At 51.4% G+C, this 57973-nt stretch overlaps 1 protein-coding gene across 1 annotated transcript; it reads right to left on the bottom strand.

The window, feature by feature from the left end:
- Nucleotides 1-15830: 15830 nt before the first annotated feature.
- On the bottom strand, nt 15831-57286 carry TXNDC16 (thioredoxin domain containing 16). Its single transcript, XM_054286875.1, has 20 exons — nt 57204-57286; nt 50809-51003; nt 49817-49899; nt 49059-49132; nt 47838-47912; nt 46883-47004; nt 46272-46362; nt 43954-44110; nt 42146-42312; nt 41718-41778; nt 38345-38489; nt 37501-37647; nt 36974-37033; nt 30211-30379; nt 29752-29888; nt 24842-24926; nt 19942-20080; nt 19250-19410; nt 17260-17450; nt 15831-16328 (listed from the first exon to the last, which is right to left on the bottom strand). Exons 2-20 carry the CDS (start codon nt 50966-50968, stop codon nt 16042-16044), a joined length of 2511 nt encoding a protein of 836 aa, XP_054142850.1. The 5' UTR covers nt 50969-51003; nt 57204-57286; the 3' UTR covers nt 15831-16041.
- Nucleotides 57287-57973: the final 687 nt, after the last annotated feature.

Raw genomic sequence — 57973 nt, 5'->3', positions numbered from 1 at the left:
ATCCCTGAATCCTTGTGTCCCTGAATTCCTGCATCCCTGTACCCCTGAATTCCTGAATCCCTGAATCCTTGTATCCCTGAATTCCTGAATCCCTGTATCCCTGAATCCCTGATTCCTTGGATCCCTCAAGTCCTGAATTTCTGAATCCCTGAATTCTTGTCTCCCTGAATCCCTGTATCCCTGAATTCCTGGATTCCTCTATCCCTGAATTTCTGTATCCCTGTACCCCTGTATCCATGAATTCCCGAATTCCAGGATCCCTGGATCCCTGAATCCCTGGATCCCTCTATCTCTGAATCCCTGTATCCCTGAATCCCTGTATTTCTATATCCCTGTATCCCTGTATTTCTATATCCCCAAATCCCTGTATCCCTGAATTCCTGTATCCCTGCATCCCTGTACCCCTGTATCCCTGAATTCCTGAATCCCTGAATCCCTGTATCCCTGAATCCCTGGATCCCTCAAGTCCTGAATTTCTGAATCCCTGAATTCTTGTCTCCCTGAATCCCCGTATCCCTGAATTCCTGGATTCCTCTATCCCTGAATTTCTGCATCCCTCTACCCCTGTATCCCTGAATTCCTGTATCCCTGTACCTCTGTATCCCTGTATCCCTGAATTTCTGTAGCCCTGTACCCCTGTATCCCTATATCCCTGAATCCTTGTGTCCCTGAATTCCTGCCTCCCTGTATCCCTGAATTCCTGAATTTCAGAATCCCTGCATCCCTGAATTCCTGAATCTCTAAATCCCTGTATCCCTGTACCCCTGAATCCCTGTGTTCCTGAATTCCTGTATCTCTGTACTCCTGGATCCCTATATCCCCAAATCCCTGTATCCCTGTATCCCTGCATCCCTGTATCCCTGAATCCCTGTATCCCTGCTATTCCCTGCTCCACCCTTTATCCAAAATGCACACACAGACAAAGGCCTGGATGGATCAGAGCCCCCCAGAGCCCCCCACAGCTGGGGCACATCCAACCAGAAACCCAACCAGAGGCACAGGGACAAACCCAGCCAGAGCTCCCAGATGATCCACAAGCTGCTGCAAACAGAAAGAAGGGAAAGTTTTCCAAGCCTGGCTAAAATTCCATCTCTCCCTCGGGGTGGGAGCGGCTCTCCAGGCACCGCTGCTCTGCGCTCCCGCCCCCGGAGAAAGTCCTGTCCCTTCGGAGCATCCCGATGAGGTGTCAGGGAATTTATATCCTCCTTCCCCATGCACCCGCCAGGGAGGGCGGGATCAAACATTCCCCATGCCCTCGGGCTCTTCCCGAGCTCTGGAAGGGGCACCTCGTGTCCCTGTTCGGCAGCCTGAGGTGGGGAATGTGTTGGGGACACTCCTGGGTGCGGCCAGGGTTTCCCATGCCAGGCTGCTTTTATATTAACTGCTTTCCTCGGAATGTGCAAACATCCAAGTCCATCAAATCCGCAGGGAAATGCTGCCCATCTGCTGCTCCCAGAGCGACCTAAATCTCCCAAAGCAAGAGACTAAACAGTGTCAAACTCACATGGAGCATCTGGATTTTATAGGGGCCATAAAAGCTTCGAGGCATGGTGGAGCGGGGTGGATCTCTCACCATCCTGCCCCGTGGGATGAGCCTGTGACCTCTCCCAAAAAACCCCACACTTATTAGGATAAAGCAGGATCCCATCAGCATCCTCGTGTGAGGAGGAGAGCAAAGGTCCTGGGGTTACCAAGCGAGTCTGGCCATAAATCCTTGTAGGGTTTTACGTGCCAGCGCTGGGGCTGTGGTTTCGTTGTGGTTCCCACTGGGCTGCCCCAGCTGCAGAAGGTGCCATTTTGTGGCTGAATTAAAAACCCTCTGAAAAACCACCTGGAAATCTTGCTTTTCTCAGCAGCTGGGTTGTGAGTGAGCTCCTGCCATAGGCACAATTCAGCCCTCAGGTCTGGCACGTCCCATCCCTGGAAGTGTCCCAGGCCAGGCTGGACAGGGCTTGGAGCACCCTGGCACAGTGGAAGCGTCCCTGCCATGGGGTGGAATGAGATGAGCTTTAAGATTCCTTCCACCCCAAACCATTCTGGGATTCTATGGTTGCTCTGCCTCAGTTTCCCCTCTGTGGTGGTGGAAATGGACTTGGGAGAACCCTCCAGATCTCCTTGTGCACATCACCCTCCCCAAACCCATTCCAGCACCACCTTCCTCTCTCTGCACCTGGAAGGTGCTGGACAAGCAGCACAGCAGTGCTTGGCAGAACTGGGATGGATAAATCCACCATAAATCCACCAACAAAAGGAATTGGATATCCACCAATAAACAGGGATGGATAAATCCACCATAAATCCACCAATTAAAGGTCCTGGCCTTTTATTGGGACCCCCCCATCCCAAACACCACAGCAGGGACAAGGATTTATCCATCTGCCCTTGTGGGGGCAGGAGGAAATGGTCAGGGCCAGCCCAGATGTGAAACATCAAAGCAGACAGAGTTTTGAGCAGAGTTAAAAAGAAAAGACTGTGTTTACAAGAAGCTGTTCCAGAGTGGTTTGGAGCCTGTTTATCCCTGGACATTCGTGCTACCAGAGCTCTGGCCCTGCACCGCAATGGGGTTTGTCATGGGAGGGGATGTGTACATGACACAACATTTATTTGTCATGAGCAGCTGCTGCTTCCTCTGCTCCAGACCTTTTCCATGCAACTGGGGCTGGGAATTGAGCTAATTGAGCTGGGAGGTCTCTCTGAGGGCCCTGCAGGGGTTGGATTGAGCTGCAGATCCATCAGGATGAGCCCTCCCAGCAGATGAGTGCCTGGGGAAGGCAGGAGCAGCCCCTGCCCTGCTGAGGGCTCTGCCAGAGCTCCCTGGGGCTGCTGGAGGAAGCTGCTCATCGTCTTGGAATGATTTGGAAAGCTCTGGAGTGCTCCTGCTTCCTCCAGGGTCATCCTCATCCTCGTCCCGGGCATCTGGGGTCCCCTGGGGCTGTTCCTGGAATCCCTCTGTCAGGGACAATGGCCCTGAGGAGGATGAGGAGCATCTGCAAACCTCCCTATTTGCAGCTCTTCAAATGGGGATGGGGACAGGGGAAAGGGAGCAGGAGGAAAGGGAAGGGGGGTAAGGGACAGGGAACAAGGGAAAGGGGAAGGGGATGGGGGAAATGGAAGAGAAAAGGGGATAGAGAAATTGGGAAAGGCAAAGAGAAATTGGGAAAGAAAAGGGGACAGGGGAAAGGGAAAGGCAAAGAAAAGTGGGGAAGGAAAAGGGGATAGGGAACGGGGGCAGGAGGAAAGGGAAGGGGGATAAGGGACAGAGAACAAAGGAAAGGGGAAGGGGATGGGGAAAAGAGAAGAGAAAAGGGAAAGGAAAAGGGGACAGGGACCAGGGAAAGGCAAAGAGAAATGGGGAAGGAAAAAGGAGACAGGGACAAGGGGGCAGGAAGAAAGGGGAGAGGGATAAGGGACAGGGAACAGGGGAAAGGGGAAGGGGATGGGGGAAAGGGAAGAGAAAAGGGAAAGGAAAAGGGGACAGGGACAAGAGAAAGGGGAATAGAAATGGGGAAGGAAAAGGGGACAGGGACAAGAGAAAGGGGAAGATAAATGGGGAAGGAAAGGGGGACAGGAATGAGGGAAAGGCAAAGAGAAATGGGGACGGAAAAGGGGACAGGGACAAGGGGGCAGGAGGAAAGGGAAGGGGGATAAGGGATGGGGAACAAGGGAAAAGGCAAGGCGGAAAGGTGAAGAGAAAAGGGAGAGGAAAAGGGGACAGGGACAAGGGAAAGGGGAAGAGAAATGGGGAAGGAAGAGTGGACAGGTGAAAGAGGGAAGGAGGAAAGGGAAGGGGGATAAGGGACAGGGGACAGGGGACAGGGACAGGGGAAAGGGGAAGAGAAATGGGTATGGGGAAATGGGGCAAAAGAAGGTGGAAAGGGGACAAGGGACAGGAAACAAAAGAAAGGGGAAGGAGGTCAGGGGGATGGAAGAGAAAAGGGAAAGAGGGCAAGAGAAAAGAGAAAGGAAGAGGGGGTAGGGGACAGGGCACAGGGTACAGGGGACAAGGAAAAGGAAAAGGAGAAGGGAATGGGAGAGGGGAAGACAAAAGGGGAAAGGGCAAAGAGAAAAGGGGAAAGAGGACAAGGGAAAAGCTTCCAGGCTCTGTCCTGGTGTGTCTGGCCACCGGAACTGCTGTGCCTGGCTGGTTTCTCAGTGTGTGGCATTTTGCCATCATCCCTCCATTCATCACCTTTTGCATTCCCCAGTTTTAGCTGCCAATCAGCCCTGGAAACCTCAGCATTCCCTGCAGGATGCTCTGGAACAGGAGCCTTGGTGCCGCTGAGGGCCTTGGGAGCATCCCAGGACAGCAAAACACAGAACCCTGACACTCCTGAGAGGGTTCAGGGATCAAAACCAACCACCAGCGCATCCAGGGCAGGACATCCTCTGCTTCAAGCAGCTCCTTCCCCCTCAGAGGGGTCCTTCCCCAGTGGTTTTCTCAGCACTTCCCTCCTTGTTGGAGTTTCTGCTCAATCCAGGCCAGTTCTGCCTCCCTGGCACAGCATTTTCCTGCCATGGTGCCACTTCCAGCTGCAGCAGGGACAAACTGGGCTCAGCTTCAGGCAGCCAGAGCTGCCAAACACTTCTGAGAGCTTCACCAGAGCTGTTCCCCAAATGATTCACGGCTGGGGTGAATGTTGTCGGAATCAATCAGGGTTTCCAAGGTTTATAATCAATGATCTTCTTTGGCACATCCCTCCTGTTTGGGAGCAAATATTGACACTGGATGGGTTTTTGAGGGGGATCAGCTCTGCCTGGGCATTGCAGAGGTGCTCCCAGGGGTATCTGCAGCCCCCACAACTCCATCCTGCCCACCCAAAGCCCTTGGAGAAGATTCCCCACCCCTGCCAGGACAAGGACTGAGGTTCAGCCACCAAACAACATCACATTGCTGCTTTTCTCTGTTTTTCCTCTCTCCCTCTGGGGAGACAAATGTGTTTTCTGACATTTTTCTGAAGTCATTGTGTGTTTTTAGAAGGAAGTGCTAAGCCAGGGAGGATTTCTTTTTGAGGGCATGTTTTCTCTCAGAGTTTCCTTCACACAGCAGTGCCCAGAGCATTTTTAAAAATCCTATTTAATTCCGCTTTCACCCCTGCTTGGATTCTCTGGTTCCTTCCTGAGAGTGGAAGGCTGCTGGCAGTCCACAGGGCCATAACAAACAGGGGACACTTTTGGGGTGCCCATCCTTGCAGGGAAGACCTTAGGGAGTCATTGTGAGATCCTGCGGCATCAGGGCGCTGAACCCTAACAGGAGGGTCCTGTGGGTGATCCCTGTCCTTGTAGGGATTCATTGTGGGGTTCTCATTCTCTCAGAGAGTCCAAACCCCTTTGGGAGTGTCCTTGTGCTGCTCTGAGGTCGCTGTCCCTCTGTAGGGGATGGCAGAGCCAAGGGGAGCTGGGTGTCTCCCACAGGGAGCCACATTCCAGGGACAACAGCCAGGGTGGAAAGGGACAAGGAGTTGGCTGAAAATGCAGTTTGTGGGACAGACCAACAGCTGCTGTGGTCTGGAGAATCCCACAGAGCCTCACTGGGGGCAGCAGAGCAGGACAGGGTGAGAGGGCAATGGCCAGGAGAGCAAGGAGGGATGAGCAAGAGCTGAGCTCTGCAGAGAACAAAGCCACCAATAAAGTGACCAAGGCCAGCACTGCCAGCTGGGAATGAGGGCTGGGAGGGACAAAAAGTCACCTTTGTCCATCTGGGCAAGAAAACGGACCTGGCTGTAAGTCCAAGGAAAGCTATCTCCTGTCACAGGATCATGGAATGGTTTGGGTTGGAAGGGACCTTAAATCCCATCCCATTCCACCCCTGGAAGGCAGGGACACCTTCCACCAGCCCAGAGTGCTCCAAGCCCTGTCCAGCCTGGCCTTGGGCACTGCCAGGGATCCAGGGGCAGCCACAGCTGCTCGGGCAATTCCAGCCCAGCCAGGAATTGCCAATTCCCAATCTCCCATCCATCCCTGCCCTCTGGCACTGGGAGCCATTCCCTGGCTCCTGTCCCTCCATCCCTTGTCCCCAGTCCCTCTCCAGCTCTCCTGGAGCCCCTTCAGGCCCTGCCAGGGGCTCTGAGCTCTCCCTGGAGCCTTCTCCTCTCCAGGGGAACACCCCCAGCTCTCCCAGCCTGGCTCCATATCCTGGATACCAAGGATGTTCCCAGCAGAATGTTCCCAGCGCCACTGGATTTTCCTGCACAGGAGGGTGGGAGCACAGAGAAGTTTGGATCAGGGAAGATCCAAGGAGTGAGAGAGAGCAGAGCAGAGTTACACAGTCCTTGCATCTGATGACTCAACTCCCAACCATCCCCAGGATCTCAGAGGGATGTTGCTCAAGAAAATAAAAAATCATGGAAAGCTGAGGACGTCCAGAGGAAATGGACAACAGGAGGCTCGTGATTAAATGGCTTTAGCTCACATCCTAAAGGCAGGGATCTGCTTGGGGAGCTGCTGGGGACAGGAATGTGTAGGGCTGGCCCTGCTGAGAGTCTCTTTATAGCTCATCTCCAGCAGCAGACACGAGCTGGGATTTAGGGAACAAGTCCAGGGATGAGGGAAACCAGAACAACCCCAGCTGGTGATTCCCAAAAGCCAACCCAGCCCCTTCCTGAGGGACCCCCAAGGCACCTGGGGGCTATCCAGGGGTTTGTCCATGGGTGGGGAACACACCGTGGGGTCTGGGGGATGCCCTTCCAGGGAATTGCAGCCAGCTGGCCCCTCTGGCATGGCAGGACATGAGGAATAGTTGAAGCTCTGCCATCAGGAGCCAGGCTGGGCTGTGTTGGGAAGCCTTTCCCTGGGAGTCAGACTGCACAGTAAAGTCAGATAAAATAAAATAAAACATGTGAGACCTGTCCCAGCTGGAGCAGACTCCTCCAAGCCAAGCTGCTGGCTGTGAGCAAGGAAGAGAGAAATCCCTGCTGGGGAAAATTCCAGCTTTGTCTCTTACTCAGCCCAGGCAGCATTTTGGTGACCTGTGTGTCATCCCTGGAATCTCCCTGTCCCCCATGGCCAGGCTGGCAGCAACGCTGGCACCTGGCAGTGCCCCAGCACCAGAGCCCTCCCTGCTGTGGGGTGGCACCCCTGGGTCACTGAGGGCCCCAAAAGCCACAGGGGATGAATCAGGAGGGATTTCCTCTGGCCAGGGCAGCGCTGCCCTGGGCTGACACAGCCTGAATCACATCCCACCCTCCCATTTCACTCTCCATGGCTTTCTCCTGAGCTGCTTCACGCCCAGGGACAGAGAGATCCCTGTGTGCCACCCCCAGGGACAGAGAGATCCCTGTGTGCCACTCCCAGGGACAGAGATCCCTGTGTGCCACCCCCAGGGACAGAGATCCCTGTGTGCCACTCCCAGCAGTGGGGACAGTCCCTGCTGGGTGTCCCAGTCCTGGTGGGGTGAGGTACACATCTGTCCCCAGTGCAGAAAGCTGCACACAGCAACTCCAGACTGGGAGAGAGGGCTGGGTGTCCCTGTGGATGGATGGAAAGAGCGAAGGATGCCACCCTCGGGATGCCACCCTCACCCTGGGGCTCTCTGCTGCAGGTGCCACCCAGGATGGCCACCCTGGTGTCCTTGGGGATGGTGAAGGTGCCACACAGGAGGTGACCCATTCCCAGCATTGGTGTTGGGACCTCCAAACCTTTTGGGACCTGTTGGGACCTATCTCCCACCCTGCTCCAACACCCCAAGCCTGCAGCATCCTGTCTGAGCTGGAGCCACAGACATTCCCAGCTCCTGTCTCCAACACCACTGGAAATCATGGAGTGAGGACAAGCAGACAGGTTGGGGGTTGGTGCCTTTTTTATTTACGGATTTTGGGTTTGGCTGATGCCCCAGGGATGGGGATGAGTGCCAGGTGGGACACAGGGATGTCACAGCCAGCCCTATAATAAAGCCAGCACTTAATTAAGCTCCAAAAGCACTTTGAGTGCATCTCTGGTAGGGAGGGCTCTGGTGGGGAGCTCAGCCTGGCCTCAGAGCAGAAGGAATGAAAGAGGATCCTGCTGCGCCTGCAGCCTCACTGCTGCCTCCTCCCCAGCCCCAGGGGAAGAGCAAGGGGCTGCGGAGAGCCAACAGACCTGGAGCTTTTGGGATTTGTCCCTCAGCTGGTATCCCTTGGCAGCCAGAGCCCCTGAGGATGGCATGGCAGAGTTGCCAGCTCATATTTATCATGTTCTTCTTGAAAGGAGGAGGAAGGATGAGTGTCACCAGGGTGGGGACCCAGGAGGGGACACTGGCCAAGTGACTCAATCAGGTCATTCCCATCCTGGTTGTCCTCTTAGCTCACTGCCAACACCTGGAGATAGGTGTTGTCACCCACCCTGTGTCCTTCTGGGGGCTGTGCCCTTCCTGGGGAGTGTGTAGAGATTTGGGGAGAGATTCAGCAGGAGGGAAATGCAGGATGCCAGGGATGGTTCAGAGGCAGGATTTGAGTCTGGGCACGTTCACCTGGCAAGGAACCTCACCCAGAGGTTCCTGGTGCCTGTCCCTGGTGCCTGCTTGGATTTACACCCAGCTCTGGCTCAGTGGGAGCGGGCTGAGGTTTCTGAGCTGGGTGTCCAAGAGTGGGTGGGTGTTTCTGAGCTGGTGCTTTCCAAGCTGGGTGTCTGGAATGGGGAACCTGCTCCATCCCTCTGTGCCCTCCAAAAGCACACAACCCCTTTGAATCCACAGGTGCTGATTCCTGGGGGAAAATGAGATTATTTGATTGTTGGTTCCCACATTTCAGCACTCCTGTATTGACAAGGAGGATGATGCCACTTTTCCCCTATTCACTTTCCAGGTCCATGGGATGGGATGTCTCCCAAAGAAGCCCCACAGATCCCCCTTTGCCGTAGAAAGGGTAATTAATGGGCAGATGTTTGTCATTCCCCTTTCCCATCTCTGTCCCCTGTGTCTGGGAGCTGCTCTGGCCTGGGGGACTCTGGCTGCTGCCCACAGACACAGTTCCAACTTTGCTCCTGAAAGCTTTTCCAGCTATTTTTGGGCAGCAAATGCCTTTCCAAATATTTGCCTTGGTGTTGGTGCCTGGCCCTGCTCACAGCTGGGGCTCCCTGCTCTGCTCAGCTGAACTCTCCCAGCTGCAGCATCCCTTGCACTTCCATATCCAGGATCCCACCTCTCCCCATGGGTCACTTCTCCCACCCATGTCCCCACAGCAGGTCCAGGATCCACAGGGAGCCACCTCAGCCCTGAAAAGCTCCCACTCCTCAATGTGAGTCACTCACAAGCCAAACTTAAGGAGAGTCCAAGACTTCAAACCCAGCAGAAGCCTGAGGAGATGCTCTCCTCCCTCCTCTGGGCAGGATTGCTCGTGGAGCAAGTCTGGGATAGAGACACCATGGATTTCAACCCCAAGAGCCTGCTTCAGTCCTGGGGACAAGAAAAAACAGCCTCAAGTCACTCCAGAAGAGGTTTGGATTGGATATTGGGAAAAATTTCTTCATGGAAAGGGTTGCCAAGCACTGTCATAGGTGCCCATGGCAGTGGTGGAGCCACCACCCCTGGAGGGATTTTAAAGCTGTGTGGATGCACTGGGGACATGATTTGGTGGGACTTTGCAGTGCTGGGGGAATGCACTGATGATCTTCCAGGATTCCATGGCTTTGCCCTCTCTGAGGCTCCTGGATTTTACTCTGGGCGGATCCCTGTGCAGAGCGAGCTCGGGCAGCGGCCAAAGCAGAGAACACCACCAAGTTTAGCAACAAAGACCATCTGTGTTCCTTGCAAGCCAAGGAATCCCAGGTGATGGGCTCTTCCCCATCTCCCCTCCCCATGGGGAGCCCAGCTTGCCCTGCAGGGCTGGGGCAGAGCTGGGAGCTCTCCCACCACAGCCGTGCTGGGGAACCGTCCCGTGCGTTACCACGGAGCTGAATCATGGGCTCGTGGCCACGCTTTCAACACTCAGGAGGGATTTGGCAATCCCAGGGGCTATTAATAGAGCCAGGCTGCTCTCCTGGGCCCCACGCCGTGCTGGAGGGGTGAGGGAGAGCAAAGCAAACTCTGAGGGAGGTGAAGGGCTGAGTTTACCTAAGGAGAGGTCGGGAAATAACCTGTCGGGGAGCAGGAACCGAGCGCTGCCCTCTCCCCACTTATCGCTCCCTCTGCTGAGCCAAGAGGGAACAATGGACAAAGAACAGCAATGTCCCCAAGGGGACGTGCCACTCCTGCTCCCTCCACGGCCCCACAGAGCCCTGGGGGCTCCTGCTCTTTGGGAACAGCAGGAAAGGCACTGGGAAGGGATTTCTGTGGGATGGACCGTAGTGGGTGCTGCTCTTCCAGCCTGGACTTTGACTGCAGCCCCAGCCTGAGAGCCTGCAAGGACCTGGTTTGGGAATGGAGCAGGAGAGCAGAGCTGTGGGGGCAGTGCCAGCACAGGCTGGAGGTGGAGCAGGTCTGTGGGAATGAAAATACAGACAGAAGGTGTTCTGTGAGGAGCTGCTTTGGATTGATCTTCCCAACTCCATCCCAGTGCCCATCCAGGAGGATGGAGCCAGTGGTGTCCTGGAGACCCAACTGCTGCCCATGCTGGGCATGGGGCAGGAGGGATGGACACCCCTGAAAACAACAAGCTGGGGGTGCTTTCCTGAGCCATTTGTATTTTTAACAATGGAAGCGCCAGGTGGAAGAGCCACCCTGTGTTGTGAGGATCCCCATCCTGCTCAGCCAGCACCCCTTATCCCACATCCCAGCTCCATCCTGCACCTGCACCCTCCTGTCCCCAGCTCTGCTCCTCAGCCACCTCCAACCCTGCCACTATGGCACCAATTGCCTCCCATCCCACCCCTGGACCAACATCTGTCTGTCTGTCTGTCTGTCCCCAGATTGTCCCTGCTTGGTGCCCACCACCTGCCCCACAGTGACAGGGAGCAGGGGCATGGTGTGGGCTGGGGGGGCTGGTTTGGGGTGGGGAGGGGACACGCTGGGATGGGGACACACTGGGGTGGGGACACACTGGGGTGGGGACACACTGGGGAGGGGACACACTGAGATGGAGACACACTGGCAGTGATGGACACACTGGGATGGGAACACACTGGGGAAGGGACACTGCCAGTGATGGACACACTGGGGTGGGGACACTGGCCGTGCTGGACACACTGGCAGTGCTGGACACACCAGGCAGCTGCGGGATCCTTCTCCATCCCCTCGGGCGATGCCAAGGGCACAGGGAACACATGCAGGGCACACCAGGATGGATTGCATCACCCTGGATGTCCCCAGGGGTGGGCTGAGGTCTGCAGGAGGCTGTTCCAGACACCCTCGGCAGCAGCTCCGGACAAACACTCCCGGAGCCAGCGGCACGGGAGGGAGGAGCTCCGGGGCAGGGATCAGGGCCAGGCCGTGCTGGAGAGCAGGACCCTGCCCCGCAGGGAAAGCATCTCTGCCAGGCTGAGCCTCCAGACGGGATGGAGGGACTGGTTCTCACTGTCCCCCAGCCAGCTCACCAGGTCTTGTCCTGCTCCACATCCTGCTGGAATCTGTCCAGGCAGTCTGTCCTTCCCGCGGCCCTGCTCCTGCCTGGCAGCATCTCCCTCCTGGGGGTCAGGTCCTGTCCTGCCATCCTGCAGCTGGATCCCAGAGCAGAGCCTGGCCATGGAATGGGGCTGGAATTTGGAAATTCTCAGCCAGTTTGGAAAATCCACATTCCAAGACAGGGATTTGTCTCTCAGCACCCAGGTTCTGCTCAAAGGGTGGAAAACACGGAAGGAATGCTGTGATTGTTTCCAATGTCCCACGGTTTTGAGACCTCTAAAATCTTTTAAATGTGGAAAACACAACAGGCACTTCAAATATTCCCTGTGCCCTGTAGTGAGCACGGCTGCCAGCCTGGCTTTGTGGGATTCCTAAAGGATGGGGACAGATCAGGGAATCACAGAATATCCTGAGCTGGAAGGGGCCAACAAGGAGTGCATGGACAATTTCCTGTTGTTTTGGACAATAAATTGTTTTGCTTTCAGGGCAAGCACATAATCCTTTTTTGGGTGTGTGTGTATCTTTGTTTTATCTTCTGATAATTTAAACACCCCTTGAAAGGCTCCTGAAGCACATCCAAATAGCTGCTGACATGAAGTCCCACCAGAAGAAGAGTTTGGTCTGAAGCTGTACTCGATCCATATCAGCCAGGAAATGTTGAGCTGAGCCTGCACCCCGAGGAAGGCAGAGCTGTGGTTTATCCAAAAATGACTTTTATTGTTAAATGGGTCAAGAGGGAGCTGATGACATCAGTGTCCCTGCTGAGCTCACCTCACTTCAGCAGCAGCTTTGACACAGGGAGGGTGATGAGCAGGAAGACCCTGCTGGCTTCTGTGTGGAGGAGAGATCCTGCTCCTCCATCCTCTGTGTGCAGGACAGACCCTGCTCCTCCATCCCCCTGGGACAGGACAGACCCTGCTCCTCCCTCCTCTGTGTGCAGGACAGACCCTGCTCCTCCATCCTCCTGGGACAGGGCAGACCCTGCTCCTCCCTCCTCTGTGTGCAGGACAGACCCTGCTCCTCCATCCTCCTGGGACAGGGCAGACCCTGCTCCTTCATCCTCCTGGGACAGGGCAGACCCTGCTCCTTCATCCTCCTGGGACAGGGCAGACCCTGCTCCTCCATCCTCCTGGGACAGGAGAGTATCCTCCTCCTCCATCCTCCTGGGACAGGACAGATCCTGCTCCTCCATCCTCCTGGGACAGGGCAGACCCTGCTCCTCCATCCCCCTGGGACAGGACAGATCCCACTCCAGAATCACTCTGTCCCTCCCAGCTGCCCCCAGAACACAAGCTCTGCCTCCCCTACCTCACTTCTCACCCAAGGCTGTAATTCCAGGCCATGCTGGATGGGAATCAGAGCAGCCTTGTCCAGGGGAAGGCGTCCCTGCCCATGGCAGGGTGGCACTGGATGCCCTTTAAAGGTCCCTTTCAGCCCAAACCACTCAGTGGCTGACTCCATAAACACTTTGAGTGTTTCTTTCCACCCTGTTCTGGCCCCAGAGCTGGACTTGTTGGAAACAGCCAAGTGCTGGAGCATTTCCTCTGGTGGGTGAGGAAATTTTGGGATGCAGACCCTCATCAAACTGCCCTCAGCTGACATGTTCCCCCTGTCCATACAAAATGAGGCACATTTCTACCCCTAACATTTTCCCCCTGTCCATACAAAACCTGGCACATTTCTGCCTCCACTCAGTGGCTGACTCCATAAACACTTCGAGTGTTTCTTTCCACCCTGTTCTGCCCCCAGAGCTGGACTTGTTGGAAACAGCCAAGTGCTGGAGCATTTCCTCTGCTGAATGAGGAAATTTTGGGATGCAGACCCCCATCAAACTGCCCTCAGTATCCCTGACATTTTCCCCCTGCCCATACAAAACGTGGCCCATTTCTGCCTCCATGGATTTCCCCAAGTGCCTGTTTGGGCTAGACAGTGGAAAAGACATTTTGTATTGAGGAATAAAACCCCAATAAACTCCAAGGCAGCTGATGAGGTCCAGGAGCACGACCTGCATCCAGAGCTGGCAGTCCAGCTGGACTCTGGCATGATGGACAAGCACTTCCCTTTCCAAGTCTGTGCTGGCACCTGCAAGATGGACTCGGCTCCGGGCATCCCAGCCCAGTTTGGGAGGCTGGAGCTGATGGATCCCACTGGTGATGAAGCCAGCAGAGCTGGGACTGCCCAGGCTCAGCCCCTCAGCAGCAGCATCCCCACAGGATCCCTCTGGGAAGCTGCTCCCGACCTCCAGCGCTCGCTGGTGATGCTCCAGCCTCAGCCAGCCTCATCCAGCCTCATCCAGCCTGATCCAGCCTGATCCAGCCTCATCCAGCCTGATCCAGCCTGATCCAGCCTCACCCAGCCTCATCCAGCCTCACCCAGCCTCATCCAGCCTGATCCAGCCTGCTCCAGCCTGATCCAGCCTCATCCAGCCTGATCCAGCCTGATCCAGCCTCAGTCCAGCCTCAGTCCAGCCTCACCCAGCCTCAGTCCAGCCTCATCCAGAGCCTCACCCAGCCTCATCCAGCCTCATCCAGCCTCAGTCCAGCCTCATCCAGCCTCATCCAGCCTCACCCAGCCTCATCCAGCCTCAGTCCAGCCTCACCCAGCCTCATCCAGCCTCAGTCCAGCCTCATCCAGCCTCAGTCCAGCCGCCCCGGGAGAGGCGGGGATCTGCAAAGCCCCAACGGAGATGTGGCACTGACCCCTGCTGACAGCTCCTGCCCCAGCCCTGCACCCGAGAAGGGCTGAGCCTGGCAAAGGACACGTGGAGGAGAGCAGGGATGTGGGAATGCTCCTCAAACCCTGGGGAAGGAGAGGATCCTGCTGCTGATGAGGGGCCCCTGCCCAGACCCCCTGCTCCCACCACCCAAAACACGCAGAGGAGCCTACTGGAGATGGAGTTTATTAAAGATGCAATGAAAAACCCAATTATTGCACTTCAAACTGCCAGTGGGCAGGGATGGATGGGATATTGGGAAGGAATTCTCGGCTGGGAGGGTGGGCAGGCCCTGGCACAGGTGCTCAGAGCAGCTGTGGCTGCACCTGGCAGTGCCCAAGGCCAGGCTGGACAGGGCTGGGAGCAGCCTGGGACAGTGGAAGGGGTCCCTGCCATGGCAGTGGTGGAATTAAATGGGAATTAAGGTCCTTTCCAACCCAACCCATTCTGGGATTTGCTGGTGACCAGGGCCAGCAGGGGAAATGAGCAATGTTCAGTTGATGGAATTCAGCAGCGTGAGGACCTCGTGGAGCACAGGAATGATGGGAACACACGAAGGATCTGCTCACACCCTTCCCTTGGGAACCATGCCTTTGATCAGCAGGCTGCACTTTATTCCTTTAAATACATACATTTTGGCTCCAAGCCTGTCACTCAGTCCAAAAATGGTCACTCTCAATTAAGGCTTTCCAGTGCAGCCCAGGACTAATAATCTATTTCTGGGTATTTCAAAAGCCTCACAGCCACGTGTGCTGCTTGCAGGATGAGAAATACTGAGTTTGCAATGCTCTCAGCAGCCCCTTACCAGCATTTTTTCCTCTTCTCAGTAATTTCAGAGCCTTAAAGAGTAGGAAGAGGATCTGACTGTCCCAGCACATCTCTCTGGGAGGGAGATCAAGTTCATTGAAGGGATCGTCATGGAATCCTGGACCATCTGCTTTCAGCCTCCTGCCATTTCTTGTCCAGGAGATGTGCAGAGGCTGGAAATCCACTTCCCCAGGTTTTGCATCTCCCCAGTTAAGTTTTGGATGTGAAGCAGCTCCATCCCACCTTGGAAGGGTCCAGCCTTGCCCTTCATATCTCTCCACTTTTCCACAGCACTCAGCTTTCCACAGAGCTTGCTCCCTGCACATTCCCAGCTCAGGAGGCACCAACCTTGCTGCTGTCACCGAGAGCAAAGACAAATGGAGGCTGCAAATAGCCCCTGGGCTTGTGACCAAGAAAATGCCAGCAGTGAGCAAAGCCATCTCCCAACCTGCCCACCCCTGGGATTTGCTGGCAGAGTTTTGTCCCAGCTATTCAGGACTGTTGTGTGACCTGAGCTCTGGCTTCTGGAATAAATCTGCTTTGACCAGATCCTCCTCTTCTCCCGCTGTGAGGACGAACAAGTTCACAAATTCAGGTCACAAGTCAGGTGTAAACACAACTGGGGCTGGTTGGAGCAGCCCTGGAGTGCTGGAATGCTGGCTCCACACGCTTCCAGTGCAGATGGAATTGCAGGATTTTCTGTCACACATCAGTAGAGCTTCTCCTGCAGCCAGGGAGGAGAGAAATGGGCTTTTTATCTTGGAATCACTCACCCCTTCCTGCTCAGGGGCAACTGAAGTGACTCTGAGACTTGGGGAATCTACAGAGCAGGGCTGAATGGTCCTTTCCAGTGTAGCTTGTTGCTTGATGAGCTCCCAAGAGCAGCCAGGGCACAACAAGTGGGATGTACAGACACCCCCAGCGCTGAGCAGCAGGAGTGGCCTCTCCTTTCACCATTCCTTGACAGCCAAACCTCTTCTCTCCTTGGAGAAAAGGCAGGGACAGTGCCAGGCTGTGCAGGGCAGTCCCACCCCTTTCCCCAGCCCGGCTCTCACAGCTCGCTGTGCCTCCTGCCCTGCTTGTCCCTCGCTGCCATCCTCGGGGCCGTCCCCCGCAGGCCCCTCCCAGGGACACCGCCTTCCTCCGCTGTGCCCTCCTGGGATGGCTCCTCCCGGGTGCCGCTGTCCCCTCCTGCCGTGTCCCCTCCGGGGCTTTTGGGCGGCTGCTGTGCCGGGGAGTCCCCGGGCTGCGGGGACAGCTCGGGCACCGATGGCTCCATCATCTGGAGGAAGTCGTAGGCAGGGAGTGGTGGCCTCCAGTCCTCCTCAGACAAGGTACCTGAGCAGCAAATACAGCCCCAGTCAGTAGGTGAAGAGTTATGTCCCACCTCCATGGATAGTTCCCTTTCTGAGGAATTATGGCTTTCCCCCCATTCTAATGAATACAAAATTAAAAATCTTATTAAAAACCACAGAACAATCTGGGTTGGAAGGGAGCATAAAGATCATCTCATTCCACCCCTGCCATGGCAGGGACACCTTCCACCATCCCAGATTGCTCCAAATCCCATCCAGCCTGGCCTTGGGCACTGCCAGGGATCCAGGGGCAGCCACAGCTGCTCTGGGCACCCTGTGCCAGGGCCTGCCCACCCTCACAGCCAGGAATTCCTTCCAATATCCCATCTAACCCATTCCCTGTGTCCTGTCCCTCCATCCCTTGTCCCCAGTCCCTCTCCAGCTCTCCTGAGGAAGGCAGATCCATGCTGGCTTCCTCCAGAGCCTCATCAGGCTGAGCAAGACAGGAGGGATGCAGTGAAAGCTTCACAGCACAAGCCAACCTTTTATGTCCTAAAGCCTCCAGTAAAACACCAGCTCCCTCATCCCTTCCCATCCAAAAAGAAATGCAGGAAGGTGCCTGAAGAGCAGCTACTTCTTGCACTGTCAGCTGGGAGCTGGGAGGTTTTTTATGAGCAAGCCATGGCTGGGAATGGGAAAACACAGCCAGATTTGGGGATTATCACAGAGAAAAGATGTCAATTCCAAACTATCCACATTTGGCTCTGAGCACTAAACAGTCCCAAAGCAAACTTGTGAGTGTGGGCATTCTCTCTTGGCTGGACTGTTTGTACTTCTGCAGCTCTAACAAGCAGAGCTGCTTTTTCCATCGTTAAATTCCAGGGCAGACAATTTATTGCACGTAGAATCTTCTCATAAACACACTGGAGCTCACAGTGTGTGCTTGGGAATGTGGTAAACCTGTGCCCACTTACTGCTGGGAATCTCCAGTCCTGCTTGGAGCTTCTCCAGCCACAGCAAGATGTTCATCTCAGTGATGGGCTGCTCTGAGGGGAACTTGAACACCTGACCCCCAGCATGGAGGTTCACCCAGAGGAGAAGGGGCAAGGGAGGAGTGGTGGAGAAGTGTGTCCTCAGGATCCCATATCCCACTGGAGTCTTCTTCCTGTTGGGAAAAGGAGATTCAGGTTTGGCAGCACAACAGGACTGAGAGCCAAAAAAGCCACCAAAGCACTTGGGTCACATGCAGCAAAGCAGAGTTTGGTGGGACTGCAGAAGCATCATCCCTGGAAGTGTTCAAAGCCAGGCTGGACAGGGCTTGGAGCAACCTGGGACTGTGGAAGGTGTCCCTGCCCAAGGATGAGCTTTAAGGTCCCTTCCGACCCAAACCACTCCAGGATTCTGTGATTCTAAGCACTGTAAATAAGCCTGATGCTTAAGGAACCTGCTAGCATCCAACAGGGAGAGAGCAGACAACGGCCTGGGTGTGTGAAGAAATCCTTGAGCAGGACAAACTCTGCAGGAAGGTGGGAGATGTTTTCCACCTAAAGCTCCTAAGAAGAGGTGGGACAAGAGTGGGACAGGTCCTGCAGCCCCCAGGTCAGGCCCTGTCTGCAGGGACAGCTGAGAGCTCCTTCCCAGCCCTTCCAGCTGCTGCCACTGCAGTTCCACAGGGATGGAAAGGCAAATTCCTCAGGTGACACACAGAGAGTGAAAACAGGACATTGAGCCAGGGGGACAGCAAGCCCACAGGGGTGCTGAGACATTCCTGCACTGTTTTAAGGCTTCAGGGCTGAGCTGGCTGTTGCCCTGGGAATGAGGGCTTCTTTCTAGCATGAGGGACTTTGGACAAGGACATGAAGTGACAGGACACAGGGAGTGCCCACGGCCAGAGGGCAGGGATGGATGGGATTTTGGGAACTGGGAATTCCTGCCTGGGAGGGTGGAAAGGTGCCCACAGAAGCTGTGGCTGCCCCTGGATCCCTGGCAGTGTCCAAGGCCAGGCTGGATGGGATATCTTGGATAGTGGAAGGTGTCCCTGCCATGTCAGGGGTTGGAATGAGATGATCTTTAATGCTCCTTCCACCCCAAACCCTTCAGGGGTTCTGCCCTGTTTTGTGGCAGTGCCATTCTGCTCTGGCACAGGAAGTTTTCTGTGTCTCAGCAAGGCAGAGCAGAGGCAGATGTGTAGGTGGGGAAGTTCCAGGGCTCTCATTTCTGGTGCATTACTGGCAGCCCAATCCCCTTGTCCCTGAGCACATGTGCATTTCCCCCTCAGCTAAACTCCAGCCCACGCTGGTCACGGCTTCCCAGACTTCAAAGCAAGTTATGATTAAGCCACTGAAGTTTCTCTGGGCTTGGGCACAACAAACAGAGGCCAAAAAATTCAAAATGCAACTAAGAAGAGGAGGATTAAAAAAAAAAAAAAATCCCCTTTCCTACAATCTTTTATTCTTTAGGTCTTAAATTAATTTTGTTGCCTCAATATTTTTTAAATTTAATTTATGGGGCTTCTAGTTGAACCTTTTTGTGAAAGCTTTCTTTCCCCAGTCAATGACCAGTCATTCCCTCTAATTGCTGGTGGAAAATCACCATAAGACATTCCAGGAGGGCAAATTTCCATATTTTTTTTCTTCCCATATGCACTTCATCCCATCCCAACAAAAATGCAAATAACACCAGACCCAGGGTCAAGCTACTACAAGCACTAGAGAACATTTTCCTCTATTGAAAACGATTTCTGCAATCAATTAAATATTTACTAATTTTACTTTGTCAGGCAATTTTTACAGTTGCCCAGAACACTGAGTAAACCATTGCTCAATGGTTTGACCTCCAATTCCTGATGATTTCAGACCAAATATTCACATTACCAGCTTGTCTTCTCAGCAATTGCAGCCTCAGGGTTTTTTTCTGCAAGGCTCAGAGTGAGTTAATGGAAAGAAGAGATTTTCAAACACTCACAGGTTCAACCAGCAAACCACAAATGTCTGCTGGGGTCTTCCTTTTGCCAGCTTCAGCATTTCCTCACTTTCCACCTGACTGATGTCACCAGCACTGAACAGGATGAGGAAGGGTTTTCCCAGCTGCAGGTACTGGGGCAGATTTGGCACGGTGATTTCTGGCTGCAGGACGTCACAAACAAGAAATTGGGGGTTATGGGGGGGAGAAAACAGGAAAAAATTCCAATTTCTGCTAAGCAAGGCTGCAGTGTCTGTGTGGAATGTGGGAAGCAGGAAGAGGGCTGGGATTTTGCTGCACTTGGAGATGTCTTTGCCCAACCCAAGTGCACCAAGTTTGTGGGAGCAGCTGTGAGCTTGGAGATGGGGATGTGAGCAGAGCAGGCAGAGGCTCCAAAAGGCACAGGGAAAAGCCCTGGGAATAGGGAATAGACCCAGTAATAACTGTGACAACTAGCAGGTGAGTGACTCTGAGGCCAGTCCCTCAACTCCAGGGTCTCCTGCTCCAAGACCACACAGCAAAGAGCAGATTTCTGTCCTGACTCCCTGCTCCAAGACATAAAATTTAAAAACAAACTCGGCACGATAAAAATAACAGTCGGACAAAACAGCGGTTCCACAGAACTCTACGCTATAATCAGGGCTCTGCAAATGACTGCAATGGGAAAAAGGCATTTTGATTTTATTTTTACTCACAAAAATGTCCAGCAGTTCATATCTGATCATCTGCAGCACGTCCTGCACGCTGTGTTCGGACAGAGCGATGCCTTCCACGCTCCGGCCGCCGCTCCGGGCCAAGAGCAGGGCAGGGGGGGACACGGAATATTTCTGGGATCTGAAAAACAGGGATGGGCACAGGGCTTAGGACACACCCTGTCCCACACTGCAAGGCAAGATGTATTCTGTTTGCCATCTGTATGGCACTTGTCTTCTGTTCACACTCACTCCTCCCTTAGGGAGACACCTGCTGATAACAGCTGTTGAATGTCCCTGCATGGCTGATAAGAACCACAGCATCCCACTGGGAGATGTGAGCCCAGAGGGAGGAGCCAAGCATTCCTACCTGGATATAATCTGGGGATTCTGGAACACCAGCCAAGCATTCCTGCCTGGATATAATCTGGAGATTCTGGAACACCAGCCAGACATTCCTGCCTGGATATAATCTGGAGATTCTGGAACACCAGCCAAGCATTCCTGCCTGGATATAATCTGGGGATTCTGGAACACCAGCCAAGCATTCCTGCCTGGATATAATCTGGGGATTCTGGAACACCAGCACGGCTTCTCCACTGGATTTCCCAGAGGATTTCCCTCTTCCCCTGGATCTCCAGAGGAAGAGACTGCACCCTTCTCCAGGATCCCTGCTCCAGCAGAACCAGCCCTGACACTGCAGGAGGGCTGAGCCACAATTCCAATGGGACTGCTGCCAACAGCCTGACCCACAGGGTGTCAGGTTGGGTTCTGAGTCTGTCAGGGTTGGTTTGGTTTACTGCATTGTTCATTTTATTATTGTATTTGTTGGGAATCTGCCCTGATGAAGGCAGGAATGGTGAATCTGACTCCATGTTCTCAGAAGGCTGATTTATTACTTTATAATACTGTATTGTATTAAAGAATACTATACTAAAGAATATAGAAAGGATATTTACTCAATGCTAAAATGGTAATAATGAAAACTGGTGACTCTTTTCAGAGTCCTGACACAGCTTGGCCCTGATTGGCCAAAGAGTGAAAACAACTCACAGCAGAACCCAATGGAACAATCACCTGTGGGTAAACAATCTCCAAACACATTCCACGTGTGAGCACAACACAGGAGAAGCAAATGAGATAAGGATTGTTTTCCTTTTCTCTGAGGCTCCTCAGCTTCCCAGGAGAAAAATCCTGGGCAGAGGAATTATTTCAGAGAATGTGAATGCCACATTTTATCTTTTTATTTTTCTGCCCTAATAAAGAACTGTTATTCCTGCTCCCATATTTTTGCCTGAGAGCCCCATAATGTCAAATTTATAACAATTTGGAGGGAGGGGGTTTACATTTTCCATTTCAGGAGAGGCTCCTGCCTTCCTTAGCAGACACCTGGCTTTCCAAACCAAGACAACCCCAAATGTGCCACACACAGAGCTGGCATCCTCCTGGAGACATGTCCCATCCCTGGCAGTCTCCAAGACCAGGTTGGATGGGGCTTGGAGCACTCTGGGATAGTGGAAGGTGCTCTGCCTATGACACGGAGTGGGATGGGATGAGCTTTAAGGTCCCTTCCAACCCAAACCACTCTGGAATTCTGGAATTTTATTCCTACTTCTCCTTCATGTTCCCACCTATGCTTGGGTGATGCAAAAACCCACCCAGAGCTTCACTCTGCCTCCCCAGCCAAGGCAAACAGAGGTCTCAGATTCCATCCAAGGGACACAACCCACACAAAACAGCCCCCAGGAGGTGATCCAGTTTTTGTCTCAGTGAAGAAACCCAAAAATGCAGGTGAGGTCCAAGCCCCACATTGGAGCAACACACACAGGCTGCACCCACCCACTCTTGGTGGAGTAGTCAGATGATGCTTTGTCTCACAATTCCCTTCTGGTAAGAGGGGTTAAAGTACTCAAAGAAAAGCTGAGAAAGTGGGAAAAGCAAAAATAGGAGAAGTCTGAGCAAATAAAAGGGCATTGGGGACACCAAGCCATGACAGCAATTTCCTAGAAGTTTGAGGAACTTCAGCCCTGGAGGCTCCAGATGGCACTGCTCAGAGGAAGGGTGTGACAGGGGAAATCAGCTGCCTCTGCAGTTTTTGGAGTCCAGTCTGGTTTGTTTTTCAAACAAACTGTGACACCAAAGAATCCCAGAATGGTTTGGGTTGGAAGGGACCTTAAAGCTCAGCCAGTTCCGCTCCCCTGCCATGGCAGGGACGCCTTCCATTGTCCCAGGGTGCTCCAAGCCCTGTCCCAACCTGGCCTTGGACACTTCCAGGGATCCAGGGGCAGCCACAGCTGCTCTGGGCACCCTGTGCCAGGGCTTCACCACCCTCACAGGGAGGAGTTTAGGTCATCAATGATACAAGTGGAGGGAACTGCAGATAATTCATTTCCATGATGTCCAGCTCTTATGGAGGCCTTTCCCTTCCTCCATCACAGCATTTATCTCTCTGGGACCAACCACTGCAAACCTCACTGTGAGCTGATGTATTTACAGTAATTAAATGTAAAAAACCTTAGGGCAAAGTAGGACAAAACTCTAAAAAAACATTTAATTCAGGGATGTTGAACATATTAAACTTCTGTGGGTTTTACAGAGATTCTTTGGCTTGGTCATGGCTCAGAGGAGTGAGGATTCTTGTTCCCTGTATCTAAAATGCATCACCTTGTTCAGCAGCCTTTCATAAGCATCTGTGAGGGGGTGAGGCACTGGAAGGATTCCAGAGAAGATGCCCCTGGATTCCTGGAAGTGCCCAAGGCCAGGCTGGGCAGGGCTTGGAACAACCTGGAATAGTGTAAGGTGTCCCTGCCCATGGCTGAGGGTAGAACTGGATGGGCTTTAAGATTTCTTCCAGTCTAAACCATTCTGGGGCTCTACTATATGATTCTATAAGGAAATATTTTATAGACTGCCAGAAAATCACCAAATTCCCCAGCTACACTCTGTCCTGAAATGCCTTCTCCTCTTCCTGGTACTGAGGGCTTGTGCTGTTGCTCAACAGCTTTCCATTTATACAGCAGGACCATTGAGTGGGTAACACGAGTCTTGCATTTCAATCAAAACCATCTGCAAACAAATGCTTGGCAGCAATCTCTGACAATAACGACCTCATGCAAAGCATTTCTTCCTCAATGCCTTTTCCCCTTCATTAGTGACCAGCCCAGCAGGTGCCTGCTGAGCAAACAGCTTTGCTCACAACAGAATTGTGTATCCTGCAGCTCTTTTTCGTCTGGAAAAGGTCTACAGGATGCACAAAAGAGGAATCAGCTTTCTGTGACCTGGGAGCCATAAATATTTTCTCCTTGAGCACTGAGCTCAAGAATGGCTTTTCATTTTCTGAAGAAGGGAAGTGAGCCTGGCTCTTGCATAAGGAATTCCTGTAAGTGTTTACTTTGTGCTTACAGTGGAGAAGTCCATCAGCTACAGTAGCTTCACCCACAAATCACAGCCAAAATCCAGATTTGGCAGAAGGACTATCAATGTAAACTGCACTAAATATTCCTGCTAAACAGGAGCAGGCTGCAGACTCCAGGAGCAGGGAGGTGGATTCTTGCATGTGTCAGCTCTGAGGGAACAAAGGCTTCTTCTTCTACTGGTACCTTGAGAGATCACCCTGTCCTCTGCTTTTTTTTCCTTCTATCAGCTGGGCTGAAATCCTCAGGAAAGAGAAGTATTAACTGATGCCTGGAGCAGTTTGGTTAATAGAAATGTATCCCCAAGGTATTTGCATTTTTATTCTCCATGCTCACCACAAAAACGCCAGTGTGTCATCAGGAATGCATCACACCTCTGAGGAACTAATGCAAATAATTCTCTGCTGCACTGCAGGCTGTTAAACTCACACCTGGAAAACAGGCCAAGGACCTCCTGGGATTTTTAACTCTGCCTTGACAGCTAATTCCTGATGGAAATGAGATGCCAGGGCAAGCTGGAAATTCCCCCTGGATCCAGCTGCATCTCTAGGCACTGAAGCACCTCTCACACTCCAACCCAAAGGATTTTGTCCCTTGCTGGAGTGTTAATGACACAGGTAAGATCCCATTCATTCCCACCTGGCTTCGAGTCAGGGATGCAATTCCAGCAGGAGTGCAGCTCCATGGCAAGACAACATTTCTTTCCCAGCTTCCAAAGCCTTTTGCAGCACCCAGACTCCATGTCCACTCCACTGCTAGCCCAAGCAGTCACAAGCAGCTTCTTTTCTGCCTGTTTTTGGTAACTGGGGGCAACCACCAGAGCAAGGGAAGGCACTGCAGTGGCTATCCATCATTTTTTCCTCCCTCACACACTGATGGTGTAATTTTTCCAGCCTGGTTTTTATTTTCAGAAAGGTTTGCTCCTGTTTGTGTGAGGAACACAACCACATCCATGGGGGCTGAAGGACTGAAAACAGCAGGAAGGTGACCATGGACAGGCTGAGAACTGGTGGCAGAGCCAAGGTGACAATTCCCTTTGGATGAGTCCTGAGCCATCTCCCTGCAGGAAAAAGTCACTTGTAGCCATTTAATTCAGGGATGTTGAACTTATGAAACTTCTATGGGCTTCAGAGAGATTCTCTGGCTTGGTCATGGCTCAGAGGAGTGAGGACTCCTGTTCCCTGTATCTAAAATGCATCACCTTGTTCAGCAGCCTTTGATAAGCATCTGTGAGGAGGTGAGGAATACAACCACATCCATGGGGATGAAGGACTGAAAATGAAACAGGAGGAGGGTGACCATGGACAGGCTGAGAACCAGTGGCAGAGCCAAGGTGACAATTTCCTTTTGGATGAGTCCTGAGCCATCTCCCTGCAGGAAAAAGTCACTTGTAGCTGTCCCTCAGCACAGTGACACTTGCTCCAGGCACTGCCTTTCATTAAGAGCAGATCAGTTTGAATTCTTCCCAAAGAAAAAGAGAAACCACTTACAAAGCCAAGGCATCATCTTCAAAATACATCCCCATCCTTACGTGGCCACTTAGGATGTTTCCTGCCTCTTCAAAAGCCTCCCTGGCTGGAAGAAAGACAAAGACACAAGAATAAACAATACAAAGAGAGGTGTTGAGGTTTTTTCCTGGAAACCTGATTGATGCCTGCACACATAACATCCTGCCAGAGCAGATTTTCAGGAATTAAACCAGGATTAGAGGCTCCCAAGAAATTACTGCAGGCCGTGGGAGGAGGGGCAGGCAGAGAGGAAGGATTAGGGCAAAATTCCCATTATGAGAACAGTGTTTGCCCTTCAGCTACCAGCACTGAGCCTCCAGGATCTGCAGGACAGAGGCACTGCTGGAAAGTGAAATATCTTTAAGGACTTAGAGTCTGTAAGTGTTCTTGGAAACAGGAGACCAATTATAAGTCTAAACAAAAATCTTATAAATCCCAGTGACCTTTGAGAAATGATGGATGGTGGCTTTACTGGAGTAGGGCTAAGAGCCTGGAGATAAACCAACCTCTCCCTCAAGTGTCTCTTGGTTTATCCAGCTCTTCCCAGCAGACTGGGGCTGTTGCAGGATAAGGAAAAACCAGGCTTGGCTCTCTTGATCACTGAGAGCACAGCTCCAAAACAAAGCTGGCTGCAGAGCTGCTTCATTCCCTTATAAAAAGCCTCCAATTCCACAGAATTCCAGAATGATTTAGGTTGGAAAAGACCTTAAACTCATCTTGCTCCACTCCCTGCCATGGGTAGGGATTCCTTCCATCAGCCCAGGTTGCTCCAAGCCCTGTCCAGCCTGGCTGTGGTTTCAGGGAAAGCCAAGCTTTGTGGGAACATGCAAGGCACGGTGAAGAACTTGTGAAATGCAGAGATCAGAGCTCCAGAGAGCTGCTGCCAAAGGTGGGGTGAGAACAGGGAGGATTTCAACACCACCACCCCCCTCCTCCTCTGCACTGAGCAACTGAAACAACAAAAGCAGCTCTTCTGACCCAAGGAGAGGGAGAAATCTCACTTTTTGGAGAAGCTAGGTTTTTCCTGAGAATTAAAGGGGTATCTCAGACACAGCCATGACATAAATTGCTGTCACACACCAGTGACTGCTCCTCAGAACCTTCACTGTCACAGCACAGGCCAGCCCAAGCTCCTGGGAGCAGTGACTCACAGCTCAGTAGATGGAGCTGCCTCTCAATTGGTGACTTTGTGACTTTTTGGTTCCTTGATTCCTGTTTTGCAGCTACACTCAAAGCTGTGTTTTCCACTGTTTCCCATGTGGCCCATAAACTTTCATTTAAACTGTTTTCCTTTTTAAATGGAAGGAGTTCCTTAAGGAGTGGCTCATTGAGGGCTCAGTCATTATCACAGAATCTCTGAATGGGATGGGATGGAAGGGACATTAAAATCAGCCAGTGCCACCCCTGCCATGGCAGGGACATCTACCATTGTCCCAGGCTGCTCCAAACCCCATCCAGCCTGGCCTTGGGCACTGCCAGGGATCCAGGGGCAGCCACAGCTGCTCTGGGCACCCTGTGCCAGGGCCTGCCCACCCTCCCAGCCAGGAATTCCTTCCCAAAATCCCATCCATCCCTGCCCTTTGTCAGTGGAAGCCATTCCCTGTGTCCTGTCCCTCCAGGCCATTGTCCAAAGCCCCTTTCCAGCTGCTCCAGAGAAACCATTCTTGGATGTTGCTTTCCAGCTCTTCTGGTGTTTGGTTACTTCATTTTATCACTGCTGAAAGAAAAGTTCCCATCCCAAGTTCCTCCACCAAGCTTTAAATCCTCACTTGAGATATGAACTTGTCTTGAAGTGCTGCCCTGGCTCAGCCCTGGCTGCAGGGATTCCCTCCTAAGCCAGAACAACCTCCTTGACCTGATGAGATCCTCTCTCCCTATCACACTTCCAAATTTTCCCTATTTCTGGCTGTCCTAGAGCCACACACCAGCCCATATTTCTCCAGGTTCTTTGCTTTGTACCCAAACTCCCCACAAATTCACACAGCTCCACTGAGGACAGGAAGCAATTAAAAAAATCCATTTCAATATTTCCTAGGAAATTTTTCCCCCCTGAAAACACAACTTTCATTCCCTGAGGAGGCTGACCATGCTCTGCAGCACAGTCCTTGAGCTGGAATCCCAGCTGCCCTGAATTGCACAAAGCACAACCTCACTGCTTTGGGGACAAGAAGGGCTCAAACTGCCTCATGAGGAAGGGTCTAAAATCCCTTCAGGGTTTTGGGAAGCAGGATCTGAGCCTCACTCGTTACCCCTCTGGAAGGAGGAATCTTCTCCTAAGTCAGAACAACCTCCTTGACCTGATGAGATCCTCTCTCCCCATCACACTTCCAAATTTTCCCTATTTCTGGCTGTCCTAGACCCAGAGCCACACACCAGCCCATATTTCTCCAAGTTCTTTGCTTTGTACCCAAAACCCCCTCAAATTCACACAGCTCCACTGAGGACAGGAAGCAATTAAAAAAATCCATTTCAATATTTCCTAGGAAATTATCCCCCCCTGAAAACACAACTTTCATTCCCTGAGGAATGTGATTTGTGATTGTGCTCTGCAGCACAATCCTTGAGCTGGAATCCCAGCTGCCCTGAATTGCACAAGCACAACCTCACTGCTTTGGGGACAAGAAGGGCTCAAACTGCCTCATGAGGAAGGGTCTAAAATCCCTGCAGAGTTTTGGGAAGCAGGATCTGAGCCTCACTTTTTACCCCTCTGGAAGGAGGAATCTCCTGAGTGTGCTCTCCAGCACAGCAGCTCCTGCTGCATCTCTCCTGCCTTCCTCACTGATGCTGCCAAGCCCTGTGAGGCACCAGATCTCAGGGATATTTTAAAATATTTTCAAATATTCCTGAATTTTTTACTTCTTAAGATGCTTCCAGTTTCTGCATCAAAACCAAATTTCTGTCCTAAAAGTTCTCTTGAGTTTCCAGAAAAACGTCATAATGCATTCACCTCTTCCTAGAAAATTTTATTTAGGATTTTTCCACAAAGCCTCTTTTAGCTCAGACCCCACAAAGGGTTTCTTAACATAGTCCTGATGCTGAGGGTTGGAAAACCTCCAGGATGTTTTTAGCAGGACATCTCATTGCTGTGTTTCAGTTCACCAGAAATGACAATGACCCCACTCACTGCTGCTCGGGGTTAGAGCAGGAATTGTGCCATGGGAAAATGGTTGGGAATTATAAATCTGTAATTTGATAAATCTGCAGGTTGGTAGAGGGACAATGTGGTTCTCCTGACTCCTGCCTGGTCTGATGCCAGAACAGCTGGCTCAAGGTTCCTGCTCCCTCAGGCTGTTGTGCATCTCAGCTCCAGCATCCTCAGGAAGTGGGTGGAGAAGACATCCCAAATTTCATCTCCCTGTGCCTGAGTTACCCAGGCTGAGGATGCCATCCTGGACTGGAATGTGCCCTGAGGGAACAGACAATCCTACAGGATCCACAAAAGCTCTCTGGAAACCCCCAAGGCTCTTGTTGGCATGGAAGGAAATGAAAAACTTCTCTGTAGAATCCCAGAATGGTTTGGGTTGGAAAGGACCCCAAAACTCACCCAGTTCCAAACCCAAACCATGGGCAGGGACACCTTCCACCACCCCAGGGTGCTCCAAGCCCATCCAACCTGGCCTTGGACACTTCCAGGGATCCAGGGGCAGCCACAGCTTCTCTGGGCTGGGTTAAAGGGTTTTTTGGGATCAATTAAAGGTTTTTTGGGATCAATGTATTTACCAGATTAGATCTCCAGAGGAAGGCAGAGATTTGACTCTCAGCTGGCTCAGGGAACACAGCCCAAGTGTTTTCTAGTTGGTTCCAGGCATTCTGTCTTGTTCTTACCTCTTCCCTCTGGACCCTCTCACGTGAGAAAGTATCTTGGTTTGCATTAAACCAAAGTTAGAGGCACAAGGGAGCTCTAAAATGAAAAATAGTCTAAAAGTTTGATCTTAAGTAAGATCAGGAAGTTCCCCTATTTTTAAGGCAGCAGTTCCCAGGGGGAGCTGGCAACTGAGAGTCTGTGGGGTTGGCAGATCTCAGCTCCCAACTGAGGCCCTGGCCCAGGGTGCCCAGAGCAGCTGTGGCTGCCCCTGGATCCCTGGCAGTGCCCAAGGCCAGGCTGGACAGGGCTTGGAGCAGCCTGGGATGGTGGAAGTGTCCCTGCCATGGCAGGGGTGGGATGGGATGAGTTTAAGATCCCTTCCCACCCAAATCACTCCATGATTCTGTGATTTGCCTGAAGTTCTCTCTCCAGACTGACTTTATTCCCTCTCCCTTGGTAACACATTGCACATTTCTGTGTCCATCTATTCCAAAACCCACAAGTGGATTTCATTGAGTTGTTCACATTTCCTTCCTTCTGATGCAGGAAATTTCTGCTTTATCCTATTGCTGTTCTGTTATTAAAAAAAAATAATGTTTTGGATTGTGTGTTACAAGAACTGGGGCTACTGCTTCTTCAGGAGAAGCCAGCAAGATCCAAGAGTGGATCTCTTCCTTTTTTAAGAAAATTCTGCTGGGAGAAGTTGCACATGGGCTCCAGGAAGAGGCTGATGGATCTGGGCTGAACCAGAGGCTTAAAGGGAATTTAGCGCCAGCCTAAAACCACTTGGAAGGGACTCATAAAGAGGACAGAGCCAAACTCCTCAGGGTCAGGGGCAGGAGGCACAACAGGGACAACAGGTTTGGGGAGTTGTTACTCCCACTGTGGGTGTAGCAAACCCAGCTGAATGTCCTCTGAGCCAGGGATGGATCTGAAATCCCACTCCTGGAACCACCTGCTGCCCTCTGACTGTACAGCTGGAAAAGGCAGTGCCAGGTGTTGTGCTGTGAACTTCCAGCAGCTGGAAACATCCCTGTCCCACCAGGAATGAAGCTGGAGAGTGCTAAACCCACCAATCCCAACAAACCTTTGCTGGTGGCTGAGCTAAACACTCCCAGGAGGGAGGGGTGGTGGTGGGATGGGAGCTCAGATGGAAATTCCCCTCTCAAATATCCTTCTGCTTCATCCATGGTGGCCAGCTTCAGTGGGCAGGGAACTTGGCTCCTGTGGAAAGGCAGAGAAAGAACCCGGGCTGTTGGTTTTGCTGCTTTTGGGATGAAGAGACAACAGGGCAACCTCAACCCAACAAGGCCCCATCACAATGGGACAAGTGTGACGCCTCATTAGAGACACAAATGATCATTTGGCACGGTGATAATTATCACCAGAGAGGTGCTGGAGCTGGTGACAGCAAAGAGAGAACAGCCTGAGCCAAACTGAGAGCCTTGGGATCCCCACTGAAAATAACAGAGAAGGAATTCCAGCAAAAAGCCAGGGATGGTGACAGAGGATGTGGCAGATGTCCCACTGGGGATTTGTCACTCACAGCAGGATGAAGCTGCTCAGCTCTTCAGCTCCCCACATGCCACCATATGTCACTGGCTGCTGTCCCTGCTGGTAAATCCTCAGGGTGGGGAACTGGGTGACATTCTCCTGGGAGCAGAGGCCAGGCCAGTCCCAGCAGTTCACCCGGGACAGCAAAACCCCTGGGGTTCCTGGAGTGGAAAAAAATACTCATGAATGATATGAAAAACTAAAAACAACAATCAATTGGTTGGAAAATAGAGCTTTTTATTACCCCTGTGGATATTATTGTCTATATTTGTATTAATTCTGGCAGAAATCTACCAAAATCCAGCCCCAAATACAGAATCCCTTTGAGTACAGCCCCATTTCCCTCTTGGAATCACTCATTCCCAGAAAATTCACATCTGACTGGTAACTCCAAGCAACACCACAAAATCCTGAGATAACTGGTCCAGGAGCTTAAAAGGCAGTAGGGAAAGGTATTGGAAATACCTTAGGAATAAGGCCAAGAGAAGGAAATAATGCAGGCACTCACTAACAGGAGAGAGGGAAGATAAAGCTTGCCATGATGGAGGAGGAGGAGGATGCAACCAAGGTTTTTGCATTTATTAAGTTGTTCAATATTGAAAAATCTCTGTTCTACCTCAAGCATGAAGCCAAATACACATGGAGCAGTTGAAGGGGATGGAAGAGAGATGTCCCATCCACTGCCCTCAGGCACAGGGTGGGATTCTTGGGGCTGTCCTGAGAGTTGGGCTTGATGATCCCTGTGGAAGTCAGGATTTTCTGTGATCCCACCCAAGCCATGAGCAGACACCTGTAGGACCTTAAGAAAGGGGTCTCACGAGTAAAGGAAGCACTTGGGAATTACAGAGCAGTCAATCCAACTGTGGGTCCTGGGAAATGTCCCAAAAAGGCTTTTTAAGGGTCTCACCAACACAAGGAACTCAAGAGGTTGGTAAGAAGTGAAACAAATGGAAAGTTGGTTCCTTGAGTGCTCTCTATGAGCCCAAAGTTTCCAAAACTCCAGCATTTAGTTCAGCAAAGAATCATGGAGTCACAGAATGTTTGGGTGGGAAGGGACCTTAAAACTCATTTAATTTCACCCCCTGCCATGGCAGGGACACCTCCCACCATCCCAGGTTGTTCCAAGCCATTTCCAGCCTGGCCTGGGGCACTTCCAGGGACCTTTCCAGCCTTTCTTTCATCTTTGGGCTGGGTGAAGCCAGCACAGGCTGCTGTTGGTCCATGGCTAAGCCTGACCTGAATCCTGACCAGCTTCACTCCCTCCCTTCCCTTGGCTTCCAGCCTCACCTGAGCTGCCTCAGGGCCCTGACCAAGGACAGTGTGCCCAATCTCAGAAATCTTCATTCCTTCCCCAAATCCCTCTTTGAACAAGACTCAAAAACTGCATGGGAAAGATGGGATAAAACCTAGAGACAAGTACACACATGGAGGCAGAGCATGGCAAAGAATCCTCCGGAAACCAGGCTTGGGGCAGATGATGAGGGCTTTTCAAGAGAAACCAGCAAGCTTTCTTCTCTCCCTCTCCTGGCTCTGATTCTGATCACTATTTTCATTAAAGGCCTGGCTGATGGAATAAAACACATCCAATCTGGTTTTGATCTCCAGCCTAGAGAGGCAGAAAGCAATTTGAAGGGCAAAGTGTGAGGACAGCAGCAATCCATGAGGAGAAGCAGGATGCAGGAAAGGGATGGACACTCAACAGCATCTGCAGCCCATGGGAAGGAAATTAAGTTCTTCTGTCCTGGTGAAACTTCTGCAGAGCCCAGCAAGTCAGCCTGGGAAAGGTTTTTGGAAAGATTTAAGCAAATGAGAATCTGGAGCAGTTCAAAAGATTTTCCTCTTGAGGAAAAACCCAACCGAGTTTGTCCTGGAAATCACCAGAGAGAGAGAAACAATGAAATCCAACAACATCTCAGGGGTGCTCTGAGGGGCAGTGGGAGCACTGGGCAGGGTCAAGCAGCAGCCCATGCCAAGGTGGGGAGGGCTGAGCAAATATTGAAACAAGTTCCTGAGAACTGAGCCCAGCTGAGCGTTGCACAAATGTTGTGCAGAGGAGCTGTGGAGCCCCTGAGCCCTGGGAGGGCTCCAGGCCAGGCTGGACAGGGCTTGGAGCTCCCTGGGATGGTGGAAGGTGTCCCTGCCCATGGCAGGGGTGGGATGAGATGGAGATTTGAGGTCCCTCCCAACTCAAACCCTTCTGGGATTCCATGAGGGTTTCTGTAGATGGGGTGAAGGCAGAGGTGACCTCAGCAGGAGTTCCTGCTCCTTATCCCTGCACCCTTGGCCTCCCACAGGACCATTTTCTGCAACCTTCATTTGAGGTTCTGCTCTGCAGCTCACATCAGGAGTTTGCTGTTCTGCCTTGTGTCAAACTCTTGTGCAGAAACAGCAGGAAGTGAAGGGCCTGCAAATCCACTCAGACAATAATTGTCCAAACACTCCACAAGAGCAGAAATGGTTTGTGTCATTCCCAGACTCTGCAAGAAGATCTCAAACTGAAAGCCTGAGCTCAGATTTGCTTCACACCTCCGAGCCAGTAGAGCTGGTTCTCATCATCTCTTACCACATCATCTTGTGTCTTGCCCAACTCTGGAAAATAATTCCATGGAAATGGGGCTTTGATGTCCTGCTAAAATCGAGTTGTGAGGCTGTGTGAAGCCTTTTCAAAGATGAATTTTAATATTTGGATATTAGCTCAGGGAATAATTTACCATGTGCTCTGAAGGAGCCCCATCTGGCCTGGAAAACATCTGGTACAGGATGGTCCCTCCCATCCCAACCTGCAACATTTCATTAATGACTGAACAAGCAGAACTTGCAGGAACTGAGTAACTCGGCAAGGGACTGTCCAGCCCTGTGGTCACTGCTGAGGGGGAGGAAAGGTGAAAGAGGAGCAAAAAATCCTCACTGTGGTTTTAGGTGCTACTAAACCCAGCAACAGCAAGGACCTCTGTCCTAGAGGTCTTAGAAAACCAGGACAAGACAAACCATCAATGCCATAGGGAAGAGTCAAAATCAGGAATCCCTTGAACTTAAAATCATTTGAACTTAAAATTATTTGGAAGACAGGACTGGCATGGTGCTTGAGCATGTTCAGGGAAAGGAATGGAGATGGGGAAGGGGCTGGAGCACCAGGAGAGGCTGAGGGAGCTGGGAAAGGGCTGCAGAATCCCTGAGGGAGCTGGGCAGGGGCTGCAGAATCCCTGAGGGAGCTGGGCAGGGGCTGCAGAATCCCTGAGGAGCTGGGCAGGGGCTGCAGAATCCCTGAGGGAGCTGGGCAGGGGCTGCAGAATCCCTGAGGGAGCTGGGCAGGGGCTGCAGAATCCCTGAGGAGCTGGGCAGGGGCTGCAGAATCCCTGAGGAGCTGGGCAGGGGCTGCAGAATCCCTGAGGAGCTGGGCAGGGGCTCAGCCTGGAGCAAAGGAGGCTCAGGGGCCCTTGTGGCTCTGCACAGCTCCTGCCAGGAGGGCACAGCCAGGTCGGGCTCTGCTCCAGGGAACAGGGACAGGACAAGGAGAAATGGCCTCAAGTTGTAACAGAGGAGGTTTAAATTGGATGTCAGGGAAAATTCCTTCATGGAAAGGTTTGTCCAGCCCTGGCACAGCTGCCCAGGACAGTGGTGGAGTCCCCATCCTTGGAGAGATTAAAAAGCCGTGTGGATGTGGCACCTGGGGACATGGGACAGCAATGGACTTGGCAGTGCTGGTTGGACTCGATTTTGGAAGGTTTTTCCAACCTAAACAATTCCATGATTGTATTAAAAAACAGCTCACTTGAAGGGCTGGTCCAAAGGCTACAACATGAAAGAGAAGTTATGTACAAAGTGCTTCACTCCCAGAGGAAGAATCCAATACAGAATGGGAACATCTACACCTGGAAAACATCACCCAGTGAACCCTGAAAACATCACCCAATGAACCCTGAAATCCTCACTCTGGTGTTAGGCTCCATGGATATAAATTGCTAAATCATGCAGCTGGTTTTTCTGCCTTTGAGCTACAATTTCACCTTGGCTTTGCAAATCCCTGCTCAAGAAGACCCCAGGAGCACAGAGGAGAGAAGCAGAACCATTTTCCATCACAATTTATTGCTCCTCTTAGATACTGATTTCCTCTCTTCTTTGCAAAAAAAGGCCAATAACCCACCCAAGAAATGCTCAGCACTTCTCACCTTCATATCCTCTGCTCTTAACCCTGCTGCTTCCAAAAATTCCCATCTCCCAAAACAAACCAGAGGTGCAGCACTGAGCCCCAGGGGGATGGGAAATTGTGGCTCCGAGGGTCGAAAACCTGCTCAGTTCAGCAAGGCAGAGATAGATGCTCCTCTGGATCTCTCAATAAATGGAAAACACTTGAGGGCTGGAAGCTTCCCTTGGTGAGGATCTGCTGAGCATCTGGAAGGGGATGACTCACGAGGTCATTGCAGTCTCCAGCCTCCTCCACTCCCCTGTGTTTGATCCCACACGGCCTGTTCTCAGTGCCATTGTGCACAAAGAATTGGCACGGGGAGCAGGACCTGCTCCTGCAGCTCACAAAGTGCCTCCAGCACGGGTGATTCACCCCTCAGACAGCTGCTGCTGGATTCCCAGCCCTTGGGAAGGAAGCTCCACCCCGGAGCAGGCAGGAATACCAGAGCTTCTGGGGAACTCAGAGTGCCCCAAGCCATTCCCCGTGTCCTGTCCTCAGTCCTGCACAGCTTGAGGTCTTCGTGCTCCAGCCATCACTGAGAGCCCAGGGAACAGCATCCTCTGAGGTTCTCCAGCTCCTGTGGTAGCTGGTTCTCCCAGCTCCCTGAGGCTCCTTCAGCAGCAGGGAAAAAGGATCTCCAGATCCCCCAGTGCAGCTGTTCTGTGTCTGCTCCCAGGTCATGGCAGGGAAAGCAGACTGGAGTCACTCCACAGGGTCACATCTGGCCTGGGAGTCTTCGCAGAGACCTCAGTGATCACAGAGGAAAGGCCCTGACCCCAGGCAGTTCATGATCTCTGCTGAGAATCTGTCTGTGGCTGCTTCCCTGCCCTGAGATTGTTATCAAGTGATTCAGAACACACATGGTGAAATCCTGGCTGGGCAGAACCCACCAAGGGTTGGCCATTGGCTTGGGAAAGGGCTGGTTTTACCCTCAGACCCTGTGCTGCTTGGGAAGGGGCTGGTTTTACCCACAGACCCTCCTGTGCTGCCTGGGAAGAGTCTGGGTTTTACCCACAGACTCTCTTGTGTTGCACCTTTAGCTGGTCTGGCTGCTGGGGAAGTCCAAAATAAATCCCAAACCACCACCAACCCCACAACAACAACCTCTGCTGTCCCTTCCTGTTTATTCCTGGGACTTCAGTCCAGATCAAAGCTGCTGCTGACTTTCCCTTCATGAATTCATGCAGACCATGACTGCAGAGCTGCTTTCCTCCAGCCCTCAGGACTGCCTGCAGCATTCCCAGGAACAGCTTTTGTAAGCAATTCCCACTGCAGCTGCTTCCCAGAAAACTGTGGGGTCCTCTGCACACCCCATTCATGTTCCCACTGCTGAATCCTGCAGGACACAGTGCCCAGTCCCAGGAAAAATGAGCCTCGATGGAGAAGAAACCAGGAGAAGGCACCAGCCACCTCCAGAGGTGCTGGAATGGCTCTTGGCCAGGTCCATGTGAGTTCCCCACTGTGCCACAGTGGGGTGAAGCCACCTCAGTGTCCCCTGCAGCCAAGGGGAGAAAAAAGGCACCTCTGGATGAGATTAATCCCATGTAAGAACCTCTCTCCACAAACCAGAGTGGGATGGGGTTGGAGGCCTGAATGTGGGGCTCACACTGCACAGACCCTGCTGAAGGATCCCTCCTGCCAGATTTTTGCTCCCAGATTCCCTGATGTGCTGTCTCTAAGTGCTGCTCATTGCTCACCATCCCTGTGTTATTTATGGAGTTCTGGGGCCACCTGTGAGAATTCCCACAGCTGAGCCAGACTGCAAACCCTGGAGGCACCATCCCTGCAAATGTGACATTGTCCTGCCCTGTGCCCTGGCCTGCCCACACCTCTCTGTCCCATTTTCCTCCAAAGCCAGGGAAAATCACAGCTCCTTTTTCCAGCACAGCTGAGGTGCCAGCCAGCACATTGATGTGTCTCCTGGGCAGGACAGGAGCCTGTTTCCATGTTCCAGGCCACAGTTCCTGCTGTTTGCTGCTCTGTGTCACCCCCTGGCCCTTCCCAAATTCTCCCTCATGCAGTCACTGTGCCCAGCAAAGGGGATCACGGAGCCATTTGGATTGGAAGGGACAGGGACACTTTCACTATCCCAGGTTGCTTCAAGCCCCATCCTACCTGGTCCTGAATTTTTCCAGGATAAAATCATGGAATAGTTTAGCTCCAAGATCACTGAGTCCAACTGTGCTGCCACCACTGTCCCATGTCCCCAAGTGCCACATCCACATGGCTTTTAAATCCCTCCAGGGATGGGGACTCCACCACTGCCCTGGGCAGCTGTGCCAGGGCTGGACAACCCTTTCCATGAAGAAACTTTCCCTAATATCCATCCTAAATCTCTCCTGGTGCATCTTGAGGCCATTTCCTCCTCTCTTGTGTTTTTTTCTCTGGGAGCAGAGACTCTGCAAAGATCCCTAAATCAGACACAAAGGTTCCTAAACCACCTGCTGTGGATATGGCTTTCCTTAGGAGTGTGAGGGGTGAAAAATGAGTGTATTCCAGTGAATGAGGTGCCACCAATGCCTTGTTTCCTCGTGCCAAGAGGAGCAGGGGAAGCCCTGGGGTTCCTTACCCTGCAGGCGAGCGGCCACCTCGGAGTAAGAGCGCAGCACGGCCAGGGACACAGCTTCCCCTGAAACACAGGAGAGGGGACACAGCCCTGAGGGACAGCCAGGGGACAGCCAGCCCCCCCCGCTCCCTGACAATGCCACATTATCAATCTCTGCATCCTGAGGTGCTTTAAGCTCTGAGGATTTGAAATAAATAAGGAAAATTTAACTTCATGCTTCATGTCTAGGCCAGCCCATGAGTCCATGCTACATTAATTTCCCCTCTTGTCCCACATTTTTTTCTTATAAAATAAAGGTTAAAAATCTCTTAATATCAGAATAATATCTGCTATTATCAGCCAACGAGAAGAACTGATTTAATCTGTTATTAATTGTATTTAATTAATTGTATTTAATCCCTGCTCATGGGACAGGATGTGGCACAGATTAATGGCCAAAACTTTTCTCCATGATCTCTCCAGGATCATGGAAAGCACAGAGAACATCCCAAATTCACAGAAGGGACAGCCAGGCCACAGCTCATACTCACAGCTGGCATAGAACAGCACCACTGTCCTGGCAGCCTCTGGGAGGGAAGAGTGGAAGTTCTCCTCTGTCAGGACAAGGATCTGCTCCAGGGGCAGCTCCCTCTTCTTGTCCCTGGAAACTGCTTCCACCACCTGGTCATCCTGAATATCTGCAAAAAAAACCAAAAAAACCCCACAGGTGTGTTCAGGGCAGGGGGAACTGCAGCCCTTGGGCCACCCCAGTGCATGATTTTGTACTCCAGAACCTCTCAGCAGAGATGTGGGGTGAGTGAATTCTTGTATGGGGAGAGGAGGCACAGCCACACAAACAAACCCCCCCAAAATGCCCCAATCCCACCTCACACCAGCTCTGCCCTTGAGTGGAACAATACTCTAAGCTCCTCTAGGATCCTGCCCCCTTTCCTTTTTTATAGAAAACATCCCCAGATTTGCAGAGAGAACAAATTCATTCTCAATTCTGCATTGCAGGGATCAGTTTTCTCCCTGAAGGAAGCAAGTCTGGATCTGCTCTTACAAAAACGTGTCTCAAACCCTTCCAAAGGGGTGGATGGTTTTCAGATGCCTGTACAGGACACAGTGCTGGGTGCACTTTAACCCCCCCAGCCTTTGGAGCATCCAAGCACATTCCTGTCCCTCACACAACAGCTCTGATTTTTCTCTCTGGTGTTTCCACTAAAAATCAGACCTGTCACATCCCAGTGACCTCAGAAAATGAAAGAGCCACTTTGTGGCCACCATGAAGTGACTGTGATGGTTTGCAAGTGTTCTCTAATGCTCTGCCATGTCTGATGCTGATTGCACCTCCTGTCTGATGACAATAAGCTTTTCACTTGATTAATTGCACACCTTGATTGTTATTCTCTTGCTCATCCTCATCTTCCTCCTCCTCCTCCTGCTCATCCTCCTGGATTGGTTTCACCTTGTTCTTATCTTCCACCAGGGTTATAACTTCATCAGTGTCTTCCAAGACCAGGTATTGGATTGGCATTCCCTGAGGAAAACAATAAATCAGTGGCAGCACAACATCCCCCCCTGCTTATTTTGTCTGCAGATCAGACTCAAGGTTGATGGGAACCATCTCCCAACTCCTTATTTTTGGGATGTGTCACAGATCCCTGAAGCTGCCAAGCAGGGGAATGTCTGGGTAATGTTTCTTTGTTCCAGTTTCTCCTGTGCTTGAGTTTTTCTCACTCTAGGATTGATTGATTGATTGATTCTCATTCCAGGCTGAGGTTTCCTTGTAAAGGTAAGGAAAATTGGCTATGTAAGTAAATGTGGCTAGGAGGGATCCTGTGGTGAAAGTGAACACCAGCCCCATCTCCCAGCAACTTCACTCAGATCCAGCACTGCAGGAAATATCCCAGTGGACAAAGTGGAAAGGAGAGCAGGGAAGTACTTGGATATCCCCTCTTTAGAGGGGTCAGGCTGGGTCCAAGGAGCCCATCACAGCCTGGGAAACCAGCTCAAAAAATCCTTTATCTCATGGAGCTCAGCCAGGAGAAATGTTCCCAAGTGTACAGGGACTGGCCACCCATGAAAAGAAGCAAAAAAGCAACATGAATTTCTCAGAAATGAGACCTTGTCAGCTTAAAACCAGTGCAGGCACCAGCTCAGACAAAGGCACTGCAGAGAAAATGGAAAGTTGATCAGGAGCTGAGAGAAATGACAAAGTGCTGGCACCTCCCACGGGCTCCCAGAGCCACCCAAGTGCACATCTCTCAGCAGGCCAGGGGAAGCCCTCAGGGGATGCTCAGGTCTGATCCTGCACCTGAAATCACCAGTGGGACAGTTCAGGTAATCTGGGACATCTGTGCTCCCTGGCATCTGCCAGCAGCCCATTCCAGCCTGCCTCACAAGCTGGGTCAGGTCCCTGCAGGGTTGAACTCATCTTGAGCAGCCTCACTGAACTCCCACCCTGCCCTTCTCCCTGCCAGGGGCACTGGGTTACATCAGCCCAGCACTGAGCTTTGCTTGTTTGCTCTTTGTCTCACACCCAGCCCCTCTCCCATCTTTTGACACCTTTCAGAAATCCAAATCTTTTGGGGAATTTGCACTTGGATGGAGTTCACAACCTTGTGTTGCCTCAAGGTGTACTGGAGATGTCACTCAGTGTTTTGTACCTGAAATAAACTCACTGCTTTGTCCTTCCCATCAGGCACAGTGGCTCTGCAGCACCCAAATCATGGAAGGGACATGAAAGATGACCCAGTTCCACCCCTGCCATGGGCAGGGACACTTCCACTACCCCAGGTTGCTCCAAGCCCTGTCCAACCTGGCCTGGAACACTTCCAGGGGTGGGAAATCCACAGATTCTCTGGATAATCTGGGAAAGAAACTTCCCTTTGTTAAATCTCCCAGCTCCCTGCCAGAGGCACTGCCTTACCTCAGCCCAGCACAGAGCTTTGCTTGTTTGCTCTTTGCTTCACACTCAGTCCTTCTCCCATCTTTTGACACCTTTCAGAAGGCCTTCAGAAATCCAAATCTTTTGGGGAATTTGCACTTTCACGACCTTGTGTCGCCTTAAGGTGTAGTGGAGATGTCATTTAATGTTTTGAACCCAAAATAAACTCACTGTTTTCTCTTTCCCAGCAGGCACAGTGGCTCTGCAGCACCCAAATCATGGAATCATGGGAGGGACATGAAAGATCACCCAGTTCCACCCCTGCCATGGGCAGGGACACTTCCACTGCCCCAGGTTGCTCCAAGCCCTGTCCAACCTGGCCTGGAACACTTCCAGGGGTGGGAAATCCACAGATTCTCTGGATAATCTGGGAAAGAAACTTCCCTTTGTTAAATCTCCCAGCTCCCTGCCAGGGGCACTGGGTTACATCAGCCCAGCACTGAGCTTTGCTTGTTTGCTCTTTGTCTCACACCCAGTCCCTCTCCCATCTTTTGACACCTTTCAGAAATCCAAATCTTTTGGGGAATTTGCTCTTGGATGGAGTTCACAACCTTGTGTTGCCTCAAGGTGTACTGGAGATGTCACTCAGTGTTTTGTACCTGAAATAAACTCACTGCTTTGTCCTTCCCATCAGGCACAGTGGCTCTGCAGCACCCAAATCATGGAAGGGACATGAAAGATGACCCAGTTCCACCCCTACCATAGGCAGGGACACTTCCACTACCCCAGGTTGCTCCAAGCCCTGTCCATCCTGGCCTGGAACACTTCCAGGGGTAGGAAATCCACAGATTCTCTGGATAATCTGGGAAAGAAACTTCCCCTTGAGCTTCAGGGAATGCTGTTAAATCTCCCAGCTCCCTGCCAGAGGCACTGCCTTACCTCAGCCCAGCACAGAGCTTTGCTTGTTTGCTCTTTGCTTCACACTCAGTCCTTCTCCCATCTTTTGACACCTTTCAGAAGGCCTTCAGAAATCCAAATCTTTTGGGGAATTTGCACTTTCACGACCTTGTGTCGCCTTAAGGTGTAGTGGAGATGTCACTCAATGTTTTGAACCCAAAATAAACTCACTGTTTTCTCTTTCCCAGCAGGCACAGTGGCTCTGCAGCACCCAAATCATGGAATCATGGGAGGGACATGAAAGATCACCCAGTTCCACCCCTGCCATGGGCAGGGACACTTCCACTGCCCCACGTTGCTCCAAGCCCTGTCCAACCTGGCCTGGAACACTTCCAGGGGTGGGAAATCCACAGATTCTCTGGATAATCTGGGAAAGAAACTTCCCTTTGTTAAATCTCCCAGCTCCCTGCCAGGGGCACTGGGTTACATCAGCCCAGCACTGAGCTTTGCTTGTTTGCTCTTTGTCTCACACCCAGTCCCTCTCCCATCTTTTGACACCTTTCAGAAATCCAAATCTTTTGGGGAATTTGCTCTTGGATGGAGTTCACAACCTTGTGTTGCCTCAAGGTGTACTGGAGATGTCACTCAGTGTTTTGTACCTGAAATAAACTCACTGCTTTGTCCTTCCCATCAGGCACAGTGGCTCTGCAGCACCCAAATCATGGAAGGGACATGAAAGATGACCCAGTTCCACCCCTGCCATAAGCAGGGACACTTCCACTACCCCAGGTTGCTCCAAGCCCTGTCCAATCCAGCCTGGAACACTTCCAGGGGTGGGAAATCCACAGATTCTCTGGACAATCAGGAAAGACACTTCCTCTTGAGCTTCAGGGAATGCTGGCAAATCAATCCCAGAGATGAGCAACATCCCACCACCCTCTCCAAAGCTGAGTTGTCCAATGAAGAAATCCAGCATCCAACCTCATCTGGTGTCTTGAGGGCCACGTTTGAGCGCTGCAGAACGTTCAGCTCCACGAGGTCCCTTCCAAAACACAAAGTGAACATCAGATGGTGTGACATGGAAGGTCACCCCTCTTCTTTCTGCCCCAATTCCATCACTGCTAAGCTTCCTCTCCAAAATCTCTCTTAATCTGAATATTTTTCCACCCCTAAGCCAGTAAAACTTCCAAATTAATACAATTCTGGATAAATCCTTAAATATGAAACACTCTGTCCCAGGATATAGCCTGGTTTTACTGCCTCTCATCCAAGTGTGATTGAGTCCACTGACTGTCATGCTGGTGTTGGGGTAACCCAGCTCAGAAACCCCACAAAAAGCAAGGAGAACCCAAAAACACCAGAAAGACCTGAGAAACACCAGAAATACCAGAAACACCTGAGAGAAATACCTGGACAAAAGGGCAACTCCTGCTTTCCCCAGGAGCTGCCAGGCCACAAACTCTGCTGTCCTCCTGTCAGCCTCATAGGTCTCCTTCTGGCTCAGGATGAACACCAGGGGCAGCCCGAGCTGCAAGTGAACAGTGGAGATCTTCTCTGGGTCCTCAGCCACCTCTGTCTGGAGAACAGCCAGGGTTAACAGCCAGGGTTATGCTGCAGCACAGCTCCACAAGTTGAAGGTATCTCAGCCACAGCAATCCTCAGGAAAAAGCTTCCAACCCCAATTCTAAAACATCCATGGAAGCAGAACCCACACAACTCCAGTGAAGCTGTTCCAACATGTCATGACCTTCCCTGTTAAAAACCTGGGCTTTATTTTGTGGGGGTTTTTTTTGTGGTTTAGCAATTCCAGATGTCAAATCTCCACTCATTTTTATTTACCTGGCATCCACTCCCTGGAGCAGTTTGAAAATCCCAGCCACAACGTGCAAGAGCTGGAATCCTTCCCTTCCTGCCTTGGACGTGCTGCTTCATGACAGCACATGAGAGGTGCTTGATGAAGCTCCATGGGCCTGACCCAGGAAAATGGCTGAAGGAGCATTCCCAGCTCATCCACTCATCCTTCTGGATGGGCAGGGATGAGCACTGGCAACAGGAGGCTGCTGAAGTTATCTGCCCTTTGGAAGGGGGAAATAGGAGGGAACCTCCTGTCCCTGTGATCACCAAGGTGGGAAGGACTGATAGCAAATTCCAGAGGGTGCTGAAACTCCTGCAGGGAGCCTCAGGAGCAGCTGAGGACTTTGGGGTTGTCTAGTTTGGAGAAAAGGAAGCTGAAGGATGACCCCATTGCTCTCCACAGCTTCCTGAGGGGATGCTCCTAAGCATGAGGAGCAGCTGAGGACTTTGGGGTTGTCTGGTTTGCAGAAAAGGAGGCTGAGGGATGACCCCATTGCTCTCCACAGTTCCTGAGGGGATGCTCCTGAGCCTACAGGAGCAGCTGAGGACTTTGGGGTTGTCTTGTTTGAGGAAAAGGAGGCTGAGGGATGACCCCATTGCTCTCCACAGCTTCCTGAGGAGTAGCTGAGGACTTTGGGGTTGTCTATTTGGAAAGAAGGAGGTTGAGGGATGACCCCATTGCTCTCCAAGCTTCCTGAGGGGATGCTGCTGAGCCTACAGGATCAGCTGAGGACTTTGGGCTTGTCTAGTTTGAGGAAAAGGAGGCTGAAGGATGGCCTCACTGCTCTCCACAGTTCCTGAGGGGATGCTCCTGAGCCTACAAGAGCAGCTGAGGGCTTTGGGGTTGTCTTGTTTGAGGAAAAGGAGGCTGAGGGATGACCCCATTGCTCTCCACAGCTTCCTGAGGAGCAGCTGAGGACTTTGGGGTTGTCTAGTTTGGAGAAAAGGAGGCTGAGGGATGACCCCATTGCTCTCCACAGCTTCCTGAGGGGATGTGGAAAAGGAAACACTGATGTCTCCAGAGTATCCAGGGATAGAACATGTGGAAATGGTTCAAAGCTGCATCAGGGGAAGTTTACACAGAACATCAGGAAGGTTTCTTTAACAAGAGCACTGGAACCAGCTTCATATTGAGTTGGGCAGTGCTCAAGAGTCATTTGGAAAATGCCCTCAATAATTTATTTATGTTTTGGCCAGCCCTGAATTGGTGAGGCAGCTGCACCAGCTGATTCCTGCTCCCTGCCTGGAGCCACCCTGGAAGGGGCAGATTCCCACCCTCAGCCTTTCTCTCTTCTCTCACCTCCCTCATCCTCACCTCCCTCCCTGCCCTCCCAGCCAGGCAGCTCCTCCTTCCCAGTCCTACCACCAGTGGAGCCCCCATGAGCTTGAGGTGCCTGTGGATGTTGAGCAGGGTCAGGGGCTGTGCCAGGGCTGTCCTCCTGCAGGCCTGGGCTGGCTCTGTGACCTGCTGGCAGTGGCAGAACAGGAGCCAGGTAGAGGAGACATCGGGGTCATCAGGGCTGTGAGAGAGGAGACAAAATCCACCCTGAGCAGGGGTTCCAAGTGCCCTGACAGAAGGAGCAGGTTTGCTGATGTGTTGCACAGATTGTCCTCAAGCCCAGGGTTTGGCAGGGCTGTGGAACAGGCTGGGAGAGCTGGGGGTGCTCCCCTGGAGAGGAGAAGGCTCCAGGGAGAGCTCAGAGCCTCTTACAGAGCCTAAAGGGGCTCCAGGAGAGCTGGAGAGGGACTGGGGACAAGGCATGGAGGGACAGGACACAGGGAATGGCTCCCACTGACAAAAGGAGGGATGGTTGGGAGATTGGGAAGGAATTCTTCCCTGGGTGGGTGGAGAGGCCCTGGCACAGGGTGCCCAGAGAGGCTGTGGCTGCCCCATCCCTGGCAGTGCCCAAGGCCAGGCTGGATGGAGCTTGGAGCACCCTGGGACAGTGGGAGATGTCCCTGGTTAGCTGTGACACCCTCACTGCTGTTGGCCTGTGGGTAACTTTGGGAAGTCACTTTCCTTTTCTGATGCACCCGTTCCCTACCCCTAAAACAGGGATCACCTTCCTTGGGTAAGGATTTAAGAGCTCTATTAAGCCCTATTAAGACCTCAAATCCCTCTGCCCGGGTCGGCTGGAAGCTGTTCCTGCTGGAGAAGCTCCCAGCATTTCAGCAGCTCGGGAGGGGGCGGCGCTGCTTTGAGGAGAATTCAGGCGATTCCTGCGCAATGACAACCGTGCCATCTAGCGGGAGCCACGGCACTAACTCGAAACGCTGCAAGGAGGGAACGGCACCTCGGCAAGGGCCACCCTGCTGCCTGTGACAAAATCCCAGGTCACTCATGATGGAGTTATTGATGTTGGAAAAGCCCTCCGAGATCACTGAGTCCAAAAGTTCCCACAGCACTGCCAAGGCCATCACTGAGCCGTGTCCCCAAGTGCCACATCCACAGGGATTTCAAATCCCTCCAGGGATGGGGACTCCACCACTGCCTTGGGCAGCCTGTTCTGACATGAGAACCCTTTCCATGAAGAATTTTTCCCGAATATCCAATTTCAACTTACCCTGGAGCACCCTGTGGCTGTTTCCCCTTGTCCTGTCCCTGTTCCCTGGAGCAGAGCCCCATTCCTCTGGCTGTGCCCTCCTGGCAGGAGCTGTGCAGAGCCACAAGGGCCCCTGAGCCTCCTTTGCTCCAGGCTGAGCCCCTGCCCAGCTCCTCAGGGATTCTGCAGCCCCTGCCCAGCTCCTCAGGGATTCTGCAGCCCCTGCCCAGCTCCCTCAGGGATTCTGCAGCCCCTGCCCAGCTCCTCAGGGATTCTGCAGCCCCTGCCCAGCTCCTCAGGGATTCTGCAGCCCCTGCCCAGCTCCCTCAGGGATTCTGCAGCCCCTGCCCAGCTCCTCAGGGATTCTGCAGCCCCTTCCCAGCTCCCTCAGCTTCTCCTGGGGCTCCAGACCCTTCCCAGCTCTGTTTCCTTCTCTGCACACACTCCAATTCCTCATTATTTCTTGTCATGAGGAGCCCAGAGCTGACCCCAGGATCTGAGGTGTGGCCTCAGCAGTGGCAGCACAGGGGACACTCTCTGCCCTGTAGCCACAGGCTGGTACCAGCCAGGTGCCATTGGCCAGCTGGGCACTCTGGGGCTGAGGAAACAACACCCCCTGTGATGTTCCCAGCTCCTCCCTCACACTCCTGCCTGCAGGAGGTCCCATCAGCAGTCACAAGGAGGGATCTGCCATTCTAAAGCAGCTCCTCCTGCCTGGGAAGGGGGTGGCCAGTGAGGCCATGGGATGGGAATTCCCAAATCCATGAGCAGTGCCACAGTCCTTGCTCTTGGATACCAGAGTGGTTCAGGATTTTAACATCAACTCTCCTGGAAAGTCGTGGGGAAAGAGCTTTAGGATTTTAACATCAACTACCCTGGAAACCCTTGGCCGAGGTTTGATCTACCAGCCATGGAAAGGAGATAGAGGGTTCTTATCCTGTGAAATCCCACCCAACACAGCCACAAACAGCAAGGCCAGGAACACAACCAGCAGCTTTTGGAAAACAGATCTGACTGTCCATCCTGGACACAGCATCCTCATGCCATCCCAGAGCTGCTCTGGGAATCTGAGACACCAGGAGTGAGGCAAACAGTGCATGGCAGCAGCTCTCCATGGTGGGGGTGTCTCTGGATGTACCTGGTGGCTTTCAGCAGTGCTGCCTCAGTTGTCAGGACAAACTGGTGGATGGTCCCATAGACAAAAGCTGCCTCCATCACAGCCCTGTGCTCTGGAAAGGGAAAGGCAAGGTGAGCTCAGCTCTGCTTCCTCCACACCTCCTGTTTCATCCTTGCCAGGTGCAAAGATCAAATCCCAGGTGTAAATATCAAATCCCAGATGAAAATATCAATTCCCAGGTGCAAATATCAAACCCCAGTCTTTCAGAAACCCTTGGCACAATGTCACAGAGTCTGTCTGAAAACACACCGTGAAAGGAAGTGAGCAACTGGAGCTGGATCCCATTCCTGACCCTCAGCAAACAGGTGCTGTGTGAGAATCCATTCTGCAGAGCCAGGATTTATTATTTTTAAGACAGCAACCACTGGCTTGCTTTCCCTCTCCAAGTCCATCTCTCAAGGTTTATGCTCCCAGCAAAACTTTTCTGGTGCAAGTGATCCCTTTGGAAACAAAGCAAGACACATGGGAGTAGAGATTTTGTGGCTGGGAGGCCCTTTCAGGTTTTCACCTCCTGGATATTCTACCAAAAAAAGGCTGGGGAAGAGAGGAAAGATGGAAATGAGCAGCCATACCTGCTGTCCCAGTAGCTGGTACATAGGCAAAGACCATGTTGGACTTCCCCTTCAACACATTTTCAATGTTCTCAAGGTCTGCCAGTGTTTCAACATATTTAACTTCATTAAAGAGCAGGGCACTGAGGAAGCAGAAAAAACCTCATTAGCAACTGGTTGAAGAGTAAATTTGCAGCCACACAAGCATGATGGGGAAAACAGGGTAAAATCCCAGCTTCTTGCTGGCAGATTAAGGATTCACAGCCAACTGGAGGTGCCCAGGTGTGTGCTGGGGAGTTGTCTCAAGGGAGAAAGTTTAACAGGGTCAAACCATTATGAAGAGAGAAGCTTGACTGAGAGCAGCCTCTGGAATACCTTGATGCCTCAGGTTTAGCTTTTCTATTGTTCACATTCTGTGCTGCTTTAGTGTGTGGGTCTGACGGGATATTATGGGATGGTGAGCTCTGTGCACAGAGCAGGGAGACAAAACAATTCCTGCTCCAGCTGGGCACCAAGGACAAATGATCCAAATCTCAGTCCAGGAGCACAAACACCGTGGGCTGGAGAGAGAAAAACAAGCAGGGTGGGACTGCAGGGGCTAAAGCTGCAATGGGACAATGAACTGCAAGGTGCAAATGGAGCAGAACTGATCCCAGGGACAGACCCCGTGCCCGGCCGTGCATTTTGGGGCCATTTTGGTTCATCTTGGGTGCAGCCCTGGCTGGGCTCTGGTGCTGCCCAAGGTGGATCCATGGAGGAGATGCTTTGAATAAATCCCTGCTTTATTCTGGAGCTCCATCCAGCCTCTACTCTAGGACAGCCTGCACAAGGCATCAGTTTCTGGTGACCCAGATGGGACACAAGGCATCAACCTGGGGTTGGAATTTAGTGTGAATAGAAAGGAAAAGGATTTCAGAGAGTGGGATGTGGTCTGGGCATGTGGGGATGGACTTCCAGGGATGTGGTCTGGACTTACAACAGAACGTTGGCGACGATGGAGTTGACGTCGAACAGGGCGTCGGTGGGGAACTCTCGGATCAGCCGGTTCCCTCTGCAGAGAGGACAGAGAACCACCAAGGGAACTGAGAGAGATTCACTGCGTGGATCCACGGGAAAAGGGAGCCAAGGCAGGCACAGAAGGACAGGGAGGATGATGGAGAAATGGCAGAACACACTTGAGATGTCTTTGATCTGAGCTGGGAATTGTTCAAGCCTGGTTGAGCAGGTTCCTGCTCCACTTGGGGACATGGTGGCCTTGGCAGCGCTGGGGAAAGGTTGGACTCAATGATCTTAAAGGTCTTTGGAATGGTTGGACTGGATGATGTTAAAGGTCTTTGGAATGGCTGGACTCAACAATCTTAAAGGTCTTTGGAATGGTTGGACTTGATGATCTTAAAGATCTTTGGAATGGTTGGAGTGGATGACCATAAAGGTCTTTGGAATGGTTGCACTTGATGATCTTCAAGGTCTTTGGAATGGCTGGACTCAATGCTCTTAAAGGTCTTTGGAATGGCTGGACTCAATGATCTTCAAGGTCTTTGGAATGGTTGGACTTGATGATGCTAAAGGTCCTTGGAATGGTTGGAGTGGATGACCATAAAGGTCTTTGGAATGGTTGCACTTGATGATGTTAAAAGTCTTTGGAATGGTTGGACTTGATGACCTTAAAGGTCTTTTCCAACCTTAATTATTCCATGATTGTCAGTACAACAGTCAATGAGAACTGAGCTGATTCATGGAAAAGCTTCCATGTGACAGCCCTCGGAGAGACCAGGAGCTGAACCTTCCCACCCAGGGCAGAAGAGTTAACCCCACCAACAAGGAGAGCACCAAAAAGTGTTTCTTTCTTGGACTAGACCCAAAATCTTGTGGCCTGAGTATAGGTCTGGGGGAGGGAGGCCAGAGGAACAGCAGAACACTTATGGAGGGTTTCTCCTGTGGTTTCATTCCACAGCTCATCCCTCTGCTGCTCCAAGGAACTTGGGGCAGGATGGGACAATTCACACTGAGGACAAAGCATCTCCAGTGCCTGGGCTGGAATTTTGGGGGCACCTGTGGCTGAACTGTGCAGGTCACTGCTGTCCTCGTGGCTCCTCTCATTCCTCCACTGACATCTCTGACTGCTGACAGTGTTTCCTCAAACATTTCCTTCAAACTGGGAAGAAATCCCAGTGCAGAGCCCAGAAATGCCCCTCACCTGAACAGGAAGGCTTTCCTTAATGCATTTTCTTTTCCACAATATCTTGAGACATCCTCCTTGGGACAATTCACCTAGACAGCAAATACATGTAATTACAGATGCAGCCCCACAATGACCACACACACCCACTACAGCTCTCTTCCATTCAAGAGTGCAAATCCAGCCTCTCCAAACCTCCTGGGAGGGAAAATCCACCAAAATGGAGACAGAGATGGAGAGTGGAGTTTGTACTTCAGTTTTCCAGCTCAGCCTGCTGATCTGGGTCAGATGGGATCAAAGCACCCCATGATCTGCTCAGCATATTCAAAGTGACAGATCAGTGCTTCCTTACTGACCCTGGTCAGTAAATAAACCCAAATATAAATATATAAGCACTTCTTGGAGTCTAATTACACTTGTCTGAATTTGTAATTCCCTCACGTCAATCTGCATAAAATTTCAGCTAAAAACTCCTTTGTTTGAAATATTTATTGCACTGAGCTGAAAAGAAGTTAACCAACCTCATCCATCATGGAACATGGACACTGGAACAGGCTGCCCAGAGAAATTGGGGATTTTCCATCCCTGGAAATGTTCCAGGCCAGGCTGGACAGGGATACCCAGGATGGTGGAAGGTGTCCCTGTCCATGGAAGGTGAGGTGGAGAGAGATGAGCTTTAAGGTCCCTGAAAGCCAAAGCTGTTCTGTGAGTCCATCTTTCCTTGCTCATCTTCTACTCATCCATCCCACCCAGCAGCTTCCCTGAGCCCCACTTACCTTCACCACAGAGACACCATAGTCCTGGAGGGCCTCAGCTGAGCTCTCAATGTGCTCCAGGAAGGGCTGGGCACCAGGAGAAACTGAAAAACACACAACAAAAATCCTCTGCCAAGTCCTCAGGGTGAAGAGCATCCTCCTGCCACACACTGAGGTGTGGGAGATGTTCCTCAGCCCATGCCAATGCCTTTGGGAAATCACACCATGGGGATCAGGAAGAACAAAAGGAAGGTCAGGGATGTTCTCCTAATCCATGACAGCCTTGAGTTCTCCTTCATGAAAGGGATTCCTGCTTTTTCTAGCAGGTGTTATGGAAGAGGGGAAAATTCCTTAGGAAATTTGCTTTCTCCTCCAGAGTGCCTCCAGAAAATAATCCAGAAAACGAATGAAGATGTTTGAGGGACTGTGCCTGAGGACACAGCCAGGAAAGAACCCATCCCAAGGGGTCAGGAGCACTTGGAACTGTGCAAACACAGCACCTGACCAGTTCTTCAAAACCTCTTTGGGTTTAAAAACCTCAGGAACTGCCCCCTCACCGGGGAGGGCCACAAGTTGATCAGAGGGATGGAGGAGTTCTGCCAGAGGAAAGGCTGAGAAAATAGAAAAGGCTCTGGGGTGAATTAACTGCAGCCCTCCGGTGCCTGAAGGAGCCAACAAGGAAGATGAAGAGAGACTCTTTAAAAGGAATGGAGGGACAGGACCCAGGGAATGGCTTCCACTGCCAGAGGGCAGATTGGGAAGGAATTCCTGGCTGAGATAGAATTCCCAGAGCAGCTGTGGCTGCCCTGGATCCCTGGCAGTGTCCCAGGCCAGGCTGGACAGGGCTTGGAGCAGCCTGGGACAGTGGAAGGTGTCCCTGCCATGGCAGGGGTGGCACTGGATGGGCTTTAAGATCCTTCCAGCCCCAAGCATTCCATAATTCAGTGATTGTTCCACTCTCACCAAGCCTTGCTGAACCCTCAGGCTGATGGAAACTCACATTAAACACGTACCACTGGGGCTGAAAAAAGCCAAGGATGCTTTTCCAGCTTCCAAGCCACTGAAATAGTGCTGGGGGCTTGGCTCCTGCTGCAGGCTGGCACTTGCACATTGTGGGATGGAGAAGAGAAGGAAAACCAAGGAAGAAACCCATCTGTCCTTTTGGGCTGGCATGGCTGTTCCCAGCTACAGGCACAGGAGAGTCACAGCTGGGAGAAAAAACAATAATAAAAAATAAAATACATAAACACACACAAACACATATATGAGTGTCTCTCTGTTTCAGTCTCTGTTACATGACTGTAATTTCCAACAGTGGAAATTATTATTAATATGACACAAACATCTTGAGGATATTATGAATTAGTCACTCAATCCACAGGTGACTCAGACAACTGCAAAGAGGACAGCAGAGGCCACTCCATTCCCTATGAGTGTCCCTTCAAGTGCACAGACCCTCAGTGCTTTCAGCTCTAGGGCTGCTTTTCCTCCCTCTTTTTTATTTCTTTTGAGTCAAACAAAAATTCCATGCACAGGCATCAAAGCAGTGACAGCAGCATCCACAAACCCCCGCCCAAACTGTCTCAATTCCTGCTACAAAGCTTCCAGGGTGCCAGCAGAATTTCTGTGGCCCTGAAAGGTGTTTGCAAAGGGATGGGACTTGTTGTGGTTGCCAAAAAACTCAATGGCCATTTGAGGTTCAAATAGCAGAGCTCCTGTTTCAGAGCAAAATAGAAATGTGCATCTTCTGGCACTGGTTTCTGGTCAGAGTGAGGAAGATTTTGCAGGTATATTTATAAAGATTTGCTAGCTGAAGTCCTTAGCATGAGGATGTTCTGCTGGTGCTTCAGGAACACATGTTCCAAATTATTTTTTTTATAGAATAACTGATTTCTCTTTTATATTTATAAGGATTTATGTAACTTAAATGGATGCTATTTTTGTATATACTGCTGGGTTTCTTCTTTACTCTGTGATCAGACGTTCTATACAATTTAACCTTTAAAGCATTAATTAAAAAATCAGATTGCCCTTGACCTAAAATATGTGTAGCAATAAGTCAGAGAAGAATTCTGTAAAATCTTTTCTGCTTCTGGCTGCTGATTTTGCCACTTCTCAGCAGCCACCTTGACTTCCTCAGAGAATTAAGTGGGAATTTTCCTGAGCAGATTGATTTTGGTGGGAAGTGTCCCTGCCCCTGGGATGGAACAAGATGATCTTTAGGATGTCGCAGACATTTTTTCACAGAAATCCTTTCTTTCAGATTTCTGTGTCTTCTGGAAGGCAGAGGCCTCAGAAGAGAAGGTAAACAATTATTATCAGATGCTGTGAAATGTAACAGGGGCACCTTGATTGGCTCATGTTCCCATGTTCATAATTGGAGGCCAATCACGGGTGCAAGTCAGGGACTGAGTCCTTGGACACAACTTTGTTATAGATTTCCTTCTTTCTATTCTTAGGTTAGCTAGCAGGCTCTGCACCTTCTCTCTTTATTCTTATTAGTATAGTTATAATGTATTATATATCATATATCAATAAATCCAGCCTTCTGATCAAGAAACAAGATTCACCGTCTTTCTCTCACCAGCAGCGACCCACTCAGGACGCTGTAATATTAGGATGATCAAGATGATCCCTTATAAATAAACTCTGGGATTTTGGGATTTTGCTCACTCCAGGCCATGGCAGATGATGTGAGGAGGTTAAAGGATGAGGAGCCACCTTCTTCCCACTGCATTCCTGCCCAGCCTGCTCCTCAGGGATTGCTCTGTGCTGCCGGAGCGTGGCTGCTCCCTGCTCAACAAAGGGACAAAGCTGGGACTGAATCCATGCAGAATTGACATCATGAGCTGCAGCTGCTTCCCTCAACAAGCAGCCCTGTGTCCGTGGGCTGTCACTGCTCCAAGCCCCTGGCAGAGGCTGGCAGCTCAGCACGGCTGCCCTGGGATCAGCCCAGGCTCCAACACTCCAAAAACAAGCAGGGAAAGATCCTGTGCCATGCTCCAGGAGTGAGGGCAGGCACACTCAGCCCTCACAGGCTCCTTCTCCAGGAGCTCAGGGCTTTGGATCAGGCCTGAAGGCACAACAGAGATGGAAATACGTTAATTTTTTTTTTCTTTTCATCTCAAAATCTTCAGTTGTCTCCTTTCCAGCTTTGGGCAGTGTCAGGCATTTCTGGTGCTGTGCCCTCCCATCTGTTCCCCTGGCTGACAGAGGGGACAGGGATCAGGCTGGGGGGGTGATGTTTATTAAATGACAAACTTGGCTACTGCAGGATGGAAAAATAAACACAATCCTGGCACGTGGGAACCAGCCAGCTCAAATGGGAGAGCTCACTGTCAAGGGAGGAAGAGGAGCAGCCTCCAAGGACTCAAAGATGTCACAGGATTGTATCTTGAGGAGAGGGTCAGCAGTTTAAAACATAACTCCAGCCCCCAGGGAGAGCTCAGAGCCCCTGGCAGGGCCTGAAGGGGCTCCAGGAGAGCTGGAGAGGGACTGGGGACAAGGGATGGAGGGACAGGACACAGGGAATGGCTCCCAGTGCCAGAGGGCAGGGAGAGATGGGATTTGGGAAGGAATTCCTGGCTGTGAGGGTGGTTATGCCCTGGCACAGGGTGCCCAGAGAAGCTGTGGCTGCCCCTGGATCCCTGGCAGCGCCCAGGCTGGACAGGGCTTGGAGCACCCTGGGACAGTGGAAAGTGTCCCTGCCATGGTAGAGGTTGGAATGAGATGGGATTTGAGGTCCCTTCCAACCCAAACCATTCTGGGCTCCAGTGAAAAACGTGTGCTCACCCCTTCCCTGCTCCAATCCTCTCACCTCCTCACCCCTCCCTCCTGCCCAGCAGATTCCCTCTGCCCCCCATCAACCCAGACATGAATATTCAGCTTTTAGGCCATTTGCTCTGTCACCTCTTTCCCACCCATGGAAAATGAACCCCTAGGACTGGAAACAGGCAGAGCCTTGCACCACTGACACCTGCAGGATTGCCAGGGATGTGTGAAATACCAGGGATGTGTGAAGCAGCTCTGTGCCACTGCTGGGAAACCTTAAGCCATGGCCAGGGGACAGCCTGGCACAGCACTGAGGGAATGCCAGGCCTGGCTCATGTCCCACTGCCATCATGCCAAGGCAGAGCCAGGCAAGGTGCCTGAGGTCACTGCAGTGACCTGAAGTCAAACCAAATCCACCAGAAATATCCAGCCCAAACTCCTGTGGGGGCAGAAACTGCTTGTGCCACTTCAGCTTTGTTTGGGAACCCTGCAGGGGAATCCATGGGCTGGGATCACCTCTGGTCCCAGCTGCTTTCCAGGACACTTCTCCTCCTCAGCTGCCAAGATTTATCACTGAGGATATTTATCCTCAGGGGAGAGTATAAGAAATAAATTTATAAAAATTTTCAAAGTTTGATAGAATAGAATATATATAATATATAATATATAATATATTATATATTATATATATTCTATTCTATCAAACTTTGAAAATTTATATATGCATATATATAAATATATATAATTTATATATATTTATAAATATACAATATGTAATATATAATATATTATATATTATATATTATATGTTATATGTTATACGTTATATATTATATGTTATCTATTATACGTTATATATTATATATTATCTATTATATATTATACATTATATGTTGTATATTATATATTATATATTATATATTATATATTATATATTATATATTATATATTATATTATATATAATATATTATATATTATATATTATATATTTTCATATACAAACCTTAAAATAAGAAATACTAACTTAAAAACACCATAAGATAAAACAAACATTATTAAAAAATACTATAAAATAAAGCAAATATTATTAAAAAAGAAATCCCATAAAATAAACATTATTAAAAAAGAAAAAAGTTCCAAAAGATAACCTTATAAATAAGACTAAATACTTTAGAAAAATAAAACTATAAAAAATGCATTGTAGAAAGACCCACGAGGGGTAATTTTAAATAATTAACTTTAAAACATTTAAAACATAATGTAACAAAAACTAATAAGCTAAAAAACACTTATAATTAAGAAATAGTTCACTTCTAATTATAATAATGGAAATGATAACATCTGTTATAAATAATGAATAGTTCACTTCTAATAAGGGAAATTATAGCATCTGTATTATCTCACCCTTCACATATAACTAAAAATAAAATGAAAGTTTTTAAAGCACCTCTCAATCACCACATCTCTAAGTCAGAAAAAGCCATAATCCCACAGGAGGGTGTTGTGGGGTGGGATTTAAGAGTCACAGGACAAGGAAGAGCTGCTGTCCTGCTGGAATTCTGGCCTGCACAGCCAGCTGGAACCACCCCACCATCCATGGCCTCCCCTGGACTCAGCAGAAACTCCACCAGCCTGGGCTGTAATGCCAGTGATGGAAAACCCACACTTTGTCTTGTCCAAATATCACCACAGAACCCAGAATGGTTTGGGTGAGAGGGACCTTAAAAACCAAAGCTCCACCCTTGCCATGGGCAGGGACACCTTCCACCATCCCAGGGTGCTCCAAGCTCCATCCCTTGGCACTGCCAGGGATCCAGGGGCAGCCTCAGCTGCTCTGGGAATCCTGTGCCAGTGTCTCCCCAGAAATCCACCACCCCTGTTAGTTTAATCCCTTCCATCCTCAGAGGCCTCAGCTGGTGAGTTTTAACTCCCCAGGTAGATGTTCCTACACCAGGAGAATTTAGGATGCTCCCAAATGGAGTCACCTCAAGCTCTCCTGTGCTGATTGACCCCAGTCAGGGCTCTCTGTGCAGCAGGACATTCCCCCCACACCCTGCTGGCACAGATTCTTGGCAGCATTCTCACCTGCCTTCCATGCCCAGGGAGCTGCTCTCCCAGATTTCCTGGCAGGGGAGGCTCAAACCAGACCCCAAACCCACGTGGGGCTGACTCAGTCCCTTAGCTCCAGCAGGATGGACAGGCTGAAGTTCCCTCTCCAGCTCACCTGGATGTCCCAGCACAAAGATCCCTCCTGCTGCTGCTCCAAGATGCAAGGAGAGAGGAACCCTGACAGCTCCTCCTGCATTTCTGTCCATGCAAACAGGTTTCCTTTGGGTGATCCAGAAAAATGACAGAATCCTTAAGGTGGGAAAAGCCCTCTAAGATCATTGAGTCCAATCATTCCCCAAGGGGGATGGCTCCCACGGAAGGGTGGGATGGGATATTGGGAACTGGGAATTCTTGGCTGTGAGGGTGGGCAGGCCCTGGCACAGGGTGCCCAGAGCAGCTGTGGCTGCCCCTGGATCCCTGGCAGTGCCCAAGGCCAGGCTGGACAGGGCTTGGAGCAGCCTGGGATAGTGGAAGGTGACCCCAGGAGTGGCACTGGATGAGTTTTAAGGTCCCTTCCAACCCAACCCATGATTCCTTGCCTGGAATTATATTAACTTTCCATATTTTTCACTACACATGTCCCTTCCTTGCTCCAGACTTTTCCTACATAGCCAACAAGTTCATCATCACAACTCCATGATAATTATCACAGGTTCATTATCACCACCCAGTCAGCTGGCACAGAGCTCAACCCAAATCCTTTCACATTTTCCAAAAGCAAGTTCTTGGACACAACTGATTGGAGTACAGTGGTAGAGCTGCAATTCCCCAGCATCTGGAGCTGGAATAACAGTGAGATGCTTCTCCACAGCTTTGGGATGAGCCTGCAATTATGGGACTGAAATAACCACTGGCCCTTTGCACTCACTGCATCTCCCTATCTCCTACAGGGGCAGCTGTGGGAGCATCCTGAAGCACAGGGATCCTTTCCTGGGAACATCCAAGTGCATCCCAGTGTGCTTTGCCTGGATTTTTGCTGGATTTTTTTGCCTGGATTTTTGATGGTCCCATGCTGCCCTTTATCTTGCCATTTCGAGATGAGTTTCACTTTCATTTTCATTTCCAGGTCCAAGTTCCCAGCAGCCAGGTCTCACTTGCTATCCAAGGCTGCAGGGGGGACAGAGTGCAGCCTTTGTCTCTGCCCACACCAGGAGAGGAGGGCTTTGATTCCTGTGCAAAGCAGACAGCCTGCAGCATGGAATGGAGACAACCTGTAAGGGTCCAATCATTCCCCCAGCACTGCCAAACCCACCACTAACCCATGTCCCCAAGTGGTTTGTGAACATTTCCAAGGACAACGAATCCACCGCTTCCCTGACAGCATCGCCACATGCTGGAATCACCATCTGCTGGGATTTCCACCTGCTGAATTCCATCACTTCCCTGCTGGAACCAGCATCACCCACTGCTGCTGCTGCTGCTCCGTTCAGTCTCCTTGGGAACCAGCCCCCCGAAATCCCCGGAAAGCAGCCGGCACTGGGTGCACATCACCGAGCAAGCTGCGGGCGGCTCAGGGCTGTCACCTACCTGGTGTCCCGAGGCTTCAGGCCGATGTCCTCATCCCTGCTCCGCGGTACTGGGACAGCACCGAGGCGTCCCTCGGCCCTGGCGGTCCCTCGGACCCGGCTGCAGGGCTGGAAAAGCCGGGATGGGCTCCAACCAGCGCGGGTGGGTCTGTGCCAGCCGGGGAAGCGATCCCTGAGCCGGGCGAGGCCTCTCGGTATCCACCGGAGCCGGGAGCTGTTCGCAGCTGAGCTGTGCCTGCATCCACAGGGATGGCCGCCTGCACGGAAGGAACCGACGGTCCGTGAGGGACACCCGGACAGCCCCAGGGACGTTCCCTGTCCGTGAGGGACACCCGGACATCCTCAGCCTGTAACGGGGATGTTCCCAGTCCCGTAAGGGACACCCGGACATCCTCAGCCTGTAATGGGGATATGCCCAGTCCGTGAGGGACACTCGGACAGCCCCAGCCTGTAACGGGGATGTTCCCAGTCCTGTAAGCGACACCCGGACATCCTCAGCCTGGAACGGGGATGTTCCCGGTCCGTGAGGGACACCCGGACATCCTCAGCCTGGAACGGGGATGTTCCCGGTCCGTGAGGGACACCCGGACAGCCCCAGAGACGTTCCCGGTCCGTGAGGGACACCCGGATATCCTCAGCCTGTAACGGGGATGTTCCCGGTCCTGTAAGCGACACCCGGACATCCCCACAGAGCCTGAAGCGGGGATGGTCGCGCACCCCGACTCTGCCTGCGGAGGTGCCCAGATCCTCCCGGTTCCTCCATGAGACCTC

The sequence above is a fragment of the Melozone crissalis genome, unplaced genomic scaffold (genome assembly GCF_028551555.1).
Source record: "Melozone crissalis strain CALT ecotype California unplaced genomic scaffold, PUWL_Pcris_2 ptg000056l_1, whole genome shotgun sequence".
Classification (NCBI taxonomy): Eukaryota; Metazoa; Chordata; class Aves; order Passeriformes; family Passerellidae; genus Melozone; species Melozone crissalis.
The sequence above is the reverse complement of the archived record's forward strand: the minus strand, read 5'-3'. Positions and strand labels throughout refer to the sequence as shown.

Excerpts from the sequence above, each read along its gene's own strand:
- TXNDC16 (XM_054286875.1), bottom strand. The coding sequence starts at position 50,968 with ATGCCAGCCCAAAAGGACAGATGGGTTTCTTCCTTGGTTTTCCTTCTC. Across the intron at positions 37,648-38,344 it reads GCAAGAGAATAACAATCAAG|ATATTCAGGATGACCAGGTG; the intron begins GTGTGCAATTAA and ends TTTTTTTTGCAG. Across the intron at positions 16,329-17,259 it reads AGGACTGGAGATTCCCAGCA|GTACCTTGTCTGAGGAGGAC; the intron begins GTAAGTGGGCAC and ends TTTGCTGCTCAG.